General features: G+C 27.4%; 4 protein-coding genes and 2 pseudogenes across 5 annotated transcripts in view; all 6 read right to left on the bottom strand.

Moving 5' to 3' along the window:
* Positions 1–13,789: 13,789 nt before the first annotated feature.
* Positions 13,790–19,663, bottom strand: LOC113850560 (TMV resistance protein N-like). Of its 2 annotated transcripts, none has more exons than XM_027481132.1 (5): positions 18,914–19,663; positions 17,366–18,467; positions 16,791–17,063; positions 15,946–16,701; positions 13,790–15,155 (listed from the first exon to the last, which is right to left on the bottom strand). In XM_027481132.1, the coding sequence occupies exons 1-5, from the start codon at positions 19,516–19,518 to the stop codon at positions 14,709–14,711; spliced, it is 3,183 nt and encodes a 1,060-aa protein (XP_027336933.1). In that variant the 5' UTR covers positions 19,519–19,663; the 3' UTR covers positions 13,790–14,708. The 2 variants fall into 2 exon arrangements, with proteins under 2 accessions (XP_027336933.1, XP_027336934.1); XM_027481133.1 differs by having other exon boundaries at positions 14,471–15,082; positions 18,914–19,662.
* Positions 19,664–24,890: 5,227 nt separating this feature from the next.
* LOC113850678 lies at positions 24,891–28,215 on the bottom strand (annotated as a pseudogene).
* A 17,645-nt stretch (positions 28,216–45,860) lies between these two features.
* On the bottom strand, positions 45,861–48,335 carry LOC113850676 (annotated as a pseudogene).
* Positions 48,336–52,820: 4,485 nt separating this feature from the next.
* On the bottom strand, positions 52,821–53,558 carry LOC113850675 (receptor-like protein EIX2). The gene has a single exon (XM_027481242.1). The coding sequence runs from the start codon at positions 53,520–53,522 to the stop codon at positions 52,821–52,823; it is 702 nt and encodes a 233-aa protein (XP_027337043.1). The 5' UTR covers positions 53,523–53,558.
* Positions 53,559–53,580: 22 nt separating this feature from the next.
* On the bottom strand, positions 53,581–55,364 carry LOC113850674 (receptor-like protein EIX1). Its single transcript, XM_027481241.1, has 2 exons — positions 53,680–55,364; positions 53,581–53,587 (listed from the first exon to the last, which is right to left on the bottom strand). The coding sequence occupies exons 1-2, from the start codon at positions 55,362–55,364 to the stop codon at positions 53,581–53,583; spliced, it is 1,692 nt and encodes a 563-aa protein (XP_027337042.1).
* Positions 55,365–64,209: 8,845 nt separating this feature from the next.
* LOC113850673 (DNA mismatch repair protein MutL-like) overlaps positions 64,210–72,089 on the bottom strand; it is a 9,108-nt gene continuing 1,228 nt past the window's right edge. The window contains exons 3-9 of the mRNA XM_027481240.1: positions 66,063–66,201; positions 65,909–65,985; positions 65,459–65,563; positions 65,103–65,200; positions 64,957–65,014; positions 64,383–64,462; positions 64,210–64,303 (exon numbers count right to left, since the gene is read on the bottom strand). Coding sequence (XP_027337041.1) covers positions 64,210–64,303; positions 64,383–64,462; positions 64,957–65,014; positions 65,103–65,200; positions 65,459–65,563; positions 65,909–65,985; positions 66,063–66,201 — 651 coding nt within the window. The remainder of the gene's footprint in view (positions 64,304–64,382; positions 64,463–64,956; positions 65,015–65,102; positions 65,201–65,458; positions 65,564–65,908; positions 65,986–66,062; positions 66,202–72,089) is intronic.

Here is a 72,089-nt window from a genome sequence, read left to right as displayed (position 1 = left end):
ATGAAGTGTTTATATATATTTTTTGTTATTTAATGTAAAATTAATTGAAAATGTAATATTTGAATTAATTTTTTTTTGTTAAAAAATAGATTTAGAAGTTGATTAATTATTGTTATATTTAATCCTAAAGTTTAGCATTAAATTAAATTTTTTTAATATATTTAAGCTTAAGTGCAGTAGTGAAAAAATTTGACGTTTAATTTTAATTATTTTATTATTTCTTTCAAAAGTAACACCCTCGTTACTTAAAAATATTCGACCATTTTAATATATGATTATCACAAAATCAATCATCCTACATTAACAAATTAAATTCACATACAATAAATTAATTAGTTAAAATTAACAATTTATTTTAAATTATTTAAATTTTACATTGAACATGACAAAAATTTACATATTTACATAACCAAACCTTTTTTTATTAAAACTAAATTAATAGTTTATGTTCTCCATTTTATATAAAACTAAATTATTTTTTAATTTTTTTTTTTATTTTTACAACTTTAACAGTTTATTTACACAAGGACAATTTTTTAACAGAGGTAAATTATTTTTATTTATAATAAAACATGAAAAATTGTTTTAAAAATAATATTATTTAAATAAATTTACCTAATTCTTAATATACGTACTTAATTTTAAGACCCTACCATGCAAGATTAAATAATATTATATTAATATATATTTTAAATTTTTTTCTTCAAATCTTTAACATAATAAAATTAGTATAATTATATTTAAATACCAACATAAATTAAACAACAACTTTATATGCATTATTATATTGTTGCATTAAAACCAACGTAAACAATAACACAACAGTTTATAAATTTTATTAGACATTACTTTATATGCCAAATTGTATTTATACAGTTTATAAATTTTTACTCAAATCAGGTATATTTTTTTATAACAATTTAATTTAAAATAATTTTATTAACTTTGTTAAATTATTTTACATTATTTTTATATTTGTTCTCACTGTTTTGTAATTTTTCAATCTCTATCACACTACATGATTTTATTTTAACTTCTAAGTGAAAAAAAAAAAAACTCAATCCCATAAAAATAACAAATATAAAATTTTATTTAAACCAAAAATAATTAAAACTCATAATAAATAAATAACATAAAATCACAAATCTAACTAATATTAACCTCCGCTCTCCAAAATTTTTTCTTCCTTTAACAACGTAAGGTTATGTGCAAGTGCTTATATGTATATATAGTAATGCAGTTTCATAGATTTTTAAAATCCAATTAATAACCAGCAGTTATTGCCATGTGTCAATTCTCCACTTATACTAATAGTTCTGATATAGTTTGACAAGTAAAATGACTATGGTTAAACATGCTGACCAATATACTTCTGTAATTAACACGTGTCAATCATCTACATGTATCATTGTCTGTCAATCGATAAAGTTGACGCTATTTGATACACCTCTACTTTCAACATGTGCCAGCTTTTGAACCAGTTTCAATTAGGAGCAAATGATAGTGTATTAAAAATTAAAAAAATACACTATCGGACAAATAGGTGTAATACAACTGGTGACTTAGCCAAAATTTGCACCAGACTGAGAATTTATTTTAAAAAATATTTATTTTGAGAATTTGTTTTTAAAATGATATTATTTAAATAAATTTGCCGATAGAGGATAGGCTCTAGGGACTTTTCTTTAATAATTAAAATATATTCATATACTTATTTGTGTTAAAATAAATTGGTGATTAAATCTTAATTTTTAATAAATTTAAAAATCAAATTTAATTTTTTTATAAAACTATTACAAAAATACTATTTTTATAAAAATAAAAAATATAATTAAACTTGACGCTTAATAATTTTATAATTTTTTGAAGATAATATTATAATTACAAACTACAACACAAGCTAGAACAGCATTAAAAGTTATTTTACTAATTATTATACTTAACATAATATTGGTATTATTTTATCTTCAATTAACACAATATTAATATTATTTTATTAATTAGTGTATAGATATAATACACTTAATTAATATATATATTAATATTTTTCTATAATTTTTATGTTACTAAATATAATATAATGTTTAAAAATACTTTTTCAAGATTAAAATCACAAGCTAGAACAGCATTAAAAGTTATTTTACTAATTATTATACTTAACATAATATTGGTATTAAGTTTTATAATTTTATAATTTTTTTATAATATATAATTACAAACTGTAACAAGCACTTAAACATTCTATTCTAAAACTTCATATTTAAACATAATATGGCATACAGAATTTTTAAATTTAGTCGATTACTAGTAAACCTAACATAATAACACAATTTTTAATATAATATTGTTTCATTATTTCGCTAAACTAATATTTTTAATGAACACAACATTAATATTATTCTATTAATTATTATATAAATATAATATGCTCAATTAATTTATATTAATATTTTTTCTATAATTTGGTATGTTACTAAATATAATATAGTATTTAAATAAATATATTTTCAACATTATAATTACAAACTATAATAATATTAAAATTTATTTTACGAATTGTTATACTTAATATAATATATTAACTTATTTTCAATTATTTATTTTTATACTAAATTTATTATGTTATTAAATTAAATATACTTGTTAACTTATTTAAAATTTTATTTTACTATGTCATAAAAATATTAAGTTTAATTATATTTTTTATCTCTATAAATATGAATATTTTGTGATAAATTCTTATAAAAAAATTATTAGAATTTAATATTTAAAAAATTTGAAAGTTAAAATTTGGTTCTGTCATCAACTTCTTTATATTAAATGTTGAGTTGACTAACAGAATATAAACTCAATACTACACTTGACACTAAGTGGCATACTATATAATATAATTTTTTGTTATTTAAAATTACATAATTATAAATAAGTCCTAACACATATTTTGATACACACCCCTCCCCCTCCTTTTCTCCATCTCCACACACCCCTCTCCCCCTCCCCTTACCCGAGGTATGTGAGGTCCTCTGAAAATTACTTAACCAATATAGACGAGAACAAAAATAATAGGCTCAATATACTGCATTAGTCCGCAACCATGCACCATTATCCGTGTGATTATAAGTGAGTAGATAATCATAATAATAGCAGCAACAGTACCTTTGCATTTATCCAAGACCAAAAAGTACGAGGTTAATATTCTGAACAAAATATGCAATTTCACCAAAAAATGCTCTCGTTCCTTGCCCCCCAAATAGCCCATAGTTTAGTATCCGAAACAACTAGTTAAATGGCTGTGATTTCCTTCTTGCAATTTTGAAGATCAAAGAATAGTAGGATTCCACTTTTAACCAACTCCGATCAACCTAAAGAGGAGGAGGGGGGGGGGGGTGTGCAGTGTTAGGAATAAGAATGGATTACCGAGCTAAGCCTAAGATTAAATGAGTCTATTCTATTACACAATTAAAGTTTAGGTTCTATTCTACTACACAAAATTAAAGTTTAAGTTTAGGCCTAAGCCAAATTTTTAGGCTTAATATGATCTTTTTAAAAGTCTGATGTAACGTTCAAAATTTTAAATATCTATTTTATACTATTAATTAATTTTCTCGATTAATTTACATGAATAAGGTTAATAAGAGATTAATTAAATATTTATTAGAATCCAAATCTATGTTGATTAGGTAGACTAGAATTAAAAATTTATAGTAAAATTTTCTCTTAAGAAAGAAACTGGTATAGTTTCAGTAGTTTAAATTACCAGAATAAAATAATATTATTTGTTCTAGATCCAACGATAGGAAAACCATCCACCACACCTTGATCCAATGGCTCATAATCAACCTTGTGGCTCATTTGAGACCACAAGATTTATGAACCAATCAAAATTTGTCAAGTAACTCCATTCATCATGGCCACTTGAATATTTTGCTTTCCCTCATCTCTTTATAAATTTATCACTTCTCTCCCTCATTCTCTTATCCATCTTTCTCCTTTTCTTACCTCCATAAACTTTTCTCTCAAGTTCACCTACACTTGCAAATTAGAAACATCTTTAGAATCAAATTGGTGCTCAAAAGAGGTAGGTTCTATCTTTATTGTTATGCTTATGTAGATATGTGTGGTTGTCTAGCTTATATTTTAAATCTCTTAATCCATGATTTATGTGGTGTTTGTATGATGTATAGCTGGATTAATGGTGGGTTGGGTGAGTTTTAAGGTAGACCAAGTATAAAAACAAAGAAAATAGTAAGTCTGAAAACAGAATTTTCTAGGATTTCTGTATAAATATACTATGTCGACCAATTATTTAACTGTTTAAATATTATGAAAATATTTTTAGCTAAATATTATGAAAATATTTTTACCTTAAACTAGACATACATAGCTTTCTATAAATATAAATTACTAAGCAATTGGATTAGTATAGAATTAGTTATGAATTTTTGAAGTTTGCCCTAAGTCTCAGATTTTGATTTTGGGCAGGTAAGCTTGCGTAAGACATAACTCGTCCCACATAACTTGGATTGAGATGAAACAAAATTTGTTAAAAAGATAAGATCTATTAGTTTATACCATAAAAATTTTAGAGTCCAATTCAATTTGAGAAGTTCTCAAAAGTTTTCCAAAGTTATCCCAAGTTCTATTGAGTCAGAAATAGGCAACCTATAACAACCAATTTTAGAACCTTATAACTTGAGTTATATTTAACCAAATGAAATGAAACTTTTTGGATATTAAAATTTCATCCCTTAACTTTAAAATGACATGGATTTAGTAGTCATACACTTGGAATTCTGATTTTGGTGGATTTTAATATTTTTGAGTGCTGTTCTGGCTAATCACAGGACAGGTCATAGTAGAAAGTAAAAATCTTGAGCAGTAGTTGTCAAAACTGAATGGGACCAATTAGGTTAGAAAATAGACAAATAGGGCTTCAACATATAAAAAATTCAGGTCTATTGAAGTCATATAGCAATAAACATAGTAAAAATAAAACAAGGAAAAAAATATGCCTTTAAGGAAAGAATTATGAATTTTAAGGTTTTATTTATTTATTTAATTATTTATTTATTTGCTATGATATTTTTGAATGTCTATTTATTAGTTGGCTCTATTTATGAGAAAGCAAATATGATCTGTTATGCTGCACAAATTTTGTAAGAATTATGGATAAATTGTAAAATTTCAAAGAGATATGTGAGATACAATATGAAAGTCTAAGATGATTGACAGTTATAAGAAAGTCCTATATCACTTGAGCTAGCCCCAGATAAAAAGTTAAGGAGAATAAGTCAGTGGGAGCATTGGGAAAAGTAAACCTGACAAATTTTGTATAAGAACAAGGTCGATCCTAATAAGAAGATTATTACCTAGGAGTTTTATGGCCAAGAACCCCCAAAAGACCAAGGATAGGAACTTATATAAGAATTAAGCACATTATTATGTCATTGAAAGTATTTTTAATTAATATTAGTTCATTTCTATTTTGCTTTCAATTTCAACTTTAAGTATTATTATGTCACATGTATGATTCATGTTGAGTTTTTTGACTATTTATTTAATTACTTATGTATATATGTATCATAATTATTATAATCTTGTGTATTACAAATGTTAGACATAAAATTTACTTTGCGGGCCATGTTTTCAATAATCATAATTGAAAGATTTTCTTATTGGTTTAACAACCCTTTATTTAATTTAAAACCAAAGCAACTGAGAATGAAAGCGTTATCACATAGAAATACATAGCCCTACTAAAATTTTTAGAAATTCTCACCCTACTTAGTTTCTGTTTCTTTCTCAGATCTACATGATAGACACAACAGCAGTGATCTACATTGAGTTCTCGGATATGCAGCTACACTATAATTTTACCTTTGACTCTCTTTATATAGTTGGATCGTGTCGTTTTAGGATTTATTTCTTTAGTAATAGGGACTTTTCTGTACCTCTTTTTCATCCTGCATTTGACTCTGTTACTCCATATTTCGCATTTCCACTGTCCGCTACACATCCTGTGTAACACCTTAAATTTAACTTCAATAAATAAGGAATTTTACAAATTTTTGAAATAATAAAATTTTCATTTTCAATTTAAGTTTCATCAACCATTTCAAATAAAGAAAGGGGGTGATAAATTATATCAAACAGTTGCTACAGGACTTATTCAAATACAACAGTTTTCAAAATAATATCTTAAGTCCTATAGCAGTTTCATCCACCCCTTCACTGAGTCCAGTGCTAATCGTCTTGATTACTTGAAAAATGAATGTAAGGGTGAGTACTCTACACTACCAAAACACAATTAAACATAGAGTCTCACCTCCAACTCATTTCCAATATATTTATACAGATATAACACAAACAACATTATTATCTAGTACATTCCAATTTAACATCAATACATTCACGCCATCGACAGTATTTCACATCCATAAGTACAATTCATAAACCCATGCATATGCACGCCAGCCACATTCACTGTGGCACTGTGATCACAAATTTATACCATGAATAGTTGTCGGTTACCCTCGCCTCACGGATACCACGTGGGTAGTCACGGGTCGCTCAGCAAAGGTAATGGTCAGAGGTCTAGTTAGAAAGAGAGTATGTAGCCCGTGGTGCACCTGTTCCACAGTTGGTGTCACCACCACTCTCCCTTCCTTCCCCAAGGTATTCCTACCGTTCTCATCTTCTACACCCCCAGTGTATCGTTAAACCATTTACAGCATATTACAAAGGTGCTAACACGCCCATTCACATATATTCCATTCACACATACAAGGAGCATGTTTACACACGACAGATAGCCCACATTGCATTCAAATACACGGCACTAGGCCCACATTCATTTCACATTACACGGTACATAGCCAATATTCATCTATATTACACGGCCTTCGGGCCCACATTGGTTCACCATATTCATTCTATCATGTACATCTAGCATACAATTCACATTCATCCATTTCGGGTAAACACACACAATATTCACATCTCATGGCACACAGCCCTCATTACATTTCTCAACAATTTCCTACCTTCTAACTCAGTTACATCACAGTATTCAACAATTAACCGCAAATCACACATAATAGAGTAAGATAGAGTCCTCTCTTACCTTGAATTGAAGACCCACACTCGGATTTGACCACGGACATGCTCCCTACACAGATTTCGGCCTAAAACACATGGAAGAACTCCATGAGAACCTTGATAACCACGTCGCAATGGTATTAAACAAGCTAGATTTTCTCAACAATTTTGCAATACAAGGAGCAAACCTAGTTTATCTCACAAGGACATAAAATGCATTCTGCTTTTGGTTCCATCATATAGTTTACAGTTAGCTTGGGGGAGGATTTGTTTTGAATTCAATTGTAAACAACAGAAGAAGAATAAAGAACAATTCCAACGAAATATGAACTTCAACCAATTCAAGATCTCAATCCCTACAATGCAATTCTCATTGTTCACACGAATACAATTCCAACGAAATTCCAATCAACACTAATTCAATTCAACATTAATACTCTAAAATCTAAATTTAGATTATGAATTCCATCAAAACAAGAATCACAATCGCAAATCCAATACTCTAACGAAATTCAGAACAATTGATTGAATTAGGTGAATTCAATTATTTCAAATCTGAAATTAACTCATTCTCTGTTTAGGATGCAAACAAAAATTCAATATCATGAAAAACGTAATTAACCTAATCAGAAAAGAGAGAAAAAGGAAAAAATTTGATAGAACCTAATCCGGAACTCGAATGCAATGTAGTTCTTGAAACCTTGAACCAATTGATGAATTAGCCTTACTTCATAATCATATTTGCTTGGCCAACCACAAGAGAGGAAGAGGAAGAGAAAGAGAGAAGAAGATGAGAAGATGAAAATACGAAAATAAAGGAGAGGAGAAGAGAGAATTTAGTATTGAGACTTTTTGAATTCTGAAAAAAAATGAGGGAGAATATTTTTTATATCAAGTCATAACCTCTATTTAAAGACAAAATAATTGGGCTTAATTAAGGCCCAACTCCCTAACTAAGCAATGTCAACAATACAATCAAATTTTGAAAATGTCATTGCAGGGCCGCAACATTGTGACGCATTTTTGGGCCTTAAGATGCTTGAACCGGGCTTTTCTCCCAACAGAGAAGTTGTAGATCTCTCTCTTATCTTTCTAGGGACACCAATTTTGTTCAATTCCGAGTAGTGTAGCTCCAGATATGGTCTTTGCAAGAAACTGTGTCAAAACAAGAAATTATGGCGGGAATTAAGAAAGATTTAGATTTAAATCCTACATGACTTACCAACACAAATCTAAACTAATACATCAAAATAGTACACTAATGAGACTTAATTAAACCAAAAATATGGAGAGAAAGATGTACTTAAATATGACTATCAAACCCCAAGAAATCGAGAAACAGAGAAATGGGGATGAGAAACAGAACCTTAGCCATTAAAACTCACCTCCAAGTGCTCCCCACACGGATTCAACCTTCAATCAAGCTCTCAAATGGCTTTGGAGGCAATTAATCAGTGGAATAAGGCTTTGGGAATGAGAGGATCGAAGGGATTTCGAAGGGAGAGGGAGAAATAACTCTCCTGAACCCTAACCCCCTTTAAATCCTTTTCTAGTCGAGACACTATCACTACAGTGAGATATTATCGCTCAGCGAGGTCCCTTCGTTGCAACGACACGCCCTCACGCTGCAACAAAAATCTCAGACGAAACTGCACTCTGGTTTCTGCAGAATCTTGCTACAGCGAGATTGCACCTAGAAATGCACCCTAAACTGTTGCTCTCTCGCTATCGCTCTCTCGCTACAGCGAGACGTCTCTTGCTACAGCAAGAAGGTGACAGTTTCAGTCCTTCCTCCTAGGGCCCTTTCGCTGTAGCGAGGACAGTCAAGTACTACACCCTGCACTTAGGCACTTAGCCCATTTTCAGCCTAACCAGTCATGCATATACATATATATACACATTCACAATATATATCTAAAAATACACAAACATATATATACATTTAGATTTATATAAATAACAATAATTAATATTACAAAATTTGGGCGTTACATCCTGCACCTGCAAATTATACAGAACCTATATCTGTTTTGCCTTTACAGGTGATCCTTGGAGATCCGCTTGAATCTAAGAGTGACTCATCAGAAGCTACAGAGTCATTATCATCCTCCCCTGCACCTGATGACTATACTCCTGCTGAGCCTGTTATGGTCAATGGCTTTGTGTTTGAGTAGTTGGTGGAGTAGCTAACTTGTACAATATGGCCCTCTTTTGGTAGGATAGTTTACTGGGCCATGATAGTAGTTGTAGGACACTAATCTTAGTTCTAAATTGTCCCGTAAAGTCTCGTTAGGACTGCACTTTGATGACATGGGCCACTGATCTTTTTATATGTAGTGGTCCTTATATGTATTCCTGACTGTATGTAAATAATATGGTGTCCTATATACATATATGTATCTAGTTACCTCTCTGTAAAATGTATGAGTTAAATTAATTACTATATTTATCCAGATTATTCCATATTTGATTTTCTTTTATTTTTATTTTTATAACGTCTTGCTCCTTTATACATCTAATAATTTACTACTAAATCAATATGAAATGAATGAGTGGAATAAACAAAATTTTTATTAATGTAATGCAACTACTGCATTTAGTAATTATGACTTAAACATAAACTAAATACAGTAGGGTGTTGCAAATTTAGTATCAGAACAGTTCATTTTAGCAAGGGCCAGGATTGGACTGACTAGACTCCATATATATTCTATAACTTTTAGATATAATGCACTAGATTATGACTAAATTATAGAAGTGCATTTGTAAGTGGTGCTTGACCATGCAAGCTATTATTTACTAGCACACTAAACTTAGTGTTGAGCCTGATCAACTCAATGACTCTTGTTTTGTGTGTTCAGAACTTAATGGCTTCGGGAAGGCGAGGTAGACCATGAACTGTACCTAATCAAGAGGACTAGACTGATTTTATGAACACGATGCAAGATATTGCACATGCCATGCGAGAACAAGCGGATGTAGCAACTCAAATGATGGTCCAATTGAGAAGGCAGCCTGAGGCTGGTCACGGAGGGAATCCAAATGGGCCTATAATTGATGAGAATCAAGGAAGGCTCATTGAAGACAAAGACTTGAAGGCGTTGGAAAGACTTCAAGGACTAATGACAAGAGTAAGGGCAAAAAGAATAAATGGAGACTTAGAAAAGATTGTTGCTGTCTTATTTGAAAGAGAGCTCAATTTAGAGTTAGAAAATCCCAAGACAGTCAATTACATATGCTTAGAGGATTTGAAATCTAACGAGTTTTATTAAGATTTAATTATTATATTTAGTTTATTTATTTTAATATTAGTCATTATTTATTTTAAGTTTTTATTTAGGAAAAAAATCTTGTTATTTTATTTAGTTTATTTGAATTTAGGCTTGTTGGTACAAAAAGCCCATTAGGATTTGCATTAGTATTAGTTTACAAGCATTAGACATATATAAGCTCTTATAGACATATTTTTACTTAGTTTTGAATACAATTTGAGATTGAACACTCTTGTGAAAGCGTGTGACTCTTAGGTTTTTGAGTGAGCCAGTTTTCTTGATCTTATCAAGAGGTCAAGACTCTTGTGGCAATCGTTTTTTAGCTTATCAATCTTGCGATTGTGGCACCATTTTCCATCTCTATTCTATTTCTACTTTTTATTAATTTTCTTCTTATTTCAATTCCTATTTGTGCCATAATAATTTCATTTTTATTGGGTAAAATTCAATTCAAGATCATTTAATTCTGCGATACAGTTTGTGATTGTCATCAATAATGGATTTAGAGTATCTTAAATTTGCAGAATTTAGAAAAGCTAACCCACCTAACTTTAGAGGGGCCTTTGATCTTGATAAGGCAGATGAGTGGGTTAAAGCCATGGAAAAATTATTTTCTGTTTTAGATTGTATAGACCGTCAGAAGGTGGCCTTTGCCACCTACATGTTGGAAGCAGACACAGAATTTTGGTGAAATGGTGTACGACAGTTATTAGAAGAATCCCAAACTAAAATTACTTGGGATGTATTTAGAGATTCGTTCTATTAAAAGTATTTTCCTACTTCTGTCCGTAATGTCAAGGAACTAGAATTTATACAACTCCATCAAGGGAACAATAGTATAACATAGTATATCGCTAAATTTGAGGAATTTTGTAAATTCTCCACAATCTATCAAAAGAACCCCCATGAGGTTTGGAAGTGCCTGGAGTTTGAAGGTGAACTGCGAGAGGATATTTTTACCACCATAGGGCCAATGGAGATAAGAGATTTCCCTACCTTAGTTAATAAGTGTCGATTAGTGGAAGACTGTAATAAGAAGTTGGTTGCTGTTAGGTCAACCAGTAATAACTTTAAGAAGGGATTGTCTACGTAAGCCCCAAGGTTCAAGCCTAACTTTCAACAACAGAGGAAGTTTCAGCCTACTGGTAATAAAGGCAAACAACTCAAAAGCCTTTTGGGAACCAGATCTGCAATTAGTGCGGCATGAATCATGGCAATCGCCCATGCCTAGTAGGTCAGAATGTTTGCTTTGGATGTGGCAAACTTGGCCACAAGATCTACGAATGTCCAACCAGGAATCCGCAACAAACCTCTAGACCTCAACGTCAAGGGCGAGTTTTCACAATGGATACACATGAAGTTGAGAACTCTGAGGAATTCATCATATATTTATATTATAAAATCTCAAATACCAAGCTAACAATTAAGATGTTTATTACGAAAAGAAAACCAAAAGTGAGACTAGAACGTCGAAACTAACAAACAATTACCAAATGCAACTTTTATTTTTGGTTTATGTAGTCATGACTTTAAATAATTATATTAGGGTTAAGAAGTTAAAAACTATTTGAATTAAGAAAATTAAAATAGAAATTAAGAAAGAATGAATTCTAATAATGGATTAAGACATTTTAGAAATTAAACAAAGTTCTAATTGATATATTTTTTTTACGATAAGTTTTAATTATCATTATAGATTAAATATTATATTATGTTTTATATTACATATTACATATTATATATATATATATATATAATTTTTTTGGATAATTATATTTATATTAAATTGTTATAAATAAATAAAAATTATTAAATAATATAATTATTTAATTAGATCTATCCAATAGACTCAAAAAATTTCTTTTTAAAGCTTAAGTCTGATCTCTTTATTTAAATAAGCCTTTTCAAAAGTCTAAGCTTGACTTTTTTAATAAACATGTCGAGTCAAGTTAGACTTTAAATAGGTTAGGCTATAGACTCTCGACGAGCAGCCTAACCCATTCCCATCCTTATGTACAGTGATGATGGAGGAGAGTGTGAGGTTGAGATGAGGTGGTGTTGAAAGGGGTGAGAGTGAGAGATGGAGTGGTTAGAATTGTGAGTGGGTAGTTAGGAGGGAGAAGAGAGGGATGTGGGGTTGGGTTTGGGTAGCAGGTAGTGGGAAAGGAGATGAGAAGGGTGATGGTTGAGGTCGGGGTTGGGGTGAGTAGTGGGGAAGGAAAGGGAAGGAGTGGTGGTTGAAGTTGGAGTGGGTAGCTGGAGATGAAAAGGGGAGAGATGGGGTGGGGTGGGGTGGGGTGAGGAGAAGGAGAAAGGAAAGAAGGAAAGGGAAAGAGAGATGAGAAGAAGAGAAAGGGAAAGGGATACAAGAAGAAGAAAGATTCAATTACAAATATATAAAATGTCAGGACTTGTTTGCAATTATATAATATTAAATAAAAAAAAATTATATTATGTGGCATGTCACGTGGTGTTAAATTTATAAAGATCTATTACAAAATATCTATATTTATAGCGACAAAAAACATAATTAAACCAAAATATTACTACATATTTTGTAATTTTTACTAACTTCAATAAATTTTATTAATAATTGGTGCATGAATAGCAAGATTTTTTCATTTTAATTTAAAAATAATATTTCAACTAACTTTTTATAACTAATATAAAATTTAATTACCACATTATTGATTTTTTCCTAAAATTATTATGTTATTAAATTCAATATACTTTTAAACTTATATAAAATTTAATTTTACTATAACATTTCTCTTTGTAAAAAGTATAACAATCAAACTTTATCCCACTGGATGGATCACATAACATCATTGAATTTAGTAAAAAATTTAATTAATCAAAATGTCTCTTTTTAATAAGTTCATTTAAAGTTCATTTGAGTCTTTCTTGACCTTTTTTTACCAAATTAAAAGTAATCAAATCTACTCTTCTTACTAGTGATTTTAAATATCTTATCTACATATTGGCAACCAACTTTAGAAGATTTTTAGTTATCTTTTTTATTGTAGATTACTGTTTATTATCATTTTATATTCTATCTTTTTTTGTGTATTTGTCTATCCACTTTAATATTCTTATTTTTGCCACTACTATATAGAATAGCTTGTCATCTAGGTCGTAAAGTAAAACTTTTGTTTTAAATATATATTTCACGGTTATAAATAACTCTTAATGTATTTCTTCACTTTAACCACTTAAGTTATATTATATGAGTAATATTTTTATTTATTTACCAATCATTTTGTATAATAGCACTTCAATTTTAACTTTCACTGCATATTTTTTATTTTATTTTATTTTGTTAAACTTACAAATACATATACTCTGTTTTACTTCTACTTAAACGAAAATACTTAGTTTCATGAATTACATGTAAAGGAATCATAAGGCTTTAGGATGATCAGAAATGATTCTTACCTAGATTTTTATAATCATAATAAAAAATAGACTAAATCTTCAATTTAGTCTATGAGAGAGTTTGAATCGAGCATTTTAGTCCCTGAAAAATTTAAAATGTCATGTTAATTCTCAACTTCTTTTTCCGTCATCCATTTTTGTTCCTAATCTCAAACTCTGTTAAAAAAAAGTAAGAAAAAACTGACTTGTCACATTAAGTGCCATATGAGAAGCCCATTTGCCAAAAGCAATGTGTTTTGGAAGCCTAGTTAGTAGAAACGACGTCGTTAAGGTAGTGTTAGGGTTATGCACCTCTAGTCTTCCACTGTTAGGATTCTTGGCTGTTGAAATTGGAATTAGAAAAAATTATAGCATTGAATTATGTAAAGTTAGGGTTCGTCGTCCCCAAAATAGAAAATGACTCACAGGATTATTAAGAAAAGAAAAACAAATTCTTCATCTGGTTCTACTTCTTTCACTATAACAAACTTTAATATCTAAATATTCCACCACCAAACACAACTTTAAAGACAAATTTGAATGAGATTCTGCGTATACACTTAGGCTTCCAAAAATGATGTCGTTTCTGTCAACTAGACTTTTAGCACTTATGTGAAAAATCAGCTTTCTGTTACTGTTTTTTAATGAAGCCTGAGATTAGAGACTAAAATGAACGATGGAAAAAGAAGTTAAGGACTACCGTGACATTTGAAATTTTTTAGGGTCTAAAATGCTAGACTCAAACTCTCTCAGAGACTACAATGAGAGTTTAGTCTAAATAATAAAATGAGTTTCTCCATCATGTCTATTTCTAGTCATTCCTACCCTTAAAAACATTGCAAGAAACAAAATAAATAAGGGAATCCTATGTTATGTCTGGCTGAAGCCATTACTGTGGTTCAATCTTACACATTATCATTTTCCCTACAAATCTAATAGACGCATTTTCTTTAGCTTAGGGGAAGGCCGACTCATCATGTCAATTGATTCATCATATATTAGATAGGCACTTGTCTTCTTGACAGTGAATCCATTCCCAAAAGCTACAAAAATTCCAACTTTGTCACCAGGTCCAAGGTTAGATATTATCCCCTGCCAATCCTCATTATTAAAGGAAATTGATGTGTCTCGCTTGTATATATGGTAGATGCACTTTGTGTAATTAACGATCAAGACACTAACAATACACTGAGCTGTCACACTTTCAAGGGTAGATGAATAAATAACCCTGAAAACCATTCCCTTCATGCCGCAATAACTAACTTCAGGTACCTTGAAATATACTGAATGTCCTTCACCTGTATAGGTTAACCAATAAGGACAATTGTCCCCCGGGAGTGAAAAATCAGCAGACACGCCGATAGTTAATCCCTGTATTACAGCAGAAGCTTAGTGATTTATGTAATTGTACTATTGAGATTAACAATTTTGTCCCATTATTTTGTCATTTCAAATTTGAAAGAGGAATAGTGTACTCTAAAAGGAAAAGGAAAATATAGACATGACAGTTAGAAGTACAGCAATAAATTTCAACCATAAATGAAGTATGTTTGAAAGAATGTTTTGATAGTTTCATTTTAGTCAATAGTTGTAATGTACCCATCAGCAAGATGAAGTTAAAGCACATTTATATTTTGATAATAGTTTTTTTTAATAATTAGATATGCCTTCTCTGTCTTTCAACTTTTATTTTGGTAATTTTTGAAACCAAAAGCATAATTCCACAACTTCTTGAAGTTATATTTTCCTATGAAGGGTAATGCTAGAGTAACATTTAGCTTAAGATTCTAGATTCCTACTAATAGAGAGAGGAAAGGAATAACATAAATTGACAGTTTAAAATTTCAGTAGTTATAAATAATCTCTCTGGCTACCTAGTTTGGTGTGATGGAAGTTATAAAGTACCAATTATTCCAAAAGAAAAACATGTAAACCAATAAGAAAGAAGAGAAACACAAAGATAATAAATATAGAAAGTACACAATAGAAAATTTTATTTATAATTAAAACTTTATTTCACTTCATTATTACACACTAGCTCTTTATATTAGTTTATCCAATAGACACCAGAATAAATTCAATTTTCCAGAAACTAAAACTATCAAGACAAAAAATGCAAATGGAAAGTTATTCCATAAAGAGAATCAAACAAAGATGGAACCTGTGATATACTCTTGACAAGAGTGTCTGTAACTATGTGGTAACTTCCCAATCCAATCAAAAGTGATCTCAAGGAAAAATCTGAAACTTGTGGTCCACATGATGTTTCCAATTTAGTAAAATTGACACCATATAGGTCATATAGAATTCTTAATTCACGACTCAGTTGAGCCTTAGAGCTGCATTGCACCCGAACACTTCGAAGTTTTGAAAGTCTGTTAAGCATTGATGCTATATGACCCACATTAATATACTGCAGATCCATGGAATCTAGAGATGATGACAAGCCCTGTGATAGATGAAATAAGGGGTTCGATGTTGGTGTTGTCCAACACCAAATGATTGAGGGAAATACATCACGTGCTAAACCTTCATATCCATACAAGGATAAATACCCAACCCTTTTTGATCTTACTGTTGAACCAGGGATATCTCTCACACAGTCTGCAATCAGTGTAGTCAAAGATTCCATCTGTGCTGTATCCTCCAACTTGTCAATGTTTGAACAACCAGAAAGGATTAGCGTTTTCAAAGATGTCAACTGATAGATCCTCCTTGGGAGATTCCAAAGGCTTGTACAGTCCTTTAAATTTATAACGAGAATATTACTTAGATCTCCAATGGATTCATGTACCATGGACAATATTGGGCAATTTTTGAGAATGAGCTTTTCAAGATTTGGCATGTTTGAAAAATCAGGGGTGTGTGTCAAGTACAACGAATGACTAAGATTGAGAATTTTTAGCCTCTCCAACAACTGCAAGAGAAAATTTTCAGGAGAAAAATTAAAGAAAATGGGGGAAACAACTACTATTTCTATAAAAGAAAGTTTCATGTAACATTTACCTTAGGCTCTTTCCATAGTAGACTAATATTGCTATATTTTAAGTCAATAGCAACTACCTTTCGCTGATCAAAACTGTCAGGTAGGTGTTTTAAGGGAAATCCATGCCAATAGACCCATCTCAGGTGTTGGGGAAGATACTTATCATCTCCAGAAAGTTGTACATGATTCAGTTTCAAAAGTCTTAATCTCACCATTTTCTCAAATGCTTTGGTATTGAAGCAAACTTGACTCCTTTCCAATTGCAAAGCCAAGCCCTCAATAGTGTTAGTTCCCTGTGAAGAAAAAAGAAAAATTGTAGAAAATAAATAAATAAAAGGGATCCTTTGTCATTTTCTCACTAAAAGTGCTGAAGCAATGCTTGAATCTCAATAGAAAGTAAATAAGCAATGAATGAAGTTGCACACTAAGCATTGGTATACTGCACATCACAAGACAAATATTCTTAGTCATGAACACACGATTTTTAGGAAAAAGAAAGAACAAAATGATACTGCATAAAAATAGTTTTGGGATTATGAGAAGATCATGAAGCATGATCAAAAGTTTCAAAACAATGTGTACAGAAAGTTCTTACAGTATGTTTTGTCATGACATCAAGTACATCCTCATGAAACCACAACCGACTACGCTTCTCAGCTTCCTTAGGTGAACATTCAGAAATCATTTCTCTTCCCAAGTCACGTAGCAAACCATGCATTCCCAGCTTGTTATTCTTTTTAACTTTAATGAGGTTCCTTTCCACCAGTACTGCTATTCGAATTTTAGGATAAAATTCACTGTCATTTAGTATCTCAGTGACATAGGCTCTGTCAAAGCCCATAAAGAAACAACATATGTCAAGAAATATACATTTTTCCTTATCATCTAAACCATCAAAGCTTATTCTAAATTTCTCTTGCACTTGATCATTGGGAATTCTCTCTAGTTTTAGCAATACGCTTTCCCATTCTTCTTTTGTCCTCCGATATAAGTAAGATCCAAGGACTTCAAGAGCCAGTGGTATTCCTCCACAGTAAGCAACAACTTTTCTTGAGAGTTCAATGAAGTCTTCTCTTGGAATTGCTTTTCTAAAAGCATGCCAACTGAAAAGCTCAAGGGAATCATTTTCATCCATTTCCTTTATTTTGAAGACATGGTCAACTTTAAGCAAATCAAGTAGGTGTTCATCTTTGCTTGTAACAATTAATACACTTCCTAAACCTAACCTTTCATGGCTTCCACACAGGGCTTTTAATTGCTCATACTCAGTCACATCATCCAGTACCATGAGTACCCTTTTCCCAAGAATTCCATACCTAAAATTTTTTTTCCCCAGTTCAATGCTATCAATTTTAATTTTTCTTTTAAAGACACATGAAAAAAGCTGTTCTTGTAAACGAATAAGCCCTCTATTATTGTTATTTTCACAAACTTCTTTAATATTTTCAAGGAAACTCTTACTCTCAAATTTGCGGCAAATCTTATTGTAAATGGCTTTGGCTAAGGTGGTTTTACCCAATCCATCCATTCCCAAGATCCCTACCATACAAACTTTGCTTGACTGATTGTTTATAAACCTAATCACTTCCTGCGCACGGGATTCCAATCCAACTGGAAATTTGGCAGTAGATAACAATGCGTTGTCTAGTTTTTCCAACACGTCATCAACTATTTTCTTTACTTGATCAGCTTCATCCCTTTAACAACAACAATAATTATTACTATAAAAAAGAACAAAATGAGCACGAATTACCAAAGCTTATAAAATAAAATAGGACAAATTATATTCACCTGATGCCCCCACCCATTTCTGACATTAGAAATCAGGGATAATATATGTAATTGAAAATGGTATGTAGTGTTATATTATGATATAAATTAAAAAAGTTTGTATAAGGTAAAAAAATTAGAGGAAGATTAGATGAAATTTCCTTAAATCTGAGCGGTATTACTGTATTAAAGTAGAAAGTATTGATGAAAAATACTAATACCACGCTCTTTTAAATTTATTAAAAATTACAAATATTACGTGAATTTCATTCTAAAGAGAATGACATATTTATATAGTTTTTAATAAATTTCAACCCACAATTCAGAATGCATAAAAAGAGTGTGTTATTAGGTTCCTCGAGTATTAATTTACCTGCAATCCCTCGTATCCCAACCAGTCAAACGTGCAGCATGGGTGAGTGCACTTCCCCACCTCAACAAAAGATCAACCATGCCTCTCCCAGGGAATCTGTTTTCAGTAAGTTTTTCAAAGGCTTCTCCAAAAGCACCACTTTGTTCAAATACATCCAATGGATCAACATCATAAAAAATGGGCACAACCGTTTTCCCATAATCATGGTGGCAATCCATGATCTTCACCAACTCATCAAGACACCGAGCAGATTCAGCGTAGGTTTTGGAGAAAACAACCAAAGCTATTCGAGACCCTTCTATTGCTTGCGTGAGTCCTTTTCCCACCTCCTTTCGCTTGCGAAGCCCCTCATTTTCATTCATGAAAGTGTGGACTCTCGCACTTGAGAGGGCACTGTAGAGTTGAGAAACGAAGCTGCTGGAGCCATTGCCATGGCCCTCTCTGGAGTTGATGAACACGTCATAGACCCATCGAGGATTCGAAGATGAAGAAGAATTCATTGATTGATGAAAGAATTCAACCCATCGAGGATTCGTAGATGAAGAAGAATTCAGTGGTTGATGAAAGAATTCAACCCATCGAGGATTCGAAGATGAAGAAAACATTGTTTGAACACTGGTTTGATGAAAGAAATTAAGGTCAACCTAAGAAGGGTAAGCAAAAATGGAAAAAATACAGAATTGTGAAAACCGCTCTAACTCTCCCTTTTATCGCTGAGCAAGTGCGGGGTACGCACTCTGCATTATCACTGGCATCACTTGTTTAGTGTTTTCTTTTTAAGAGCATTGGAAACCCGCTTTTTCACACACATATTTTAATTAACAGTGGAAAAACAGTATCAAGAGAGTGACTCTCACAAGGCACACATCACATGTTGGGAAATTGACACATGTCAAACCTCCATGGCTCACAGTAGATGCGCACAGCTTCTGTAAATAATGATACTTGTCACTGGTTGGTGTATTGCACTTTTTGAAAAGCCATCACTATGCAAATATTAACACACGAACTATAAATAGTCTTAGCATTGTTCAGCGTTGATGCCAAAGTTTATATATATATATATATATATATATATATATATATATATATATATATATATATATATATATGCCCCTTTCTTTTTCCTTCTCTTTTTGAAGTTTATGTTTTTTTTAGGTCATTAAAATTTATTTGAGCTGTTTTTTAACTAATTTTTGGTTGTAATTATTATTATAACTATTTTAATCATATTTTTTAATTTTTTTAACATTATAAAATATTATTGTATTGGTTTGTTATTTGTTTTTATTTAGTTAAATTATTTTATTTGAATAATTGAATTGTTAATGCATTTTAATTAAATAATATTTAAAAATTAGCTAAATTATTGTAGTTACATATTCAAGTGAATAAATTCATTGAAGAATAGAAGGTTTGATATTTGAAAGAAATAAAAAAAATTTACAGATAAAATTAATATTACTTACAACAAACTTAAGAAGAATTTTTTAAAAAAATTAAAACTTTTAAAAAATGAAATTATTTCAAGTGTAACATATAAATTTTTGATATGCTATGAAGGAAAAATATATACATATATATAGCAATTTTTAAATATGTAATGGTGAAGATATTTAATGTATATGATAAATGCTCTTACAACAATTTTTAAAGACAATGCTTGACTTATATATTGACATTGATTTAGTTTGTAGTTATGCAATGATAATTTGAAGTAATATATAACCAATTTAGCAGAAAAATAACTTATAAGATTTAATTAATTGATTTTACAATTATGTAATTGTTGGATATTATAAAATTCCTTTAATTATATTTTTAAGTTGCTCTATTAAATATTTTATCAAATGATAATTGTCTTGATTATAATTTACCAATTATGTTAAAAATAGGCGACAATGATTTTGATGAGAGTGAAGTTGCTAATGGTATTGAAAATGACACTGATATTAAAGGCAACTTTGATTCCATTATTTAATCAAGTAAAATTAGTATTCCAGTTTCTTTAAATAGTTTGCAACATGAAGATAAACTAATACATGTATAAGTGATATGTATATAACTTTAATTAATTGAATATATTATATAATATTATTGTATTAACAAGAGAAGAGCAAAGTGTATTTGGAAATGATTCTCCACATTATAAATACATTAATTAGGATCAGTATGAAGAAGAAATAAAAATTGCATAATCAAATTTAGTTTGTTCTTGATAAATGAATAATGATTTATTTATTAGACTGTAATTTGAGCCCAAAATTGTTATTCAAATAACAGTTAATAAAGATCTATCAAATTGTTTTATGTATTTCAATTAAAGTTGACTATTTTAGATATAAAATGTCAAAATAATATTATTACTTACTTATAGCAAAATAATGCTGTTACTTGCCTGTAACAAATAAATAAGGTGGTCAACATAATTGTTTGAATGTTATAATATTTTAATATTAATGTATCATAATTGTTTAGATTCAAAATTTATTTATTCATACATTTTAAATATATCTTAATTGAACTTTGTTTATTTAAAATCTTTAATATATCAATTTAATTGAACTTTGATTATTTCATGTTACTATATTATATTTGCAAAGGGATAATATAATAACTTAATTTATATTATATATTTTTTACAAATATTACTATGTTACTAAATATAATATGCTTATTAAGTTTTATGATTTTTTTTATAATAATATTATAATTACAAACTACAACCATCACTTAAATATCTTTCTATTCTGAAACTTCATATTTAGACATAGAATACCAAATTTTTAAATATAATTAATTACTAATAAATTTAACATAATAACACAATTTTTAATAAAATATTATCTCACTATCCTGTTAAGCTACTTTCAATCAACACAACGTTAATATTATTTTACTAATTATTATAAATATAATATACTCAATTAACTTATATTAATATTTTTCTATAATTTTTATGTTATTAACTTATATTTTATTATTTATTTTTGTACTTACTAAATTAAATATACTTGTTAACTTTTTTTTTCATATAAATAGAAGAGATTTATTAATGTGAGTACAAGGGTACTCAAAATCTGTTATATAAAAGAAAGTTAACTACAACGATTAATATATATTTTTAGAATTTTCAGCCAATTCAAATATAAAACACTCCTTCTTTTTTTTTTATCTCATAAAGACCCACTTTTAGGATTAGAATTTAATTGACTCTATCCATTCTATCACATTAAAAATTCTAAAATTACAATCCTATTTTAACTTAGTCAAATGTTCTATATTGTAGCCATTTACACTAACATAATTAATGTCTACCTTCTCCCACATGCAAAAACCACACACAAAGACAATGTCAAGGTTGAAATATCCCTTAATAAAAGAATAATCAAATTTATCTAAGAAAAAAAATACGATACCAAATCTCCTTGACCTTCACACTTCAAAAATATATGTGCAACTTCCTCTTCATATGCACTACATAAACAACAATCAAATGATACAAGATGGACCTTACTTATTGACAAATTCACATTAAACGAGATTGCATTCAACAACACTTAGATCACTTTGCCAAAACTTTATGTAGAGCCTATATTTCTATACTTTTTTCAAAGTAACTTGTACATTTTGAGATAAAACCAACACTTATAAATAATTATATGCTGCTTTTATCAAAAAGATCTCACTTGGATCACTTTGCTACACCCACACATCCTGTTCTTGAGTCCTTCAAATGATGGAAATTATCTTGTTTAGAAGTTTACAAGATTAAAAACAAAATTAAGACGGACTAATTCTAAAATGATATATTCTTATTTGATTAAAATCAAAACAAAATTTTAATAGAAATTAATTTTAAAAGAGTATATATTTTAGTGATTAATTACTTATTTAATCTTATTTAAAATTAACATTTTATGTAACTAGTATGACGTAAAATACTATTTACTTAATCATTTCTTGATAGTTCTTACTTTATTGGTAAGGACTATTTAAAAGAATAAATTTGTAAAACTAAATTTAACAAACAAATTATAAAGACTGATTTTTTTAAAAAAACAAGTATATTTATAGAGATTATTTACGTATTTGAGCGTTTAAACTGTCTCAAATTCATGTAATATTTACCTTAGGTTCTTTCCGTACTAGATTAATATTGCTATATTTTAAGTCAATAGCAACTACATTTTGCTGATCAGAACTGTCAGGTAGGTGTTTTCAGGGAAATCCATGCCAATAGACCCATCTCAGGTGCTGGGGAAGATACTTATCATCTACCGCAAGTCGTACACGATTCAGTTTCAAAAGTCTTGAGAGTTTGTTTGTTTCCTCTCTTTAAATAGAGTTTTTTATTTTTAAAATTACAAAATAGAAAAACTTATTTGTTAATATAAATTTTAAAAATTAATTTTTATTTTCAGTTTTTAAAATTGAAAAGCAGAATTATTATTTAGGTATTTTTGTTTTTATTTTTTTATTTTTTCAAATTGACAAAAGTTTAACTAAAAATAGTTTTAAAAACTAAATTATCAAACAAACTTTATTTTTTTTTCCCTAAAAACAGTTTTATAAAATTGTTATAAAATATAATTTTTAAAAATTAAAAAAATTTAATCAAACAAACCCTTAGTGTCATCACATTCTCAAATGCTTTGGTATTGAAGCAAACTTGACTACTTTCCATTTGCAAAGTGAAGAAAAAAGAAAAAATTATAGAAAAAAATTATAAAGTAAAAGGGATCCTCGTCATTTTCTTGCTAAAAATAAGCAATGTTTGAATCTCACTATAATGTAAACAAGCAATGAATGAAGTTGCACACTGCACATCACAAGACAAATATTCTGAGTCATGAACTATATGACTTTTAGTGAAAAGAAAGAACAAAATGATACTACATAAAAGTAGTTTTGTGATTATGATAAGATCATGGAGCAAGATCAAAAGTTTCAAAATAGCATGTACAAAATCAAATCATGCATTCTCAACTTGTTATTCTTTTTTTATTTATTAATAACAAGGTATAAGCCTTAACAAAACAAAGCTTACTCACTACCTAGATAATTTGGAAAAACAAATTTTCTTATCGTTCTCTCTAAGGATGTGGACAAGTAGGGAAGGGGAAAATTCTAAAATAAACTTATTTTTCAGCCTATCAAAAACTCAGTTAGCAAGTCAATTCGTCCTAAAGACATGATAATGACTAACAATCCTAGTAGAACTTATAAGCAAAACATTTTCCTAATAATAGGATACAATTTGTTAGTTATTTATAGAAACACGAAAATTAACTAAAAGAATAACAAGTTTAGAATCCATTTCAACTAAAACTCCCTCTAAATTGAGGTCTTTACTCAACTTAAGACCTAAAAGAAGACCCTATAACTCTGAAGTTCTTATTTCTATGAACAGAACCATCCACATTAAGCTTAAATCTACATAAAAGAGGAGACAAACCAACAAAGATCTCTTACTTGCAAGTCTTAAAAAGAAAAGAATAAGAAGGGGTGACATCAGAAATTATATTAAAAGTATGTATATTAAGCTTAAGCAAAAAAACATTTAAATCCAAGGAATTTCTACTAAAAATTCAACCATTCCTATTTAACCAAAGAAGTCAAAGAGTAACCCCAAACTAAACATGCCAATAATTAATACTCCCTCTGCTCCTTTTTATCAGAAAACTTCTAGGTAATAGTTCAGAAGTTACGGTCCTTCTTATTATAGCTTTGATAGATTGATTTAGCACGAGTATAATAAAAATGCATATGGATTTGCTCAAAATATTAGAAAGTGCTATATGTTTCTAGCTCTGTTATGATATTAAAGCCTCCTGGCTAGTGATGGTATTAGAGACATAGACTTTGTCATAGCCAATAAAGAAACAACAAATGTCAAGAAATATATTTTTTTTCCTCATCATCTAAACCATCAAAGCTTATTCTCAATTTCTCTTGCACCTTATCATTAGGAATTCTATCTAGTTTCAGCAATACACTTTTCCATTCTTCTTTTGTTCCCCGATATAGTAAGATCCAAGGACTTCAAGAGCCATAGGTATTCCTCCACAGGAAGCAACTTTTCTTGAGAGTTCACGGAAAAGTTCACGAACTCATTTTCATCCATTTCCTGCATTTTGAAGACATGGTCAACTTTTAGCAAATCAAGTAGGTGTTCATCTTGTAGTGGATATTGGGGCTCAATACGATCACAACCTGATAATATATGTTTTAGTATTTTTAGCTCAGGTAGCTATTGATGAATATAATAGCATATGCACCTTGAGATATGATATGAGGCCAACTTGTCAATTCCACAAAGATAACATCTGCGATCTAACCTCCAAATTCTCAATGTGTGGACAACTAAAAAGGATTACCTTTTTCAAAGATGTCAACTGATAGATCCTCCTTGGGAAATTCCAAAGGCATGGACAGTCATTTAAATTTATCACGAGAATATTATTTAGATCTCCAATGGATTCATGTACCACGGACAATCTTGGACAATTTTTCAGAATGAGCTTGTCAAGATTTGGCATGTTTGAAAAATCAGGGGTGTGTGTCAAGTACCACGAATGACTGAGATTGAGAATTTTCAGCCTCTCCAACAACTGCAAGAGAAATTTTTCCAAAAGAAAAATTAAAGCAAATGGTGGAAACAACTTTTTCTGTAAAGAAAGTTTTATGTAATATTTACCTTAGGCTCTTTCCATACTAGATTAATGTTGCTATATTGTAAGTCAATAGCAACTACGTTCTGCAGATAAAAAATGTCAGGTATGTGTTTTAAGGGAAATCCATGCCAGTAGACATCTCAGGTGTTGTGGAAGATACTTATAATCTCCAGCAAGTTGTACCTGATTGAGTTTCAAAAGTCTTAGTCCCATCATTTTCTCAAATGCTTTGGTATTGAAGCAAACTTGATTACTTTCCAATTGCAAAGCCAAGCCCTCAATAGTGTTCGTTCACTGTGAAGAAAAAAGAAAAAATTATAAAATAAATGGGATCCTTTGTCATTTTCTCCCTAAAAGTAAGCAAGCAATGCTTGAATTTCACTAGAAAGTAAATAAGCAATGAATGAAGTTGCACACTAAGCATACGTATACTGCACATCACAAGACAAATATGCTGAGTCATGAACCATACGACTTTTAGCAAAAACAAAAAACAATATGATACTGCATAAAAATAGTTTTGGGACTCTGAAAAGATCATGGAGAATGATCAAAGGTTTCAAAACAATGTGTACAGAAAGTTCTTACAGTATGTTTTGTCATGACATCAAGTACATCCTCATGAAACCACAACCGACTATGCTTCTCAGCTTCCTTAGGTGAACATTCAGAAATAATTTCTCTTCCCAAGTCACGTAGCAAACCATGCATTCTCAGCTTGTTATTCTTTTTAACTTTAACGAGGTTCCTTTCTACCAGAACTGCTATTCGAATTTTAGGATAGAATTCACTGTCATTTAGTATCTCAGTGACAAAAGCTCTGTCGTAACCAATAAAGAAACAACATATGTCAAGAAATATACTTTTTTCCTCATCATCTAAACCATCAAAGCTTATTCTCAATTTCTCTTGCACTTGATCATTAGGAATTCTCTCTAGTTTCAGCAATACACTTTCCCATTCTTCTTTTGTCCTCTGATATAAGTAAGATCCAAGGACTTCAAGAGCCAGCGGTATTCCTCCACAGTAAGCAATAACTTTTCTTGAGAGTTCATTGAAGTCTTCTCTTAGACTTGATTTTCTAAAAGCATGCCAACTGAAAAGCTCAAGGGACTCATTTTCATCCATTTCCCTCATTTTGAAGACATGGTTAACTTTTAGTAAATTAAGTAGGCGTTCATCTCTGGTTGTAACAATTAATACACTTCCTAAACCTAACCTTTCATGGCTTGCACATAGTGCTTCTAATTGCTCATACTCCGTCACATCATCAAGTACAATGAGTGCCCTTTTCTCATGAATTAGATACATCATCATGTCTGATCCCCTACGAATCATTATTCTACTTTTTTTTTATCTTTAAGAAATCTGAAAGAATTTGCCTTCGTAAACTAATAAGCCCCTCTCCATTATTATCACTTCCACAAACTTCTTTAATATTTTCCAAGAAACTCTTATTCTCAAATTCGTGGGAAATCTTATTGTAAATGGCTTTGGCTAGGATAGTTTTACCCGATCCATCCATTCCCAAGATCCCTACTATACAAGCTTTGCTTGAATGATCTTTTATAAACCTAACTACTTGCTGCACACGGGATTCCAATCCAACTGCAAATTTGGCAGTAGACAACAACGTGTTGTCTAGTTTTTCCAACACGTCATTAACAATTTTCTTCACTTGTTCAGCTTCATCCCTTTAACAACAACATAATACTCATTATAAAAAAGGGACAAAACGGGCACGAATTACCAAAGCTTATAAAATAAAATAGGGTCACCCGATACCTCACCCTTTTCTGACATTACTTTGACCTCTGATTTATATAACAGCATAAGAAATCAGGTATAATATAATAATTGCTTAATTCAGAATTGTATATAGTGTTATATTACGATATAAATTTTTTAAAAAAAGTTTGTATAAGTGTAATCTGTCTAACAAAATATGATTCTTCCTAAAATAAAAGAAGGAAATTGCAAATATCACGCTGTTTCAAATACTCTATTTGTTGTTATTGATTTAAATCTGTTAAAAATTATAAAAGTTAAGTGACTTCCACTCTTGATATAACTACATATTCTAAAGAGCGTCTTATTATGATTCTCAACTATTGATTTACCTGGAATCCCTCATGTCCCAGCCAATCAAACGCGCAGCATGGGTGAGTGCACTTCCCCACCTCAACAAAAGGTCAACCATCCCTCTCCCGGGGAATCTTTTTCCTGCAAGTTTTTCTAAGGCTTCTCCAAAAGCACCACTTTGTTCAAATACATCCAATGGATCAACGTGGTAAAAATGGGCACAACCTTTTGCCCATAATCATTGTGGCAATCCATGATCTTGACCAATCCATCAAGACATAGAGCAAATTCGGTGTATGTTTTGGAGAAAACAACCAAAGCTATTTGAGACCCTTCTATTGCTTGTGTCAGTTCTTTTCCCATCTCCTTTCGCTTGCGAAGCCCCTCATCTTCGTCCATGAAAGTGTTGACTCTCGCACCTGAGAGGGCACTGTAGAGTTGAGAAACGAAGCTGCTGGTGCCATTGCCATTGCCATAGCCCTCTCTGAAGTTGATGAACACGTCGTAGACCCATTGAGGATTCGAAGATGAAGAAGAATTCATTGGTTGATGAGAGAATTCATCCCATTGAGAATTCGAAGATGATGAAGAAGAATACATTGATTGATTATTGATTCGATGAAAGAAATTAAGGCCAACGCTAAGAAGGGAAAGCAAAAATGGAAAACACCGAATTGTGAATAACACTCTCACTCTTCCTTTGATCGCTACGCTGCTTGCAAGCAAAGCGCGTGAAAGTACAAACCCACTCCGCATCTTCGCTATCATCTTCTTTTTTTTTTTTTTGTTAGTTTTCTTTCTAAGAGTGTTGGAAACCAGTGTGGTTAATACATTATCCGTTAATTAAAGAATTAAAACTGTGAAATTTTTATTGAAAATAATGTTAATATATATTAGAAATTATGATGGATCTGCATTAAAGATATTTTTTAATATTTAACTTTTTAATATGTTTTTCGAACTTCTTTGCTTTAATTTGAAGCATAAATTAAATTTTTTTTTATATTTTTATATAATTAAGAAAAAGATAGAAAAAAAATACGACAGTGTAAAATAAGACATTTGTGATAAAAAAAAAAGTTGTAAACAACACAATTTATTCAATTTAAAATTGACTTTAATTTATAATCATATAAATAATATTAATATTTATTAAAAAAATTATCTCTCTTTATTTGTATGTCACATCATATATTTTTTTTATCTATTTATCATTCAAATCTATTCTTGTTAAGTTGTATAGACTCTTTCAGTAATTTTTTTTATTTAAAATGTTTGCTTTATTTTGGAGCTTAATTTATAATCAATTTTGGGATGCAATATTTCAATTTACTTAAGTGTTCATTCAATAAATAGAGTTTAAATTAAACCATAAAAGTTTTTGACATAATTTCAAAAGAGCTTATAAGAATTATAAAATATTTTTATAAGTTATTTCAAAAGCATATTTTGTCTAAATAAGTTTTGACTCTTTTAAAAATATATCAAGTTACAAGATTAATGTTTTGACTTTTAAAAATATTACAAATCATACAAAATGTGTTAAAAAATAGATTCAAAAGAGTTAATATTTTTTGTAAAATAACTATAATCATTGTCTCCAACACATTAAGTGTTAGACCTAGAAATGTTATATAAAAAAAAAAGCACTCATGAATATTTGTGAGTATAATTGTAATGAATACAAGCATATTCACAAAATGAGTGGGGACAAACATTATACTATCCTTCTCATTGATAGCTGTATACACATAAAATATATTTTTTCTTAAACATATTTGAAATATTATAATTTTTCATCATTTTATAATGAAATAAATTTTATTTTATATCATTCTATAATAATATTTTTAATATATTAACATGGAATGGTATTATATTAGGTTAATTTATATTATATAATATTAGAAATAATATGTTAAAAGAGTGTTTGCTAACATTTCCATTAACATAATATCGTGTTATAGATTATTATATGATTTTTAAATTCATAGATATTTGCTTATTTTAATAAATATAGATACAAATAGTATATTACTTGACTTCGTCTCATTATTTAAATTTATTTAGAAGTATTAAATGGATTAACCCTAACTAATTTAACCGTAACCCGTTTTACACCTTTAGATAAAGTCAGTGTAAAAAAGCTCATGAAATCAAAAGGTCCACAATGTGAAAAGCTCATATGATAAAAAAAAAAATTCATAAAATTAAGTGAGTTAGAGCTAATTATTTTTTTAAAAATATTATAATTTACTAAAAATATTTATTTTATATAACATATTTTTATTATAAATTTATAAATAAATAAAATTATTTGAAAATAGATAAAATAATTAATTTGTATAATATCAAATATTTAGAATAAATTATTATTAATAAATAATATTAAATAAAATAATTTATTATCAAATTAAGTTACATTCTTATCTAATTTTTGTTTGTATTATTGATAATTATTAAATTATAATAACATTTTAATTCAGTTAATTTTATAAATAATTTCTTAACATATTATTTTATAATTTTATTTAAAAATTAGTAATAAATTTTTTTATATTTAATATTTTTATATTATTATATTTTATTCATTTGTTTTTATAAAATTATCTTAAGAACATCACATATTCAATAAAATATTTTTAAAGTCATAACAAAGCACAAAACTAACAACAAAAAATAACATTAGTTAAATTTATTAAGTCATCTGTTATTCAATTCTAAAAATGTTCAAAGACACAAAACTAACAACAAAAAATAACATTAGTTAAATTTATTAAGTTATTTGTTATTCAATTCTAAAAATATTCAAAATGATTGATTCAATGCGTTAAAATAAATAAATATAATATTGTCATCTTGAAAATCTTAAATAAGTGATATTTAATATTATAAAATTCATGAATGTAGAAAAGGAATTTATGAATATAGTAAAAATTAATAAATATTTGCAAATTTCAAATTTAATTTATCTTAATTTGATAGAATTTATTTTTAAAGTAAAAATTTTATAAATATATTTTATATTTAAAATATAATTTTAAATAAAATAATTTAATAAAGATGATAAACAAACACGTCTTTTACTAACAAATAAATCATATTTATTAATTATTCTATAAAAAATATATTATTTTTTACAAAATTATTCTAATATCACATGTTCAATAAACATTTTAAAATCACAATAAAGATACAAAACTAATCATAAAAAATAATGTTAGCTAAATTTGTTAATTCGTGTGTTATTAAATTCTAAAAATTATTTATTTAAGTAAAATTTAATATTTTATAAAATAAATAATTGTCATCATGAAAATCGTAAATATATGATATTTAATAGTATGAAATTTATTGATGCAAAAAAAAAAAAACTTGTGAAATTAGCAAAAATTAATAAATGTTTGTAAATATAAATTTTAGCTAATCTTAAATTGATATAATTTTTTTAAAAAAATATTTTTTATATTGAAAATATAATTTTTTTATTAATTTTAAATGAAATAACTAATAAAAATGATAAATAAACACACGTGACTTTTATTAAAAAAATTAGTATAACATTCATTAATTACTCTCTACAAAGTATTGGCTAACTCATCTCTAACTGTAATCCTAACTCACATTTTATTTATATATTAGGACTTATGGTCAAAGTAAGTCTGTTGGGACTTAAAAAAATTAACAGCCCTAACCTTATCTACAACTCAATTAGTGTCTCATAATTCAAGAGACATGTATATATTGAGGGAGAACAAGAAAAATACATCATGTTAAGTGAAAGTAGAGTTTCTATGATTCAATTTTATCTTCAAACAACTATTACTTTTGATGGGATGTCCACTCTCTATCAATTTCCAAAGTGTTCATCTTGTAGTGGATATTTGACCCTAATATAATCTCAATCTAAAAATATAAGTTTTAGTATTTTTAGTTCAGGTAGGAATTGATGAATATAATAACACATGCACCTTGAGATATGATACAAAGGCACTTGTCAATTCCATAAAAGTATTCATTGGTTGTTCCTTATATAGATTGTAAACCAGATTTCATCCATGGATATGCAAAACAAGAAACTAAAAAGAAAGTATTCATAATTTTGAGCTTTTAATAATAATTGATTAGCATCTTTTAGAATATGCACTTTAATAGCCTTTCATTGAAGAAAAAACTTACTAGACGTGGTTGTATTGTTTTGGTTATGAGGAGCTTGAAAAGGCTACCATTTGTTTCCAAAGTGGACTAACTTATGGGGATTTGTTTGCTATATTCCCATTGAGTTCAATAGTAACATTCACACATGAACTAGAGAATGTTGCTATAAAGGTGATACATGTAACACCTTATTTTTATATTATATTTATACAACAATTTCGAAAATAATAAGAAAAAAAGATGAAAGAATCTTAAAAATAATAAGGAAAAAAGATGAAAGAATCTTGAAACAACTACTATTCTATAAAAAAAGTTTCTTGTAATATTTACCTTAGGCTCTTTCCATACTAGATTAATATTGCTATATTATAAGTCAACAGCAACCACATTTCGCTGATCAAAATTGTCAGGCATGTGTTTTAAGGGAAATCTATGCCAATAGATCCATCTCAGGTGTAGGGGAAGATACTTATTATCTCCAGCAAATTGTACCTGATTCAGTTTCAAAAGTCTTAGTCTCACCATTTTCTCAAATGCTTTGGTATTGAAGCAAACTTGACTACTTTCCAATTGCAAAGCCAAGCCCTCAACAGCATTCGTTACCTGTGAAGAAAAAACAAAAATTGTAGAAAAAATTATAAAATGAATGGGATCCTTTGTCATTTTCTCACTAAAAGTAAGCAATACTTGAATCTCACTAGGAAGCAAATGAGCAATGAATGAAGTTTAACGCTAAGCATACTTATACTGCACATCACAAGTCAAATATTCTGAGTCATTAATCATATGATTTTCAGGAAAAGAAAAAGAGAAAAATGATACTGCATAAGTGTTAGAACTAGAAATGTTAAAAAAAAAAAAGCACTCATGAATATTTGTGAGTATAATTGTAATGAATACAAGCATATTCACAAAATGAGTGGGGACAAACATTATACTATCCTTCTCATTGATAGCTGTATACACATAAAATATATTTTTTCTTAAACATATTTAAAATATTATAATTTTTCATATTTTATGATGAAATAACTTTTATTTTATATCATTCTATAATAATATTTTTAATATATTAACATGGAATGGTATTATATTAGGTTATTTATATTATATAATATTAGAAATAATATGTTAAAAGAGTGTTTGCTAACATTTCCATTAACATAATATCATGTTATAGATTATTATATGATTTTTAAATTCTTAAATATGTATGGATATTCAAAGATATTTGCTTATTTTAATAAATATACATCTAATTTTTATTTGTATTATTGATAATTATTAAATTATAGTAATATTTTTTAACATATTTTATAATTTTATTTGAATATTAGTCAAAAAAATTTAAATTTAATATTTTTGTATTATTATATTTTATTTATTTATTTTCATAAAATTATCTTCAGAACATCACATGTTTAATAAAATATTTTTAAAGTCATAACTGAGACACAAAACTAGCAAAAAAAAATAACATTAGTTAAATTTAATGTATTAAAATAAATAAATACAATATTATTAACGTAAAAATCTTAAACAAGTAATATTTAATATTAAAAAATTCATGGATATAGAAAAATAATTTATGAACATAGTAAAAATTAATGAATATTTACAGATTTAAAATTTAATTTATCTTAATTTGATAGAATTTATTTTTAAAGTAAAAAGTTTTTAAATATATTTTTATATTTAAAATATAATTTTAAATAAAATTATTTAATAAAGATGATAAACAAATGTGTCTTTTACTAAAAAATAAATAATATTTATTAATTACTCTATAAAAAATATATTCATATTTTTTATAAAATTATTCTAATATCACATATTCAATAAATATTTTAAAGTCACAATAAAGATAAAACTAACCATAAAAAACAACTAGCTAAATTTGTTAATTTATATATTAAATTCTAAAAATTATATATTTAAATAAAATTTAATATTTTATAAAATAAATATGACATTATTGTTCGGAGGGCAAGTATACCTATCGAGAAGTAATAAAGGGTTCTTAAATTAAGTTTCTGAAATATTGTCCCACAAGGATTGTTTTCCAATTACTAAGAATTTCCTAATTCAATTGTTTAAGCTTCAAAGATACGAGATTAATTAAAAACAAAAATTTATAAAATCAATTATAGAACTAAAAGCAAGAAATACAATGCACGTCTTAGTTAAACTTATCTGAGAGGAACCTAGGGCATATGAATTTTCTCTTTCAATCTTTTATGTTATTTTTCTATTTAATTCTATATTCGATTTTCTTGTGATTACCAATCATTCATACAAATACTATTAATACCCAATGGTCATGTAATATTAATATTCTTTTCTCTAAATTAACATTCCCAATGGTCATGCAAGACATTAATTTAAGAAAGCTTAAGGAACCTGTGAACTTGTTAATTTAATAACGATTAGAAGAGAAAGATTGGTTTGGTCCACCTAATCCTTTGTCTCGTTTTACCCTATAGATCTATTAATTAACCGAGGTACAATCGCCTGACAATATAATTAATTAGGATTAAGAAAGAAATGCAATAGGATAAAATCTAATCACAAAGCGGAAATCAAATTTAGATTCAAACATCAAAATCTCATAAATTCATGAACGATAGTTCCCATAGCCCTAGCTATGGACTTAGTTACTCATATTAAAGAAAAGAACTAAAATAATCATAAACAAAGCCATAAAGAAAAAAAATAGCAAAACTAAAGTGTGATGAGTTTCCAGTCTTTAAGTACGGTCGCTTGAAGCTCCAAGTCCCGCCAAGAGTGTGTCAAAGATCTCGTACAAGAGAGACGAGATGAAATGTATCCCAGAGCAAAAGCTAGTATGTAAAAACAGTCTCCTTAATGGTGCCTCCGGTCTTCCTTTTAATAGAGTTTGAAAACTCTAAAAACTCTTCATAATTGGACTTCTCACAGATGAGCACGGCCGTGCAAGGCCTTAAGCACGACTGTGCATGGGCTCAAAGCACCCTCGTGCTTGTTGGAATGGTCTGAGCGTGCTAGCTGCTGCGAAGCTCTAATCTTCTATCAATTTAGGCCTGGAATGCACCAAATATCTATTTGCGACCTCTTTATACCAAAATGTACAATTAATATATAAATTAGTGTAAAACTCAAATAAAATAAAGGTCAAATATGAATATATGAGCTGTAAAAAAGGGCCTAATTACAGACTTATCAACTATCATTATAAAAATCTTAGATATATGATACTTAATAGTGTGAAATTCATTGATGCAAAAAAATAACTTATGAATTTAGCAAAAATTAATAAATGTTTGTAAATTTACATTTTGTTTAATGTTAAATTGATATAATTTTTTATTTTTTAAAAAATATTTTTATATTGAAAATAATATTTTATTAATTTTAAATGAAATAACTAATAAAAATGATAAACAAACACATGTGACTTTTATTAAAATTAGCATAATATTCATTAATTACTCTCTAAGTGTAACTCTAACCCATATTTTATTTATATATTAGGGCTTATGGTTAAAGTAAGTTTACTGGGACTTAAAAAAATTGACAACTCTAACCTTATCTAGAACTTAATTGGTGTTTCATAATTCAAGAGACATGTATATATCGAGGGAGAACAAGAAAAATGCATCATGTTAAGTGAGAGTATAGTTTCTACCATTCAATTTTATCTTCAAACAACAATTACTTTTGATGAGATGTCCACTCTCTATCAATTTCCAAAGTGTTCATCTTGTAGCGGATATTTGACTCTAATGTAATCTCAATCTAGAAGTATAAGTTTTAGTAGTTGTAGTTCAGGTAGGTATTGATGAATATAATAACACATGCACCTTGAGATATGATATGAGGAACTTGTCAATTCCATAAAGGTATTCATTAGTTGATCCTTATAGAGATTGTAAACAATTCCATAAAGATATTCATTGGTTGATCCTTATATAGATTGTAAACCAGATTTCATCCATGGATATGCAAAAGAAGAAACTAAAAAGAAAGTATTCATAATTTTGAGCTTTTAATAATAATTGATTGGCATCATTTAGAATCTGCACTTTAATAGTCTTTCATTGAAGAAAAAGCTTACTAGACGTGGTTGTATTGTTTTAGTTATAAGGAGCTTGAAAAGGCTACCATTTGTTTCCAAAATGGACTAACTTAAGGAGATTTGTTTGGTATATCCCCATTGAGTTCAATAGTAACATTCACACATGACCTAGAGAATGTTGCTATAAAGGTGGTACACAAGGTTAGTAATGAAAAAAGAGCTATCCATCAAAGACAATTCAACACTCAAGTAAATGTTTGTACATTAAGAGTAACAACTAATTAAGAATATATTTTTGAGGTAGAAGATGTTGTTAGTTATATAGTATTTAGATGTAAGTAGGGTATAACCATGATTAAGGGTGGGCATGAATTGGATTTACAAAAATTAATATAGATCTATTTAAATCCAATTATATGAATTGGATTTTAAATCAATTCATTTTAATTTTTTTTCAAAATTGATTTAATTTGGTTTTAAATTTTAAGTTTAGTTTAAAATTGATGTTAAATATGACAAAAATATATTATAAATATTTTTTATATTATTATTAAATTATTATATTAAAAAATATTTAAACTTTATAATAACTAATATAAAATTATATTTGCATATGTTTTAATCTATTAATAATATTTTTTTATTTTTATATTATATTAAACATAATTATAAAAAATAGTAGTAATTAATTTAAAAATATTTGTTATATTTTAATATCTTGAATATAATAATTAAATTTTAAAAATATTATTTTACATATTTAATTTTAATTATAAAAATTAATATTAATAAAAAATATTAGTCATAAAATGTAATCATGATAAAATTTTATAAACTAATATAGTATAGAAATTTAATACTTAAAGACATAAATTAGTACCTCTATACATATGAATTTAGATAAATTTAAAAAATTAAGTTTTAGGAAATGGATTTAGAATATTAAACTGGTTACATAAATATAGTTAATAAAAAACCAGTTTAACATAGATTTAGATTTTTTAAATTAAATTAAAATTAGTTATGGATTGGACTTATAAAACTAGAATTTTTGCTCAATCCTAGCCATGATATAAAAGTGAGGTTGTCAATTATGCTAGTATGGCAAAGTTGTCAAATTCTCTTGTATCTTAGTATGTATAAGTATCACTCAGGGTTATTGTTTTGTAAGAATTTATTATCTTCATGATTGTAGGTATTATTTATCAGATTTTAGCTTATTTTTTATTAGAATTTTTATTTTACCCTTTGAATTGAGTAATTTTCTTAGTTTTATTATATAAAGTGGTGATAATGCAACTTGGTTAAAATATGTTGAATCATAAAAAAAAAAAAAAAAATTTATTGAAATGGGTAGAGAAGAGTAAGTTTTGAATTTTGAATTTGGATTTAAATTTCAAAAATGGCAAAGGAAAATCATGTCTTTTTAGAAGTTAAATCATATATTTTCTGTTTGAGGTCAAATCTTATCTTTTTGGAGATTAAATATTTTTTTTTATTTTACATTTTATATAAAGGGGCCTTACTCTGTTGACACACTTGACTCTTAAGCTATCATTCTCCTTTATGCACTCAAACCCTAAGCCTTCATCCAAGAATGTCTCCACCATTCACATCCTTGTCATCTCTTTTTCTACTTCTCATTAGAGAGTTTATTTATGTATCCACGAAGTTTTCTTTCCTTATTATTTGTAATCATGGATTATTTGTTTTTAGTTACCTTTACTTTCATCTTTATAACATGTTTAACTGAATACCTCTTGCCATGTGGACTGAAGTGGATTCTTGTAATGTAAATTCTTTTGTACCCCAATTTGGTTCTATGATCATTAGGATAACATATTGATGAAAAGGTTGTCATTGCCTCCATCAAAATATAAATAAAATTAATGTAGTACTAGATTGAATCAATCTAAGTCATCCTCTTGTGAATCATTAAATGAGTGACCAAATATTAAACATGTAGTGTGCAATGTATTCAGAAAATCGGGAGTGTTTGGTTGTGGTTTTAAATTCTTAAACATTCAAAATAGAAATACAAAATTAAGAAAATCAATCAACAAATTATATTGATCCCTAGGTCATTCCTAATTGGTTCAATTATTAGTTAGCTAAGAATTAAATACTAATTCCCTCACAAACTTGAATTAATTGGAACAAGCATAAATTAATTCTTAGATTCTTATGCAAGATTAAACAAATTACATGAACTCTAATATGTGGTCCTTGAAATTAAGTAAAACTAAAACCTATTCAGAATTAAGCAAAGTGAACTATGAATCCCTTGTTAAGAAAAGAACATGGATTGAATTAAGCAAACAACTCTTGCTCAACAATTTCAACCTATGGGTCCCTAATTCAATTTCCCTAATTTGCATGGTGAAGAATGTGAAAAAGTGCAGGAAAATGAGATCCTTGGTGCAAAGAATTGAGTGCGAGAAAAAGAGTGCAGAGAAATTTGAGATTAGGAATGAAGTTGTTCAAATAATTAGGGAAAAGTGAACACTTATATATATATATATATATATATATATATATATATATATATATATAAGTTGTGGGCATAATCACTTTCATGAATGATAATAAACACACGTACTATAATTTGGTAAGTTAATGCTACGCGTGTTTACTATTGCTCACAATAGTAATCACTACAGGTGCGTCATTATTCAAAAATGCCTAAAAGGCTTGTGCATATTTACTATGGTAAGTGATAGTAATCACTTTGGCGCGCATAGTTATTATGGTAGTGATAGTAAACACTCCAAAGAGAGTTTTTTTTTTTTTTTCTTAAGATCTAGGATGTTGCACATAATCACTTTGGGGAGTGATAGTAATTATGTGCACCTTAATCAACTTAAAAGGCTTGGGAGTGGTTACTATAACTACTAAAAGTGTTCACCAAAGAGAATAGAAATCCATACCTGACCTGAGAGTGGTTACTATGACCATTGAAAGTGCTCACTTTAGAAAGCAAAGATGCATACCTAGATTGAGAGTAGCTACTATTGTAATAGAAAGTGATTACCTTCATGACAAACTCTTATATTCCCCCAGCAAAGTGGTTACCTTAAGCTCTCAAAGTTTTCATCCTCCTACTGCACTTGCTCTTCTCTTGATTTTAAGCAAAAATTGGATCCAAAATTTGTGTTCTCCCTCTGCAAAATTCAGAATTATGCATAAACACATGTCAAGTATCAAAGTTAAGTGCAGATTAGAGTGTTTATGCAGCAAAATTCATGAAACAACAAAACTCAAATGCAAGACCAATGCTAAATGTAGAAAACTAATAAAATTTTTTTAAGAAAATTGTAAGTTGTCACTCACATAATGCTCTTTTAACATCACTAACTTGATGCCTTATGATCTTTAGTTCTAAGAGACACTTTTGATGGTAACGGTCTCAACCCTATCTTTAGATATTCCACCTTTTTTTTCAAAAATTTGCAGCACTTCATTTAATTGAGAACTTGTAAGAAATAATTGTGGAGGAATTTTCAGCTACTTCATAAACTCAATAAGCTTCTCTTCATACTCTTCTACTGATATTTTTGCTTAAGCGAGATCATTTTCGTTTGAGCGAAAGTGTAGCAGAGAGCTACCCATTTCTGTTTCAAGTTTTTGCTTGAGTGAGAAATTTTCATTTGAGTGAAAATACAATTGAGAAAATCTTATCCATTCTCGCTTGAGCGAAAATTTTTCGTTTGACCTAAAAGAAATATTCTCCTGGGCCAAAAAGAATTTGCATAATCAAATTTAATTTGTTAATAAGAAATGAATAATAATTTATATATTAGATTGTAATTTGAGTTAAAAATATTATTTAAATAACAGTTAAAAAAATATTTAATAGAGATCCTTCAATTATGTATTTCAATTTAAATTTGACTATTTTAGATATAAAATGTCAAAATAATGTTGTTACTTGCTTGTGGCAAGTAAGGGCACAACTCTCCAAAACGAACATGTTAGTTATTAGTAAATATGGTAGTCATTTCACTGTATCATAACAATTTGATTCAAAATTTATTTTTACATACATTTTAAGTATATCTTAATTGAATTGTGTTGATTTAATATCTTTAATATATTAATTTAATTGAACTTTGATTATTTCATGTTACTATATTGATTTATTATATTTGCAAAGGAATAATAAGTCAAAGAATAATGGATCACTGTTAGATTAATATAAGAAAGGATTGTTAGTCTATAGAATTATTAAGTATCAGCACAAAAAGGATGGAAAAACAAAAATAAAAAGCAATTGTTCATATGTTTAGTAATTAGAGCAAATCTTATATAATGTTTCCAAGATAGCTGCATCATATATAGCAGTATGCACTTGGATCAATATACATATTGATGGGACTTTTTTATATAAAAATTATTAAGAAACACCTCCAATTGCAACAATTCAACAATAATAAATATTTCTAATTTCTTTCCATTGCATTGGCTATTGTTGAAAGAGAGATATTGTTTGTTTTATCATGATCCTTAACTTTAATTTGACAATATGTTACTAGCAAACTTAGAATCTATTTCATATCAAATAAACATAAAAATTTAGAATCTATTCTTACAAATCCTCACTTGACAGGACAATCTCTTCATACTTATCATCTTTATCACATATGTTACATTACAAGTATTTTTAATTAAAAATTCAAAAATCAAAAGTCAAAGCAACAATTTTCAAAATTAGGTAAGTATACATGTATTTACTATTTTTAGATTTAAATTATTTATAATAACAATTATCTTAATTTTTTATTTTCACTCTTCTGTAAGCTATATCTGGTCTAAGTTTGTGTTTACAAGAAAGTTACAAAAACTATGAGAATAGCTTTGACATTGAAAGTTAGATTGATAACATTTTAAAAGATAAGTGAAGTTTAACCCATGATAAACATAACCATAAATACAGTCACATTATTATAAACTTGTTAGAGATAATTAACAAAATTTTGATAGTAGGTTAGTTAAATATTTTATTCACTGATTGGTCTAGCATATTTCTAATACAATAATTACTTTAATTCCTACTATACAATTTGGCTTAGGACAAACATATCATAAATACAGTTACATTACCACAAATTTGTCAAGAGACCGATGATAAAATTTTAAATGGAACACAAAATTTTGTAGGCATATAATAGGTTAGTTAAATATTTTGTAAGCATATTTCTGATATAACAATTACTTAAATTCATACTATACAATTTAATATTAAAACATAATATAACACGTTACATTTCTAAATATATATACTAACTTAATTTCTATTACAACATTAATAAATTACTAATTATTATACTTAATATAATATACTAACTTAGTTTATATTGTATATTTATTTACAAATATTATAATGCTACTAAATATAATATGCTTATTGAGTTTTATAAACTATTTTAAGATAATATTATAATTACAAACTGCAACAATTACTCAAATTTCATTATATTCTAAAACTTCATATTTAAACATAATATAAAATATAAAATTTTTAAACATAATTAATTACTGATAAATCTAATACAATAACACAAATTTAATATAATATTGTCTCATGGTAAGCTAAATTATTTTTAATCAACACAATATTAATATTATTTTACCAATAATTATATAAATATAATATTCTCAATAATTTATATTAATATTTTTTCTATAATTTTTATGTTATTAAATATAATATAATATTTTAAAAAATTTAAGATTAAAATCACAAATTATAACAACATAAAAAATTATTTTACTAATTTATATAGTTGCTGAATAGAATACAATTGTAAGCAAATTACTAATTTATTAAATTAAATTCATGCACAAGAACCGTAGGCTATTAAATAAGAGTAATTTTAGCATATAGGAAGCTACCTTGCACTCCTAGAAAAACCAAATTCAGCATACAAACTTTAATAGCATGTTTGGTTTAACTTCTGAAAGCACATTCTTCAACACTACTGGTTGTAACATCTGTGTTGAATCCATGCTTACAGATTACTGTGTTTGGAAACTCTTTAAAATATTTGTAAATATAAATTAACGCAAAACTTAATCTAGTAACGTTAAAAATAAACGTAAATCTATAACTAATCAAACTTGAAAAGTTTCAACAATGCACAAAAAAACGTTGAGAATTAAAATCAATTAATCAAATCAAGGAATCCAAAATCACAAAAAAGAGTGATAAGCCAAAAACAGATTGGCTAGTTGATGCATCATGCTAGTATATAAGTGAAAACTCTTTCAACGGGGGAAATCTAGAAAAAAAATAGAAGACCTTAAAAATAATAAAGAAATGGAAACTAAAAATTAAAATAAACTTTGGTATTTTCAAAATGAATCGGCCACAATGTGTATAACCCACGTATTTGAACACTATTTTAATATCTTTATGAAATAAAAAACTCTCGAAGAAATTTTGTGATTTTTGTTTTTCATGTGGTTCCTTTAAACTCTAGCAGCTCAAGGACTTAAAAGCAAATTTAAAAAATGAGACTTTTTTATTAATAAAATAATTTTTTTAAAATTATTATAATTTTATTTTAAATTTATTTTTCAAACTTTTTGTCATATAAAATTATTTATAAAATTGTTGTAATTAATTTTATTTAATATTTTCTTTTTAATAGATAATAAAGCTAATTTGTTTAATCTTTGTTAAGACATTATTGATCTAAAATAAGTTTTTACTAATTTTAATTTTAAAAAACTTCTTTTACCTGAAGTAACTAAAATTAGAATTGTTAATTGTAAGTTATATATGTATTTAAAAAAAAATATTTTTTTTTATATAATTGAGAATGTCAGTTGATTTATTATTTTTTTAATTTTATAATTTATTTTAAGATATTTAATTCTGAAAATAAATCTAATCCATTAATATATAAGAAATTATCATGTTTCAAATATTTTTTAAGTTTTAAGCATTTTTCTTTTAAAATTATACTATCTAGTGACTTTAGAATTATTCCCCCTCATTATCATGAATTTGAGAATCAAAATTATCCTCTTCACTAACTATTTTTCTATTATTGTTTTCACCTGTATCTTTATTGTTATTTTATTCATTCAAAGAGTATTTGCTTGTACAAAATATAAATATATAAAATAAGACTAAATTAGAACAATAAAATCTGATTATCAAGAAAATAAACTTGACATTTGCAGTTTCTGCGTTTTCAAAAGTGACAACTTTGCATAGAAACTATAAAATACTGTTTGATAGGTATGGATAATGGAGGCTGAGTAGTGAAAGGAAGACTTTGTACCAGTACCTTTGCATTTAGAAAATGGAAGACTTCGTATCATTGCCTCTGCGTTAGAAAAAATAAAAGACTTTACTTCCTCCTCCACTTGCACTATGAATATTCTCTTTTCATTCCACTTCGAAACTATTGTTAGTAAAAAAAATACAAATTGAAACAGAATTGAACAAGAAGAGAGTAGTTAGAGAAATGAAAAAGAAAGAAGTAGCAATTAAAAAAGAAGTAAAAAATTATTTAAATTTTTTGTTATTCAATTATTTTTTAAAAAAAATAAAAAATATTTATTATTTATTGGTTAAGAATTACGACTCATTAAATGTTATTTGTAATATCAATAAAAATTTAATAATTACTTAAAATATTTAATTAAAAATTATTTTTAAATTTAATTTTTTTAATTTTTTAAAAGTATATTAAACTAAAAAAAAAAATTGAGACCTAAAGCTCTTGTCTTAGTTCTTGGGCTCTAGGCTGCCCCTGCCTTTAAATATCATTAAATGTTTTATTTTATTATTTTAAATATTATATATTTTTCATCTGATCCCTTTAAATATCATTAAATGTTTTACTTTATTATTTTAAATATTATACATTTTTCATTCAATTCACATAAATATCATAATTTTTTTATTTAGTTCCTTTAAATTAAGAAACTAAATGAAAATTCATGATATTTAAAAAGAACAAATGAAAAAAAGTAAACAAATGAGATTATTTTGTAATAAAAACTATTTTATGAGGAACTTGTTTAAGAAAAATTAAAAATAAGAGACAGAACAAAAAAATCGTAAAATTTTGAAAAGCTAAAACTTAATTAAACCAAACACTTATAATTGTTGTTCATGAACCTGATTTTTTATTTGCATGAACATGTGCTACTTCAAATGCACCAATCTTGAAAATGCACTTTTTTCAACTCCATTGGACTTGACATCTTCTCTACTATGTTACTAATTCTTTTATGGGTAAAAGTTTATATGTTTGTCTCAACATGAAGCATATTTTCCTTAGTCTGAAATAAAAGACTACGAGGTATTCTCAAATTCAAAAGTACAAATAAGATTACTATTTATTCACGGTTTATAATTACTGTTAATATGAGAGAATTTTGCATATATTGTGATTCAAATACAGTGAAATCTTACACCACTGCATCATCCCTAGGAGTTCCAACATCTAGCATTTGGGTGATTATGTTTGTTGATATTATTATATAAGGCAGAAGGTTATTTTTTTTCCTCCAATAAAAAGTGCCTCTTATTTTTAATTAATACAATTGCTGGATATTGTTACATTTTTTTATCCATAATCAAAAAATCTTAATTTTTTTTTTATCTTCCTTTTATCACGTACGGTGTAATTTGGGTTTTTTTTTTTACTAAAGTATGGTAAATTTAAAAACAAATTATCAAAATAGAGTTTATACAAAATATTTCCCCAATTTAAGGTGATTTTTGCCACGTCATGTTGAGTGTCGTCCTTGTGTAGCCGATACTTTTTTTTAATAATAAAATATTGAGTTTTAGTTACATAAAAGTCGATACTTATTTTTTAATGATAATAAAAAAGTATCGTTCGTGTATATATCGACACTCATTTTATATTATTAAAAAAATAATATTACGAAGAGAACAATCACAAGTTTCTTTGGTGGCATTGATCTTTGTGATAGGAAGTATGATACTCAAGAACATCCTCTATTTTCAACTTTGAACACAGTCCATCATGATGATTTCCATCAGCCAAACTTCCCATGCGCTTCCATCAAGAAAGGTGGTCCAAGAGAGCCATGGCATGACATTCACTGCAAGCTAGAAGGACCCATTGCATGGGATGTTTTGTTCGATTTTCAGCAAAGGTGGAAGAAGCAGGTTGGAAAACAATTCTTACTCCCTTCGAGCATGCTTGATGATTATCTTCTCCCTCAATCCATTGTGGCAACGTCAAATGAAAATGAAGTATGGAATGTTCAGTTATTCAGATCTATTGATAGCGGTGCTACTTTTGGCTTCCCTCAAGATCCAGAAGAGGCAGCTGAATTTGGCCTTGTTAGAGTTCTTACAGGTTACATAAAATTCGTAATATTATTTTTTTAATAAAAAAATAAATGTCAGTATATACACGGATGATACTTATTTTTTTTATTATTAAAAAATAAGTGTCGGCTTTCATGTAATAGAAACTCAATATTTTATTATTAAAAAAATAAGTGTCAGTTACATAAAGAACGACACTCAACATGACGTGACAAAAATTACCTTAAATCAGAAAAAAGTTTTGTATGAATCCTATTTTGATAATTTATTTTTAAATTTATCATACTTTGACAAAAAAGCCGTAATTTGGATTAAAGATTTTCTAGTTTAGTTTAAATTTGATATTTCACCAGCTTTCTTCGTATTAGATAAGTTGGATAACTTCCAGTCTCCCCTTTTTGATTTTAGATTATATTTTTTATATCTCTAAAAAACTTTCTTTTCTTGGTTTATATTTAATTAGCTTTGTTTTAAACAAATTAAAAGTTCAAAACCAAATAGAACAACCCCATGCATCAAAGGGTTTATGAAGCTAGTTAATAAAAGATGTCAACTGATCTCAAAACCTCAATTTTCTATTGCAACTAGTAGATAGATAAACGTAAGGGAAAATTTTACAGTTCACATAATATAAAACAACAAGGACTAGCACAATTAACCACTGCTATTCTTGCTGAAGAACTTATTCTGAGAATATCTACTACTGAATTGTGAGGGGACCGGTGGAGGTTGGACTTCAACAACACCTTCAAACATTTGTGTTACTTTTCTCATGGTGGGTCTAAGACTTGGATCCTCTCGAACACACCAAATGGCAATCATTACCAACTTCTCCATGTTCCTCTTATCATCCAATGCCTCTTTGTCATCCTTAATTAAGGCATCAAAAGCACCACTTGTGTAGCAATCACAAGCCCAATCAGTTAATATTGCTCTCTTCTTCTTCTGGCTCCATTTCTACATTTCTTCTACAACAAATGATCTCAAGAAGCAGTACACCATAACTATAGACATCCACTTTGGCAGTGACAGGCATATTTTTAAACCATTCAAGTGCCACACACCCCTTTGTTCCTCTTATGGCAGTGTTTGTTCTGCTTTGATTCATCTTCAAAAGCTTGGCCAATCCAAAGTCAGAAATTCTTGCATTGTGGTACTCATCAAGGAGTATGTTCTGAGGCTTTATGTCACAGTGGATAATCTGAGTGATGCACTCTTCATGCAAATATGCAAGTCCTCTAGCAATCTCAAATGCAATTTCCAACCTTAGTTTCCAACTAGGCTTCACCTTATTGAAAAGAAGACTTGCCAAAGTGCCATTGCTCATGTACTCATAAACCAGCAACCGTTCTGCTTCAGCCTCACAATATCCAATCAACCGAACCAAGTTCTTGTGATGAGTAAGACCAATGACATGTAACTCATTCTTGAGTTCCTTCTCAACCTGTTGCAAAAGCAAAGTGTTCAACTTTTTCACTGCCACTAAAGTTGTTGAGCTTGTGTTTATGGCTCCTTCATAAACGACACCAAAAGATCCCCTTCCTAGTTCTTTTTGGAAACCATTGGTAGCCTCTTCAAGCTCCTTGTAACTGAAACAACGCAAATTAGTTTCAAGAGCATTGTCACTTCTTCCAATTCTTCTAAGCTTCTTCTTGTACTGAGAAATGAAGAAAAAGCTCACGCATCCAGCGCCAACAAACACGACATTGAGAAATGCAGAGCTACCAAAGAGCACCCAACCAACCAAACTCAAAGTGTTCCTACTATCCTTGTTCACATTGGCTGGTGGAATATACAAAGAGGAATTGTATTTCCTCACTTTCATGAAGGCCTTTGCACCATCAAGTCCAGGATCAACTCTGCCATTTGAAAGAGGTAACTTCTTCTTCAAGCAACTATCACCTGATTTGAAAATAGCAACCGCACACATACAATCCTCCACACATGACGCTCTACATTGTTCTTCAGTAAAAGGCTTAAGAAGCATGTAAACTGAAAGAGGCCAATCTGTATTTATCAACACCTCAAAATCATAGTCATCTACATCTTTATTCTTAATGAGCTCATCTTCCTCACATCCCTGGATGAAATCCGGCTTGCAACTACCATAAGGGTCACTCTGGCCAACTAAAGAGTACCATTTTGGGCATTGACAATTTGGCCTTTTATCATCTCTCAAAGTGCAAACACTATTAAACCCACAGACACCACTACCTTCAGTAGAAAGTCTACTAAGACAAATGTTACCTGGTTGAGACCACACAGGACTCCAACCATCACTCCCATAGAAATCCTTTGGATGTTGATAGAATGTGAACACCCCATCAAAATTAAGAGTTGCTCTAAAGTAAGATTCGTTGGTAGAGGCTCCACTCCATGTTGACAAGTTGAATTTCTCATTGTTCTTCCTCAAAACATACACATAACCTGATGTTTCAAACACCAACCGAATACCGGTTCTTGATGTGTTAGACTCATCAGGACCAGTTAAAGTTTCATAATAGTTTTCATTAGCATATACAGAGGGTGAGTTTAAAGCATGAATGGAAAGAATACCATCCGTTTGAAAAAGAAGCTCAAACCTTCCCTTGGAGAAATTTGACTCTAGAAATCTAGAAGAAAGCTTCTCACCCATCTCAAGACTTTGCAAGGGCAACAAGGTGTCCCTTGGATCCTTGAAACTCTCCCACACAGCATCATTGTTTTCATCCTCAAGCACAAAGTTGCCAGTGTCGTTTAAGAAACCGCGTGCAACTTTACCATTAAGGTTCTCACTTTTCCATAATTGTTCACCATTTGGAGCAGTGATCACTAACCCATCATCAACAGTGAGCTCAACTTTTGAGCCCTTTGGTGCAGGAGTATCTCCATTGGCATACCAAACTACGGTTTTGTCTTGAATCTTAGCAAACCAAATGGAAAGCAAGTAATGGTTAGTGTCAAGTGGGAGAAAGCCAAAGGCAAAGTCACCAAGAGGTGAAACTACCCATGATGATGAATTGTTGTTAGTTGTTTCTGCAAGAAGAAAATCACCAATGGTTATGTTGCTTCTGGTTTGGGCTACATCAAAGATGTGTAGCAGAGCAGAACCATTGAGCCAAGAAGAAAGGGAAGCAAAGGGGAAGCCATGGCCAGCTAGAATCAACTTATTGGATCATACTCGTACGTTCATCAAGACTTTTGTTTATCCAATCAAGCAGCGAATTATGAATAGAATAACATTATTATTTATTTAAATTATAATTATAATTGTATTTTTATTTGTATTAATACACGAACACAAAATGGCACGATTATAATATTATGATTCACGAATGAATCGGTGCAATTCTATATCACAGATAGGAATAGCACAATTCAACGATTCATTGTTTTTTTATTTTCTACCTTACTTTTACCATTTTTTCCAAAGATAATTTGGTAAAATAACATTTTACCAAATTATTAAAAAATCCTATATATCCAATTATATTGGGTCATTATTTAATAAAATTGTTTTTTTAATTTCTTTGTTTTCTCCTGTTAAACGAAACCATATTCCACTCGTAGGACCCAAATTCAGAACGTATCCAACACGAGTCAACCAATATGACTATAGCAATAACTGTTTTCACTCTGTCTGCGCTGAATTGTAGTGCTTCCACCTGAGACTCAACTTTTTCTTTAGACTTTCCATGCTTGTCATTATGGATGGAAATAGACCAGAATTATCAAGCGTTTACCGTCTAATAAATTTAATTTGACTTCTTCTATTTAAATATTTAATTAATTAAATTTTTAGAATTATCAAGCGTTTACCGTCTAATAAATTTAATTTGACTTCTTCTATTTAAATAATTAATTTAATTTAATTTTTTAAAAAATTTAATTAATTAAATAAGTTAATTTTAAATTTAAAAAAAATTATTAAATTTAATAAAAACGTATAAATTTTATAATAATATATTAAATAATTTTATATAAAAATTATAATATAATATTATATTAAATAAATTAAATTTTAAAATAAATAAATTTTAAATTTAAAACTCTAATTATTTTTATTGGAGTTAAAGAGTGTCTCTGTTATATATTTTTTTAAAGAAATAATTCGCTTATTAAAATCTCTTATGTTATTAATATTTATATTTCGTGTATGCATAATGTTGATTTATGTTTATATTTGTTGTATGTTTAATAATTTATTTATTTAAATTAAATATATAATTTAAAAGTGATAAATAATAATATATAATATTATTACTAATATTCAAAGTGCTATTTATGCAATAATAACAATAGATAATTTGTTAGACAATGTTCTTCATAATCTATTTTTCTTATTTTATCATTAAAATCTATCTATTTGTGGACAGTTACATAAAATTAAAGAATAAATTCTGTATTTTTTTATCACAATTATCTCTAACTAACATTAAATTCTTTATTTTTTACAACAGTTACATACACTAAATTCTTTGTTTTCCACTTAGGTTACACAAAATTAATGCTAATTTTTTTTTTTTTTAAAGTTTACATAAAATTAACGTTTAATACTTTTTATTTGATGAGAGTCACTAAAACTAAGTTAAATGTTATTTTTTAAAGTATTTTGCAAATGGTATCTACCGTAAACCAACTTTAAGTGAAGCATTTCTTGTAATGAGAATAGTCGGCACGACTTTAGGTATCGTGTTGTGCAACGGAGAATACGAGTGTTTATTATTCCTTAAAAGTTTTGTAACACATTTTAATTTATTGTTGATCTTTTTCATATAGCTATGCTTTTACTTGCTCACGAAGACCCTTTATTCAAGAAGCCATTAGAGTTCATTGTTTTTTGAGTTGTATATTATACTTTGGAATTTTATGGAAAGTTACTTGTAAGAGAATAAATAAATAATTTTAAAATAAAACTTGGAGTCTGTATATTAGAAAAGCTAAAATTGATCATATGACTTATTGATGACTTTAACTTACTGCTTAAACAAATTAAAAAATAACACTAATTTATATATTTAAACATCCTTGTGATTCATTGCGACAATAATAACACGATAATCATGATAAAACAATTGTGTGTACGAAGAATAAAAAGGGCGTGTATATTTTGAGATTCTTAAAAAATTTTAATTTTATAATATAAAAATATTACTTTATTTTTTTATTATTATTTTCAAATGATTTATAAAAATAATGAAAAATTATTTTTAAAATTATTTAAATTAAAAATGAGCTCAAACCAAAAAGAATAATGTGTTAATATTCTTCAATTTTCATGTGAGCATTCCTATGTTATGGTCACCACAAATTATTAAATTGTACATCTTCCGCTGCTGTTTAATGATGGATTTTTTAGTCATTAATTTTTTTAAAATTTTATTTTCTTTTAGAAAGAGTTAATGACCATTTTTTGTCGTTAATTACATTTCATACATATATAAAAATACATTATTATTATTATTATTATTTTCAATAGTATCAATTATCGTGCTACTAACTTTAGAAACATATTTCAAAAGCAATGGATTTTTTTATTTTTTTTATTTTATATAGCTAGAACAGCATATACATAAAAGAAAAACATTATCCAGTTCGTTTTTATTTTTACATAAAGTTTCAATCTACCCAGAAACATAGAGTTTAGTACACTGTATTCGTATTAAGAGAAACAGAACAGCTACAAAATACTAGAAATATATAAACTTCAACCTGGTTCTTCTTCTTGCTCGATTCTGATACCTGGATCTAGAAATTGATAAAACATTCATATAACCATAGAAATGAGTTTTTCTAATACTATAGATAGTGAAAAAATATTAATAAAACATTGCATATAATATAAGTAATTTAAGCACTATAATTAATAAATACAAAAATGTTAACTTTATAATAATTTTATGTAAGGCTGTTGTATTTTATTATATTAAACAAATTAAATGGATAGATTATTTTAAAATTACTTTTCACCTTACATATGCAAATATAAAATTTATTTCAAATAATTAATTATTAAAATAATTTTCTTACAACAATCCAATCGGATATATTAAATATTAAGAATTTCTCTTTTATCTTCTTATTTTTATGATTTGATATTTTAAAGACAATAAATAAAAAAAAATAAACTTTAAAAAGACAAAAAGCAAAAATGGAGAAAAACGACTAACATACAAGTAGAGTATTGGACAAATTTTTTATAAAGATTAAATTGGAACCTTTTAAAAATAGAAAACGTAAAAGTTTTATAAGTTTTTATTTAAAAAGTATATTTAATATATTTAATAAAATACCTGTGTAATAAATATTTTTCTTCTTAAGAAAAATTATCATTTTTAGATGAGTTGCTTAAGAACTAATACTAATAAAAATTATTTTAAATCAAGAGATCAGAAGGAATACTTGTGATATTTAATTAGGACAAAAAATATATATAAAGTGTATTCTGATAAGTAGTTTAATTAAACACTTATTAAAAAAATTATAACATAAAAGTTTATAACATAATTTTGATCATAAAATTTATTAAAAAAGAAGTTAAGACGAACATATTTTAATAAACTATACTTAAAAATTATTAAATTTAATTAGACAAATAACTTTCATAAACTTTTAAGCTCTTTCAAATAATATTCTAGAGCTTATTCATAAGCTTTATTACTCTTTAACTACGTTAATTAAAATATTTTAAGTACTAAGTAAATTTAAGGCAATTAAAGAAACTAATAATTTTACACTAACTTGGTATAGTTAAATTGTCTTTTTATTAACCTCTGAATATTTTTTCCTTAAAAAAAATCTTTAATTATTCTTATTGTTACTTGCTATTGTGCCTAATCTCATAATTTGTTTCGTAATTTATCTTGATCTTTCCTTAATTTAATTTGCATTTATCTCATATAATCCACCTGGCCACTAACTTTAAAATAGGTTTGAGAGCTGAATTTTGAAAGTTAAAAAATAAAATAAAATTGAAAGGACACTTTTTTATAAATATTATATAGCTTGATAACCCTTTTCTTAAAAAATAATAATAGATTAACATAGAATTATTGTCCTAATATTCTATTTATATCTATAAATGTTATATAATTTGCATTATTTTTTTTTAAGAAAATATTCTCCTTTACGTTCTCCATCAAAATTTTACTTACAAATATACACTACAATGAGTGATACTGAAATTAACTGCTTATAGTTAACTAAATAAAATTAATTCATCTTCATGAAAGCATTACTATATGTCAAATATCATTTCATAAATACATGTAAAATGCAAGCACAACATAACCTAATTCAACGTATCAAACTTAGAAGCTTAATCTATCCATACTTATTTTTTCTCATATTAATTCTATAAACTAATTTTAAATATTAGAACTGGGATATGACAATTGACTAACAACTTCAAGTTATTATATTCCTACAAATAATAATCAATGGCTTCAGTATCATCTTCTTCAAGAACTAATTTACTAACAAAAGTCAAACTAAAGAATTAATTTGATGTTACTTTCATAAGTATCAAAACACACATCTACTAAACATGAATATAAATTCAAATGTAACAATCCAAGAATATGCAAGTCCAGTATAGTAGTATATACCTAGGTAAAAGCTGAATGTGTCTTGCATTTAACATGTCCTTTTTACTTTCAAATAAAGATCATCAAGGCCTCGGAAAAACGAATCCCTCCATCTCCTAACAAAGAAGAGGATGCCAAAAACGCCCAAAAATGCAGAAGCAAATCCAATTCCCATGCCCATTTCAAACCAAGATGTAAAATCATCACCATCCTTGTCCTCCATTTTGAAGCCATAATAAGGTGTCCCTTCTTGTGTGCACTTCTTTGGAAGAGGAGCACCACAAAGTTTTGGATTGCCAATGAAACAAAATGCATCAAAACTCTGAAGTTGGGTGCCCAGAGGAATGTTTCCAATGAAATGATTGTAAGACAGGTTCAACAAACTCAAAAATGACAAATTTGACATGCTCTGTGGAACTTCACCTGAAAGTTGGTTTCTTGAAAGGTCTAGAGACTCCAAAAGCTTCATGTTTCCAATCCCACTTGGAATATTTCCCTCCAAAAAATTATGTGACAAATTTAAAGACTGCAAAGCACTGAGACTAACCAATTCTAAAGGGATTGGTCCAGAGAGGTCATTATTAGAAAGGTCAACACCGTGCACAAATTTCAAAGCATGCCAATAGTTCAATTCTCGGCCTTTCATAAACAAGGGTAAATCCTCTAGGTCTGATCTCACAGAAATTGGAACCAAAAACCAAGGATGAATGTAAGAAGTAAACAAGCCTTCATCAACAGTGTTTGTAACCATTGTTGTAATGTTATATAAACACTTTGGTATTGGTCCTGAAAGTTTATTATTTGCAAGGTCAAGTACTAGAAGACTTGAAAGTTCACATATTTGTAATGGGATAATACCATTGAATTTATTTGATCTTAACAAGATGGCCATACTCAAGTGTGTGAACCAAGTTGGTATATTCCCTGTGAACTCATTCAACCCCAAATCAAGGTACCACAGCTCCTTGCAACTTTTGAGTGAAGTTGGTATATTTCCAAACAACCTATTATTACGAACTCGCAAGGTTTGAAGTTGAGTCAACGAGCCAATAGAATCAGGAATTTTACCAAATAGATTATTGCTCCCTAAATTCACATGGATCAAAGATCGCCACTTCATCCAACAGTTTGGCAACTCTCCAGATAAAAGATTGTGTGACATGTCCAAAACAGCTAAGTGATGTTCCCTTGTCATGCTTTGACATAGGAATGGAAAAATGGGTCCTGAGAAGCTGTTGTTAAATATGTCAAAGAAGATAACTTTAGGAGACAAATGGGGTAACTTGCCATTGAAGTTATTCCATTTTAGATCAATTCGAGTGTTGTTGATCAATGTGGTAGATATGTCCCCACTGATTGAATTGTGGGATAAAAACAGATTGTCAATTTGTGCAACAAAACTCCAGAAATTTAAATCCTCATGGACATTGAATGAAAGCCCTGAACTTGAAATGTCAAGATAAGAAAGAGATCTTTGTGAATATAGCCATGAAGGAAACATAGGACCTACATTGCAATAGCTCATGCTAATCTTTTCAAGCTGGAAAGCGGGTTGCCAGTGGGAACCCAAATCAAAAATAAAATCAGAGGAATCAAGGCTTAATGACTTCAAGTTTGAAAGGTTTGTGAAGCTAAGTTCAGATATGATGCCTGAAAAGGAATTATACTCAATGGATAAAACCTCCAATTTGGAAAGTTTCCAAATATCTCTTGGAAGATTACCATTCAAGTAATTAAAACTAACATCTAAAGATTTCAATGATGATAGATTTCCAAAGGTTGAAGGAATGGGACCAGACAAGGAATTGTTAGAAAGATCAAGCTGTTTTAAACACGTGTATTGACCCATCCATTTAGGAATATCTCCTTTTAGACAATTGCTTCCCAAAATTAAAGACCTCAAATGTTGAAGATTAAATAGCCATTTGGGTATCTCAGAGTGGAAAGAATTGTTGAAAACATCAAGAACTACAAGTGAAGTAAAATTGACATACCCAGGAGAAAGATTGTCACCATTAAGGGAACAACCACTCAGCCTTAATTCCATGAGTGAAGGGAGCATAGTCATTTGTTGAAGCCAAAGTGTTTCATTCTTGAGAAATATACCACTCAGGTTTAGATATTTTAAAGATGAAAGACATGAAAGCCACCCAAGATTCTCCATATGGAGATTATAGTTCATTGACAAGTCCAAATATAGGAGATTGGAGAAATTGACAGAATGAATAGGTGGAAAATTAATAGTCTTAAAGTTATTGAAGCTCAAGTCCAAGAAGCTTAGGAATTCGAGTTTGAACAATATAGAAAAGTTTATTTCACCCTCTAAACATTGAACATCACCAAGGGGACAATGAAGGTCAAGCTTTGAGACTCTACCTGTGATGTTGTCACACTGAACACCAGTCCAATTGCAACAATCTTCTTCAGTGGACCATGATGAGAGCCACTTCAAGGGGTCCTTGATGCTTTGCTTAAATACTAGAAGTTCATGTTCATCTTTCCCATTGCAGAGAACATTCATGTGTTTGTATCCCATGCATGAACTGAGAGTGAGAGTGATTGCATATAAAAACCATAGCAAAACAGCTGCCATTTTGTGAAAATTAAAAAGTTGCATGCTCAATTCTAAGGCAAAGTTGTGAATATATAATATATAGAAGTTTCGTCAACATTCAAAATGCAATTTTTTTCCTTTTCAAAATAAAGATATTCTATTTCGAGGAGAGCCAAATTCAAAAGGTATCCAATACAAACCAATGAATATGGGTAGCTATTAATGTTTTCACTCTATCTCTGGCGAATTATGGTGCTTCCTTTGTGAACTAAACCATTTTCATAGACTAAATAAACGAATCAAAGACGACAAACTTTTCCTGATTGTGATTTCTCAGAGGATTTTACACACTTTGAAAATAAACAAATTCAGACACTTTTTTTTCTGTGCAAGGTTTTTCTTCTTCTTTATAATTGTAACAATATATGATTTCTGACTACATATATCTACCTCTACATTTATCTGAGTTTCTCATTTTTAAAACAAAATAGTTTTTAGAATTATTCTCTATTTTTTTATTATTTCACATGACTTCTTCTACATTAAATATTTAATTTTTTAATTCAATTTAATTTTAAAATGTCTATAATTTTTCTTATTTTTAAAAATTATTTTTTATTTATTCTTATTTATTATAATAAAATATTTATCATTGTAATTGAAATTATTTTTTAATTTAGAAAATTTAGTGATATAATAATATTAATAATACAATATATCTTTTATTCTTTAATCAAAAATTTATTTTGATTAAACAATACTATTGTATTATTTTTTTTATTTGTCTACATCACATATATGCCCTACACATAACAATCTTGTTAGAGTTGATTAAGATTACTTTGAATAGTTAAATTAATTAATTTTAATATTATCTTAATAAACATAGTAGATACAAATAAAATACTCAATTGAAGATATGTAGAGCTAAAAAGATGAGTATGGTTAAGTTTGAAGAAAGCAATGCACCCCATTTCAGAATGCTATAGGACTATGAAATGTAGACACATAGTCTCGTTATGTAAGTATATTATATCTCAACAAATATTATTTCAAATACAATGTTACACTTTCATGATGCTAGATTTCAACCTTACATTACCAAATTCTTTCAACAACAATTTTCCATTCATTTGTTTAAAGTAAAAAAAAAGTTTAGAATTGAATCACATCACATACAACAAAAATATTGTAACAATTAATAGAAATAAGAACCTCCAATAGTAAAACATATGTAACAAATGATGATTTCATTATTTTAAATTTTGTTAAAACATTATACACAACATTCAAACAATATAATACTATACATTATACATCTATTGAAACAATTTTAAGACTAAAAGAACTACAACGAAAGCGATTATTATGAGCAACTTCTTCACTTGACTTTCGAATGAAGCCACACTCGTTCTTAATACTTCTAATTTAACCCTTTGAGTTTCCACTTTTTGATCAATCACGATTCACTTTTTCTTAATTTTTTTATTCAAAAAACTTAGTTTACTTTAACAATATGGGTATAATACACTGCACGGGGACAATTCAGTAATTTAACAGAAGAGCGTTTTTTCCTTTCCAAAGCGAAATTGAGAGCGTAACGAACAGGAAACAATTGTTGAATTGGAGTGCTTCCCTTTGTTACAAGTCATAGAATTTAGAGATAGCAAACTAAGCACGTCTACCATCCCTCGATTTCACTGATACTTCTCCTTTATTTATTTAATTTTTTTTGGAACAAAATTTATTTATTTTTCTTTTTATTTACTGTAATATGATTTGGGGTAGTATAGTTTTTTATTACATAAATTTGAGTTTCCATTTTTTAAAGATTTTCTTTTTTTATTATGTTGTGTGACTTTTGAGTATTTATTTTTTTAATTTAATCTTTATTTCTTAATTTTACACTTTGTATCTCTTTAAATTAGTCTTATTTAATAAAATAATATATTTATTATTAATTAATGATAAAATTATTTATTTTAATTTATTAAATTTTAAAATAATTATAAAAATTTATATATTTATATTTATATTCTATATCTATATGTAAAATTACTAAATACAATTATAACAAAGTTTATGATTATTAAACTTTAGAATGTTTTGAATAACGTATAATATTGATAACAAAAACTATCAAAATGAATGTTGTTGGATGTTAAAAGTAAAAACAACAAATTATGAATTATATTTAATAAAAATTTATTGAAATTGATTACAGTATTTTATATTACTTAAGAATTTAAATTATAATTGATTCATAATTATTAAATTTGAATTGTATTTAAAAAAAATTTATTGAAATTGACTGTATACATTGATGGTTATACGATATTAAGATTAGGGATGGAAATAAAATATGTTAAGTTAAGTTTTACATAAATAGGTCCAACCTATTTAATAATTTTAAAGTTTAAATTTAACTTATTATTTATTATTAGCTTTTTATTAAGCCTAGTCTTTCAATAAGTGAATGCTTTCTTATAAATATGTTATTAAACCATTTAAATAGATATATAGTTTTGAGACATTCAATAGAATTCTCTCTCTTAAAGGATATGTAATAGAGGCATTTTTTTACTCTAATAAAAAAATTAGAGTTTTTAAGATTTTATTATTTTAAAATTTAATTGATTTAATATATTATTATATTATAAATTTTTATATAAAATTATTTAATATATTTTCTTAAGCTCAAGTTTGACCTATTAAATTAATTAAATTTTTTAAAAATTTTAAATTAAGTCTATTAATTAAATAAATTAAGCCGAGTCAAATTTTAAAAAGGTTAGTCTGTAGAACCTTATCGAACAATTTGCCCTATTTTCATCCATAATCAAAAACAAAAATAATAAATTGACTATGAATTATATTTAATAAAAAATTATTAAAATTAATTATATAAAAAAAGTAGAAAAGTTCATCATGTTAAAAATAGAAAAAAAAACATATTAATTAAAATCGTATGAAAATAACTTTATAAAAAATGGACAAACCTCGAGTTACTATTTCTTTAAAAATAAAATTATATCTATTGTTTCAAGTTTTATTCAAATTTAAATTTATTAATTTAAGTGATTTTATTAATTAGTTTAATATATTTAATATTTTAAAATATATATTAAAAGTTAAAATATATTTAAAATAAAAACTACATACACTTATAAAATTATTATTTTGTATTGTATATTATTAAATTATTTTTTATGAAAAGACAAATAAATGATAATACAGATTAAAAGATAATATTTATTACATTAATTATTTTATCTTTTGATATATTACTAAAAAGCTTTTCATCTTTGTTTATATTGAAAACTTTTCATCTCTTTTTTATATCATCTTACTTTTTTTTCATATTTTGAAATGATATCAATGCTCGACGGTCATTTGTCTAAGTAAGTATATATATTATTTAGGTTGATATCTTTTATTTTATTTTAGTAAATTATATAAAAAAATTATTTATTAAATAAACATAAAATTGTATTATTGAAAATATTGATATTACAGGATTTGTGATTCTTCTTAAGTTAAAAAATCTTAAAAATTTATCTAAAATTTTAGTTATGATAAAAAATCAAAGAGTAATAGGATAATTTAAGTTCTTTAATAAATATTTTCTTTTTATTTCAACATTTAACTAAATTTATTTTTTAATTAAATTTCAGAGTTGTTTTATTTGTTGTATTGTAATTTTGACAATATATTATTAAAAAAATAGTTGGTATTATATTTATTTTCTTATTCTAAGAAAAATATTTCTTTCATCGTTAGAAATTTCAAATATAAAATTTCTATAAAGATATTAAATAGCTAATGACAAAATAATTAATTTGTTAATATAATTACAATGTTATATGAATTAATTTTAAAATTAATTAAATTATATAACGTTATTTTAATTTGTATATATTAAAAGTTTTATCTTGAGTTTAATGTCAAATATTTAAATAATTTAATTATATATATTTTAATTGATAAATTTATTACACAATTAGCACAATAATAGTTAAAAAAATCTTAATGCAACTATTAAAATTGTAAATAAATTTATTAAAATTTAACTTAAAAATTTAACCATAAGATTGATTGATCGCGAGTGTCACTCTCCGATAAATTAATAAAAATCAAATTGTATAAAAATTATGTAGTAAGAGGTGCAATTCGAGTCGTCTCCCAACGATGATAATGTTATATGATTATAAAATTTTTTAGAGGGGATTTGATTTATAGAATAACTAATTAGAATCAAAAGTTAAAAATAATTAAAAATTCTAATCCAAGAATTTAGAAGAACTACGACCACTCTATCACCAGATTCCAAGGAGATGCATCAACCAACAAATTAGTGATTAACATTAAATTCGAATGAAACCTCAATTCAAATTAAGCATTCACACGAGAACCCTCATACATTCGATTAACACACAATTCGCTCAAAATTCAGAAACCTCTAGAACCTAATCGATTTGTGTTAATTTAATTCACCAATGCCATTAATTTTAGATCTCAAACCTGAAAATCTAATTCACACTCCTTCAAGAATTAATTATATACATCAACCGAATAATATGTAATCAAACAACTGCACAATTATCAATCCAAACGAAGAACTTCAATTTGAAATCATAATTAGCAAGAGGAGAAAGAAGGAAGAGATGAAACTGAATTTGTTGTTAAATAAATTGCGAAACTGATTCTCAAGAGTGTCTTAGTCCTTTTTCAATTCTTGGACTAGATGAAAGTCTAAGTCTCCATTAATGGAGGAAAATGAAAAGTAAAAAACGGAAGAGAAAAAAAACCGAGAGAGAGAAGAGAAGAGAAGAGCCAAAAAATTTAAATTCAAAATTCAAAAATTTCATTCGTCATTTTGTTCCATTTTTTCGGCTATGAAAACAGCCTCTTTGTGATTCATGGCCTGAAGGACAATTGTAGCCTTGGATGTCAGCTTCAAAACAAAACTGGAATGAGCTTAATCGGACATCTGTGGACCGAGATATGGCCCAAATACTGCACCTTGTTCAAGATCCGTGATTGCAGCGTTTCAACTTCTTCCAGGCCCAATTTCAGCTTCTTATAATCAGAATTGGTTTCTGACCTCTTCATAGGAATTATGCACCTTTTTCTTAGCTTTCCTACAAAATCAAGAATCACAATAAAAGGAGTTCTACAACTCAAGATATAGTCCAGAAACCAAAACAGTATCAGAATTTGCTAAATACTGAAAAAATTAAATAAAGCTCAAATAAAATTTAAACATCATAAAATGATTCAATTCAACCAATTAGGCACAAAAGAGGATTAATGAGGTAGGAATGAGAGGAAATAATGTTATAAAAATCTAATTAATCATTGATTATATAAATAAAATATATTAAATATATAATTATTTTTATATAATAATATTTTTATAGAATGATGGTAGGTTTGAAGTTATTTCTAAAATTTTAAAATACTATAAATATTTCACATATTTTTTTAAATAAAAATTAGTACTTTATTTTGAAAATTATAAAAAATAAATTTTTATAGCGAATAAATTTTTAAAATCAACAATGAAGATAATAAATAGAATAATATTATTATTTTATTATTTTTATTTATAAAATTTATAATATAAGGAGAAAGAATTTATTTTTATTATTCTAGATTTGCAAGTTGAGAAGGAAAATAGTTTAAACAATGTAAATACTAAAATAAAAGAAAATAACTTAAAAATAATTAATTTTTCAAATAAATTTTCAACTATATGAACACTAAATTTAACAAAAAAAAATAATATATAAGTCATAAATTTATAAGATATTGTCATAATTTTTTAAATTATACAATAATTTATAACTTATATTTTTTCTTAGATGAAAGAAATTACGTTAAAGAAAAAATAACCACAGAAAACTTAGAAGATTGAATAATTTGTATTGCATTATTTTTAATATTAAATGAAATTATTTTTATTTTAAATTTCTCTTATTTGTTATTTAATTTTTTAACAACTTTACTTTTTTTTGTTATTTTAGTTTTTTAAAAAACAGATAAATTATTAATCAATAATAATTAATATATCATAATTATGTATAATCAATTAATATGAATAAAATTTTAAAATGTAAAATTTAAATTTTTAAAATAAAAAAATTACGCATAATTGATATTTGATGATTCTGTTATAAGTTTTATTTGTTTTTAAATGTTACGGTAATTATTATAAATTTAAAATTCTCAAATTAAAAGTAATTAATTATAATAATTAAAATAAATTAAATATTATTAAATATCATAATAATGAAATGGTAATATATTCAGAAAATAAATGAATAAAATTTATTATTAAAATCTTATAATAAATATTCAATTTGCATGTTGAATATTTTTATAACATAATAAATAAATAAATAATAATATTTTAAATCTAAATTTAAATTTGAATGTTCGATTTAGAAGGAATGTTTGATTGGTTTGTCACCTTTGTAGGCTCATCTAAATATCAATGCCGACAATCCATTAAAGCAATTGAATGTTCGATTTAAAAATATTTTTATAAATTAAGAAATGGATAGAAGAGAAAAAAAAAAGAGAAAACCAGCTAAAATAAAATCAAAAGTTAAGATATTAGTATACTAATTCAGTTAACAAAAAAAAAATCAGCTTAACTACAATTTTAGTTTTTTAAGTATTTTCGGGTTAATTAAGTTGTTCTATTTTAAAATTAAGCAAATTTAGTCTCTTCATTAAATTTATAATTAAAAACTCAAATTTTTATTTTTACTAAAAATATACATAAACTAAATTAATTAAATTATTTTAAATTTTCTACCCAAAACTCGCCTGTCATAACATCAATTGTTTTTTCAAGATAACAAAAATTCTCAGTTTTTTCTCTTCACATCTCAATTTCACATCTTATACAATTATTTAAATTTTAATATAGAGCGTACAACTGTGTGAATAATCTAAATTTAAAATTAGTCAATAATCGCATTTAAAAAGTCTATTTATCTTTTGGTCTTAATTATTTAAAGAAAATTAATTATTTATATATTTATTTCTCATAATAATCAAGTATGTTTATATAAATAATTTATTTTATTTTATTTAAATTTAATGTTTTTATATATGCATGTAGGTATGTAAGATAAAAAAAAAATGTCACGATAAAAATGTAAATTTATTATCCAAAAGAGTATAAAATTTAAATATCTTATGTCTTAAAATTTTTGTTGCCCAAATTTACGAAACTTAAATTAAAAAAATTAACCACATTTTTTTAAAAAATAAAAATTATGTTTTGTTACTTCAAATAACAAAAGATGAATTTATATATATATACACACACTAGCAAAACTAGGAGTACGTATTTAATTTAAATGCAAAGATTAATGCTAGGTATACAAATAGATTTGTGCTACTACTATGCATTTAGTTGAGTGACTCAATAATAGGAAAGTTGCATCATAACGAACGTCATAACTAAAATCATTATAATTTTCTGCTTCAGCTATCAATCGGTGCAATCATATTTTATTTATTTTTTAATTTCATTAAAAAATTTAAGTTAACTATCCCAGACATAAAAATTGTTTTGATTTTATATTTTTTTTGATAAAATAGTTATTTATATTTTGTAAGTAAAAAAGCCAGAATAACAATATAAATATATAAATGTAATATATAATGTGTTAAAATTTAAATTTTAATTAAAATCACTTAAATTTGAATTTATCTTAAAAATTGTTTTTGCTTATGAAAAAGAAAAGGCCTTACTTCTTAACGTAGGGGTTCCACAAACGTAAGAGATGTGTTAAATCACTTTCTATAATGCAACATTTAATACGGTATATAAAGATTTAAAATATAAAATTTAATTTAAATTGAAGTAATAGTAGTAAAAATAAATTAATTAAATGAGATACTTAACAATCAATAAAAGAAAAAGGTACTTCATTTGATGAAAAGAATAACACAAAAGTATTCGTAGAAATTAAAAAAGTACGAATAAACTAAATTAAAAATTTTGATCCGCATAGGCATAGAATTCCTTTGTTTTGTTGGGTGACATCGCTGAAAACCCGTTCGACATCGTCGTTACCATAATTTGATTACGTCGTTTTATTCTTTTTTCTTTTATCAAGGTACAATTGCATTTCATGGCTGTAACCTTCCACTGTAACAGTCAAAAAATTCAACTAGCTCAGCCCTATTTTTAACCCATGTGAATTAGGGTAAAAAAGTTCAAAAAATTTAAAGTTCTATGGGTCAATAAATCCACAGGGTAAGGCCTTATGGGCCAAAAAAATTACTGATATTAAAAAAGTAACTAAACAATATGACATACAAAAAAGGGTTTTTTTGGCAGTCCAATTTCATTGATACACACCTCAATGCAATATTTGACTCTGCAAGGAAAATAAATAGATATATAGTAGCTACCAGCTTAATAAAAGAACTTACCGCAAAAAGAAATATAGCAAGGGTTAATAAAAAGAAAATTTCCATTCAGAGAGAGAGACTGCAATCCAGGCACATAGGATAAGCAAATGAACATAGCAGAACTATAGAAACACAAAGGACACGATCTACTACAATACGTATCCATAAGTTTTTGATCCAGTGCCCCTGAATATGACAATTAAAGACACTCACTTTAAACACCGATCAACAAAATAAGGCAAGCAGATTGTGCTTGGAGCCAATCTCTCACTGAGAGAAGCTTCAGCGAAATTAGTGTTCTCTAGCTATTGCTAATGAAATGAAACCAGAACAGTTGCTAATAAGCAGAACAGAACAATCGAAAAAATAGAACTAAACTTGTTTCGTTCCTGGGGTATTGTATGCCCTGTTAAAAGGTCATCAGCTTTTTCATTTTATTTTTTCCATTTCATCTGCAGTAAAATTTTGTTGCTCCATGCCCTGTTAACTTTCCATACCCTCTCTTGAATATAAGTTCCCTCACACTCTTCAGATTTGGGTTTCTAGGGCAAAAGCAGAGATCTCTTTAGTGGTCAAAAAAATCATCACCACATTTAAATTGTGACAAAGAAGTAAGCATACCCATAAGTCACATAAGGCTCAACTCGGTGCAGCATGTTCTTTATGGCTTTGTTAACTAAGAGAAATACACCATTGAAAATCTGTTTTACAAAATGACAAGGATCAGCACCACCAAATCCCTTGCATATTAATAAAAATGCAGTATACAGTTGTTCATTGCTCTAAAATGCTAAACAAATTGCACGCAATGCATTACAAATCATAACAAAACTCATCCACGCGTCCAATTGTTTTTAACAACTTAAATAAGACACTGTAATGCCTCAAAACTTCCACTCTCTATGCAGAAATCTCACAGAGCCAAACAACAACCTAAAACCTAATGATCAAACATATATACCTTTGCTAGCGGAATACAATGAGAGAGAAAATTAGAAGAGTACAGTCACAGAAGTAGTTGTATGACAGTTTTTATAGCTCACATTATTTACCTCTTCTTTTAGTGCTCAAAAATTATAAAAAACTTCCAGTTCGAACTATCCTACAACTAAGCTCCACTGTAAATAGAAATCATAACAATAAACTGAAGGAAACATCAAACATCCATAGAGAATTATATGATTATAAGTAATACCTGTCTCAATCGCAACAGCTGCAAGATCTTTCTGGTCTTCGGGCGCATGCCATTAATACTGAAAGATCACAATTATATTAGTCAGAACGACAAAAACACTCTTAAGGTTTGGGATAAGAGGAAAAACCTAATAAATAAAAACATACCCAAGAATGCGAATAATAAACAACAGTTTAGCCTCTGGATCGACATAAAATCCACCTTTCAGCTTCGCCTTGCATTTCAACCAAATCAATTCCTTTTCCTGCAAAATTAAAAATTAAAAAGCAAAAACAAAATTAGTTCAAAACCAGAGTACATGGTTGAGAATGGTAGTAACCTGTACCTGATCATTGTACTCCTATCAATCAATCAATTTGATCACTCTGCTTCTTCGAAATCATGGCCGTAGTTGTGTTGCAACATTCCTTCTTCAGCTTGGCTTCCTTTCCCGTTGCAAATTTCGACTCAACGTTGCAAAGATCAAAAAATCATGAGGAATGGAGATTTTGATGTCACAAACCATGAATTTGTATGATTTTAGAGGATTGGGATTAAGGTTTGTATGAATTTGGGTAACATTTGGAAGTGTTTTCATGGTCGAGGCTGATCCATGGATATCCTCACCCTGGTCCACATATTAAGAGCTAAATAAATATAGGGGCAGGGGTAGCCCTTTGGCTAAAGCCCTTTTAGACTGCTATATCTCCTACGTTAGAAAACAAGTGAAACAACATAGTCAAGGTAACTCAGAAAACATGTAAAATTTAGCTAATATTTTCCCCCTTGTTTTCTTCTCATTTCCATTGTTTTCTTCTCCACTCCACCACCTTCATCAGGAAAGTCTCCCGCGTAATACTCAACTTCCCCAACATAATCTTTAGAATCATCTTGTCGATGTCCCCTGTCTTCCCAGGCATTTCAATGGATTTGCCCCTTCCCATCTTATGATTCTTCCATCCATGAAACACACTTTCCTTCTTGCAAAGCCAACTCTACCAGAGTTCCTCCCAAGTTGCAACTCACTCATTCGCATTTCTTCTACCATCCCTAGCAAATCTCAAAAACTGCACTTCAAATTGTTTATTGGACCACGTTAGAGTCAGGTTCCCCACATATATTTCTACCTTTCAGAACTCGCAGAGCCTTTTCCGCATCCGGAGGAAAATCAAACACTACAAAGCCATATCCATCTCTCTTTAGCTGAACATGACCATGTCCAAATCGACCGAAAACACGCTCAAGTTCATCTCTTTGAGAATATTCCTGACAGATTACCTTACATTGGTAAGATTACAATATCAAAAGTCACATTTGGCTGCAATTTCATCATTTACCTTACATGTATTCACTGTCCTTTGAATAATGAGATAAGAGTTGAGATTGAGTTGACAACAAAATTTAAATTACCAAATTAAATCTTCATGTAATCCTCCGCTTTTAGTTGAACAAAGAGGTATGTGCATTAGATACATCCTTATCTAATACAAACAGAATTCTAGAACAGTTAACGAAATTCATATTAGATAATCATCTGATATTAGCCTCTCTATATTCAATTAAACATAAATCAAATTCGTTGTCTAGAAGAAAAAGTTTGTCATTCATGTTGAGTCTCATAAGTTCAACACATACACAGGAATAGATTATTAGTCTATATTAAAGTTAGTTTGCTTCTCAAAGAGACTCTTATCTCCAACAATAATATAAAGGTCACTAAATACCAATTAAACCATATTTAATAGATTTAAATTTTTTTAACCACATTTTTTTTATATGTAAAGTATCAGCTACGCAAACATGTAATTATTGTAGTTAACTAAAATTACAAAAAAAAATTCATTAATAAAATAGATGACAAAAATTATCTTCAAGACGATTTTTACAATATTCTTGTAATCCATTGAATTTCTCAAAAAATTATTATTTTTGTCTATAGTATCTTTATATTGATTGATGTCCTTAACAACTCTCTTTTAACATATTAAATTTCACCCAGTACAGCTCCCTATTGAGTTACATTATCACAAGCATCTACATGTGCAGCAACAAAATTATAATTATTTTATAATATACTAAAGTTATATATCTTAATTTTATTTATTTAATATAAAACTTTTAAACTAGAATATGCAAATTAATAATTCGAGTTAATAAGAATAAAAGTATAAAAAATAATAGTTAGAATGATTTTGCTAAAATCTAACTAAATTACCTCTGACCTGCTGTGTTCCAACAAAACATAAACACATATTACACTTTCCTTTAATGATGTTATATTATTATTTTCCAATTTAATTAATAAAACTAGTTAACAACAAAAATAGAAAATTAAGCAAAATATAAAGTATTTTATTTAGCAAAGTTACATCTCTATTTTTATTGAATTTATCATTATTCTAATCTCGTTCTAACAATTATCTTTTTAATAATTCATCTTTCTCGATGTAGCACAGATCTTGTGTAGACTATCATACCACAAGATAACTTTCCATCTATGTCCCATAGAATTTCCTATATGTTTTGTCAGGTTTGTGTTATTTCTTATAAACCAAACAAATTTATAAACTTATGACACATATTAGTTATAAAAATGAGTAGACTATCGATTGTTCTGGAACTAGCTTTTATTCTTATCTAGAAAAAATTATTCATAAATATATGTACATTTACATCTTCTATGTAAAACTAATAAATTTTAAAAAGTATTTACTTTTTAACTTCAATGGATGTTTCTCTTGTTCTAACGGTAAACAATTGTAACTGTTTATTAACATTCTAATATGTCCACAAACATCACTGATAGTTGTGATTTCTTTAACAATAACTTTAGTTTATCTTTGATGAACATAATATCTTAACAAACAATTTAAAACAAATCCTTAAAATGTATACCAAACTAAATTTCAAAGTTTCATAAATTTATAAAAATTTAATAATTATCACATAATCGTTAACTAATTTAAAAAGTTTTAGACATTTAATTTATTAATATTATCTTTTTATGGCAAAAAAACTCAACTTTTAACGTTGAGAAGATCTCGTTAAAATAATTTAAACAGTAATTATTATAGTTGAGATAAAAAAAAATCTAAATTCTAAGATAAAATAAAATTTATAACTAATAGAAAAATCAAATCTTCTAACATTTCTTAATCAAGTAAATCATCCTCACCACTATTTAAAAATGATATTTTAAACCACTAATTCTAAGTGTTTTTGAAAATGAATTAATAATTTCTTAAAATTTCAATCTTTTAAATCTTTAAGCTAGATGACAAATTATGGGATGTGATAGATTATCTGTTAATTAATTGATACAAATAAATTTTGTAACTTCACCGTGAGTCTCTAAAAGATAACAATGTTATAAATTATTTAATATAAAAATAATATCTATAAAATATTGTTAAGTTATTTAAAATTATAAACTTTATTATAACACATTAATTTTTTATTTACAAATTTCAGGGAATTTGACTACAGTGAAATAAACTACTCTGAAATGCAAGATGATGTATTCCCACAATATTCTGCTATTGCAAGACATCTCTTGCAAATGTGCAATGGAGAACACGTCTTGCAGGAGTAAATTGTACTCTTCCTTGTGTTATATGTCTTGTCTTAGCTAATTGAGTTAATATATATATTTTTAGGCAATATTTCATTTTATTTATTAAATTTTATATATTGAAATTTTATTGTTAATTTTATATTATTCAGGTAAATTATTATCATGTCACACATTTTTCAAAAAAATACCATTGTCGATTATCTATGTCTTCAATTGATTAAACATTTTTATGCAAATTTATTAAATATTTGTGCAATGTAAGATTAATCAATTATTTTTTTTTAATGTTTTTTACAAATTATCTTCGTTGTCGTGCATAGCAATGAATTTTTTTTATCCTATCACTTCTACATTTCACAATCCAATTAAAACATGAATTTGAGTGTTTTGGAGACAAAATACGTAGCTACAGTATAGTGATCATTATCTACTTTAATCATAGTCGGCTATGGACACATTCATCCAACAAATAAAGAAAAATGATTTTTTGTATTTTATGCGTGTCTTTCAACATAGCATTTACAACATATACTAATATGAGCATATTGTTTTACTGTGGTCAAACTTAAAAATTTGTAAGTAAAATATTAATTTATTATAAAAAAATTTATAATTTTGAATAACTTAACAATATTTTGCATTGAATGTTTTTATATTAAATAAAATTTAATCTTGTTAACTTTCAAAGACTCACGAGGAAAGAAATTACAAAATTTACTCGCATAAATTAATTAAAAGATAATCTATTACATGTATGATTTGTCATTTAACTTTAAAATTCAAAATATTGAAATCTCAGTAAACCATTAATTCGTTTGCAAAAACAATCAGAATTAGTATTTTAAAACATTATTTCCAAGAAGTTGTGAAGATAGTTTATTTGATTCAAAAAATATTAAAAGACTTAATTTTTTCATTAGTAATTATAAAATTTCATCTTGTCTTATAATTTATGTTTTACATTTTTTATCTCAATTATAATAATTTTTACTTAAATTACATTAATGATGTCTTCTCAAAGTCTTTTTCACCGCGGCCTGAAACTTTGTTTATATTAGTCAGCAATTATGTAGTAATTATCAAATTGTTATGAGTTTATGCAACTTTAAAGTTTAGTCAGTTATGCATTTTAAAGATTTATTTTAAAATTTCAAATTGTTTGTCATGTTGTGTTCACCAGAGATGGAGCTGGAGTTATTAGAGAAATCACAGCTTTTGCTGATGTTTGTGGCGAGATTGGTTATAATTTAGAACAAAGAGAAAAAAAACACTATCAAAGTTTAAAAAAAAAAATTATTTCTTAAAATTTATTCAGTCATACTTGAAAAATGCAGAAGCACATACATTTATGAATAATCTTTTTCAAGTAAGAATAAAAACTAGTTCTGGAAGAATTGATGACACATTGATAGTTCACTCACATTTTTATAGTTAATGTGTCATAAATTTTGAAACTTGTTTGATATATATGAAACCACACTTGTTAGGCAAACCATACATTGTGATATAATGGACTTACCACTGGGTCTCTATTGATAGTCCACTCACATTTTTATAGTTAATGTGTCATAAATTTCAAAACTTGTTTGGTTTATATGAAATAACATTTGTTAGGCAAACCATATATTAAAGAACAGAAATGAAAATTTACATTGTGGTATAATCGACCTACCAACCACTGAATCTCTAATGTGCTTCATTAAGTAAAGATGAATTATTAGAAAAATAATTGTTAAAATGAGATTGGGATAAAGATAAATCTAATAAAAAAGAAAGTACAATTTAAATGAGTAAAATACCTTAATTTTTTTTTATTTTCTATTTTTTAATTAACCAAATTGATTAATTAGATTGAAAAACCATAATATAGTAGCATTAAGGGGAAGTGTGACATGTACTTTTGTTTTGTTGGAACACGAAGAAGTTACTTTAATTAAATTTTAGCAAAACTATTCTAATTATTATTTCTTATATTTTTATTATTATTTACTTAAATTATAAGTTTTCACTTATATTTTAAAAATTTTATAGTAAATAAAAAAAAGTATCAAATAATTATAATTTTATTATTATGTTTGATACTGTAAGCTTAAACAATTTGGTGAGAACTTAACGAATTATAAGAATACTAACTTTCAAGAGCCATCATAAAGACAATTCTTGTATGAAAATTTATTTGTAGTTTTAGAAAGTAATTAACCGTGACAATTACATATTCGTATGGCTGATATTTTATATGTACAAAAAATCATTGTTAAGAAAATCTATTAAGTATGGTTTAAACGATGTCTATGTAACCTTTGTATCATTGTTGGAGATAAAGTTCTCACTTAAAACTTAGGAGACAAAAAAGATTTGATATAGACTAATCCTGTCGTAATACAGCTTACTCTCATTTTTTTCTAAGGCTCAACATGTATAGCAATTTTTTTCTAAACAACCAATTTCATTTACCATCTAATTGAATATAACTTCATATAATCAAGAGTTCTTGACATTAGAGAGACCAACTGACATTGGATGATTAGATCAAATCAACACAACACCTTAATTAGTTTCAATCCAAAGACAGATTAATAATGAAGCAAATTCAAGATTTTAGATTCACTAAGGATTGCATATTGTCCTATTAAAGAAACCCTAACATTTTACAACCAAATATGTAAAATGTGGTAAATGCAGACATGAATATATAGCTAATGTTCAAGTTTCATGTCAGAAATGTTATCTTTTACAAAAGTTGATAGAATAGTATTGCTAAAAAAAAAAGGACTTAAGTATAGTTTTTGTTAGCTTAGAAAAAATATATGATTGTGTACCAAAAGAGTGTTATAAAAAAACTTTTGAAAAGAAAGGAGTTTGTGTAACATATTTGAGCAATATAAGACATGTACGGGGGAGTAACTACATTACATTTGTAAAAACTTTTAAAAGAGTATTTGAAGGCTTCCTTGTATAGATAAACTTACATTAAGGCTCGCTTTAAATCCTTACTTATTTAAACTAATCCTCTAAGTGTTTATGAGTGACATATAAAAGATTATTTTTAAATAAATGCTCTTTGCATATGATATAATGATAGTTGAGTATTAAAAAAAAGAAAGTAATATTAAACTTGAGTTATAAAAAGAGACTTTAGAATCTAAAAATTTTCATTTGAGCATAAATAAACAAAGTATATGCATTGCAATTTTAATAAAAAAAGATGATTATGCATTAAAAGTCAAAATTAAAAATATATTATACCACAAATCTCTAAATTTAGGTACCTTGGATTGATTCTTCAAAATAATAATAAAAATAATGAAAATATTACTCGTATAATACAAATTGTGTAATTAAAATGGAAACTGACGTCAAGAGTTATTTATGAACGTAAAGTATCTATCAAATTGAAAGAGAAATTTTATCATATTGTAATACGATCAGCTCCAAGGAAACAACACTAAATAAAAATAAGAGTAACAAAGATGAAAATGTTAAAGTGGATGTGTAGTCAAATGAAAAATGACAGAATAAAAAATAATTGTATATACAAAAATGTTGGAGTAGCACCCGAAGTGAAAAAGAAATATCTATT

Source organism: Abrus precatorius, unplaced genomic scaffold (genome assembly GCF_003935025.1).
Source record: "Abrus precatorius isolate BTA unplaced genomic scaffold, Abrus_2018 Scaffold9, whole genome shotgun sequence".
In the NCBI taxonomy this organism is placed as follows: Eukaryota; Viridiplantae; Streptophyta; class Magnoliopsida; order Fabales; family Fabaceae; genus Abrus; species Abrus precatorius.
The sequence above is the reverse complement of the archived record's forward strand: the minus strand, read 5'-3'. Positions and strand labels throughout refer to the sequence as shown.

Bases quoted from the DNA above. Each gene is read 5' to 3' on its own strand.
- LOC113850674 (XM_027481241.1), bottom strand. From the start codon at position 55,364: ATGGCAGCTGTTTTGCTATGGTTTTTATATGCAATCACTCTCACTCTC.
- LOC113850675 (XM_027481242.1), bottom strand. From the start codon at position 53,522: ATGGTTACAAACACTGTTGATGAAGGCTTGTTTACTTCTTACATTCAT.
- LOC113850560 (XM_027481132.1), bottom strand. From the start codon at position 19,518: ATGTTTTCTTCATCTTCGAATCCTCGATGGGTTGAATTCTTTCATCAA. The intron at 16,702-16,790 runs GTAAATGTTACA...TTTCTCTTGCAG, and splicing joins TACTATGGAAAGAGCCTAAG to TTGTTGGAGAGGCTAAAAAT. The intron at 15,156-15,945 runs GTTCCATCTTTG...GCTGTAATACAG, and splicing joins TTGTCAAGAGTATATCACAG to GGATTAACTATCGGCGTGTC.